The sequence below is a fragment of the Silene latifolia genome, chromosome X (assembly GCF_048544455.1).
Source record: "Silene latifolia isolate original U9 population chromosome X, ASM4854445v1, whole genome shotgun sequence".
Classification (NCBI taxonomy): Eukaryota; Viridiplantae; Streptophyta; class Magnoliopsida; order Caryophyllales; family Caryophyllaceae; genus Silene; species Silene latifolia.
The window spans coordinates 5,676,648-5,748,182 of NC_133537.1; the positions used below are offsets into that span (position 1 = coordinate 5,676,648).

Below are 71,535 nucleotides of genomic sequence, written 5' to 3' on the forward strand. Positions count from 1 at the left end.
GGATTAAAAAAAAAGTAAATTAATTGGAACAAAGGGAGCATTCCGTAAGTTTTAGTTAGCTAATTAAGGGACAACCACCCCTAACATCAATCAATCTACGAATTACTACCTCTGTTCCGGTCAATTGTTGTCCTTTGGTTTTGAAAGAGAGACCAAGTAAAAAAGAGAAGGCGAATTACTAAATAACAGGGGGACTAAACTGGGTGTGAATGATCAAATTGCTTATCAAGTTCATTCTTAAAATAGAAAGGACAACAATTGACTGAGACACTCCAAAATGGAATAGGATAATAAATGATCGGGACAGAAGGGTTATAAAAAGAAATTACTCCCTCATTTCGAATAATATATATTCATGTTCACTCCAATTCAGTTCATTTTATTAAAAAATACGAATAATATAAGGAATTAAAGAGAACGGAGTAATATATGGAATTAAAGTGAATGAACAAAGAATAAAGCAGAAAACATATTACCAAGTGATCAAGACGATCAATCCTGGAGAGAATTGGTTCTTCAGTCGCTGCCATCTTCAATTCTTGTACTTTAGTTTTTGTATATTTTTGGTTTTGTTTTTGTTTTTGGTTTGCAATCTTTCTAAACGAGAACAAGACAGAGACATAGGTAAGGTAATGCATTGATAAATACGTATGCGATCTTATCTGTGCATGGAAACTCTATAAACTTGACACGTGTCTAATTTTGACACCTAGTATTCTTAAACACTAACACGTGTATATCCTGAGAATGACTACACTACTGGGCTCGGGCTACAACAAGCCCAACTATTTAGTCGGCCCATAGGTAATAGGTTCGATCTGTTTCATTGCTTTGGGCTTTGATTCCTCCGTTTCGTTTTAATGGTCTTCGTATTTAGCTCGGCCTTTCACTTGAGCAAGCTTGGTGTACGTTTCATGGGCAGGTAAACAGGTCAACTGGTTAATTGGATTGGATTCTTATCGGGTCAATTTAAGTTGGGTTATTTTCAGATTTGCAACAGGTCGGATCATTTTCAGGTGTGCTAATGATCAGTTTTCAAAAATAAACATTCGATTCGACTTATATTGGTTCAGATCTATTCAGGTAACGAATCATATTCCGATTTTCAATTCAAATATCGAGTTAGATACGGAGCAGTCATTTGGGCTGGGTCAAATCTACTTTTAACATTGACATATTCAAAATAATAAATTACCTTTTTACAAATACTTACATTTATGTTATTTTGTAGTATGAAGGCATTTTATTAACTTTTAATATATCTCATTCTCTGCAAATCTAAATATAGGTTGATAATATTTACAAGCTTATTTAAATACGTCAATAAGAACATGCTATAAAACGATTTAATTTAATAAATGTATGGTAGAAAAATACATAGTTTGAGCATCAGGGACAACATAATATTCTCATGGAATATACTCTCATAATAACTAGACAGATCATCGATTCATCGGTTTATAATAACTTTGAGTTGAAGAATGAAGACAATGGTAGCTATCTAGCTACGAGTTAGGACACCATGCCGTCTCATCTACCTTAACGGCTTGTCTTATTCTCCCTTTTAACCTCGATAACAATTTTATCACTTTCCATATACGTATTATTCCATAAATTATTAGGATCGGATCACTATCCACCTCATTTTATAAGAGACACTATTTATTTAGAATAAGTCTCATGCGAGACCGTTTCACACTAATTTAATGGGAGACATAATAAAGAAAAAAGAAATTCAGTCAATTCCTCACCCCATCATATGAGAGGTGAGTTTTTGTGATTTACTTATAGCTTTAGACTTGTTGTGCGGAAGCGTGAATACCTCGTGTTAGGCCCTATTGCACCAGTGTCCATTGTCCATAATAGTACGATATTGTCCGCTTTGAGTCAAGCCCTCACGTATTTACTCTTGGCTCCTTTCTAAAAGGCCTCTTAGTATTACATTTTGTAGACACTTATAGAGATGAGTTTTTATCTTTATTTTACCGATGTGGGAACATGGGTTTGCACCATAACAATCCTCCCCTCTAACAAAGGACCATCATCTTTGACTCGGACCTTGACCTCTATGGAGAACTTTGCTCCCGCGACCTACATCCCCAACTTTTAGACACCCGAAACATCACAAGTCTTGATAACCTCCTATTAGCCGACACCATGTTACCACGAGCCATGTCTTGCACCACATGTCACGTTGCAAAACACGCCTCGGCAAGCGTAATAAAGTCAAATGTAACCTTTGGTTTGGATGGGAGGGAGTAGAACACAAACGATCCTGGAAAGGACCCACCAGATCTGTGGCACCCAACCTGATAAGGGCCCGCCTAATCAAACAGTTCTAGTCACAAATGGTCAGTACTCAATATCCCCACAAGACCTATAACGCCTTTCATCCATTTAACCTTGGAACGGGCTTACTCAAGGACTCACCCTGAGCTAGGAGTTCCGTGCCTTACGGTGTACAACTTCTAGTCTTGGGCCTACTGATGCATCCTCATGTCTAGCCCAATTCGAACATTGCGCTCTAATACCACTTGTTGTGCGGAAGCTGTTGTGCGGAAGCTGTTGTGCGGAAGCGTGAATACCTCGTGTTGGGCCTCTGCTGCACCGGTGTCCACTGTCGATAATAGTACGATATTGTCCGCTTTTGGTCAAGCTCTCACGGATTTACTCTTGGGTTACTTTTCAAAAGGCCTCTTACTATTATATTTTGTATACACTTATAAAGATGAACTTTCATCTTTATTCTACCGATGTGGGACATAGGTTGCACCCTAACAAAATAAATAGTGTCCGTCTAAAGTGTGAATTTGTGAACTTTTAAACTATTTACAATTGACTCCTCATTTTCCTTAAACTCAACTATGAGTTACATTTTTTTTCCATTTTTTTTTGTGACGAGGAAACCTGCAATCAAAAGTAGACCTCTGTAGACACCTCGTTTCTGCACCTCTCGCAAACCACCCGGTGATGATTGGGCCGCATGTTTGGTACGCGGAACGATTTGTGACAGTTCGTAAGATTATCGTCAAGTGATTGCTCAAATATTAATGTCAACCTCTTAGTTGTCATCTACGTCCCGATACGGTCGTTTTGGCAGTAATTAGAGTACATTCGGAGTCCGGGTCAAAAACCGTCTCCATTTTCTGATAACTGTTAAATCCCGAGTCAGAATGTTCTGGAATGTTCCGGATATTTCTATTCCATATTTCTCAAATTTTATCTTTTGGCAAATAATATCCCGTAATATTTACATAAGATATTAAAGATAATCGAATTAATTCCGTCCTACCATAACTTAAACACGGAAATCTTTCTTAGCGGAGGAAACCTCCGGGAATAGACGCACAGTCTTTGCGCCTCTTCCAAGAGACGCATGGGCTCTTTGCGCCTTTTCCCAGGCCCTTCTTTGCATGATTTACGTATCTTTTTTATATCTTTCCGAGATTCACTTCCAAAGAGTCTCCGAAACCCTATTCCTTCACGTGATTAGTATAAATAGGAGCTTTCGTTCCTCATATTTCTCACGCGAGTGTCCGCCCTTCTCTTCTCCCTTTGCATTCTAGACTTCGTTCTTACTAATTGGCGCCTACGTGCTTGGACTTCCGACCACGTAAGCTCGGATCTTTCCGGGTACCAGCCTCTCCGTTGCATGACCGACCAATTTGACCACTACACTCAATCAATCTAATTAATCAACTTGTTAAATCGTTTTCCTCTTTCGAGGGCACTCTTTCTTTGCATTCGCGTCGAGCATCACTAATCGATCTTCTTAGTTCATCTCGTTCCGTCAACATGTAAGTCTGAGGGTGTATTAATCTCTCTTTTTATTTATTGTATTTTAATTATTGTATAACAATTGTAAGGTTTATGTCGAAAGTACCTCATTAAAACCGATTTCTAAAACCGTCTTTAAAACCTTTTTTGCGGATTTCCGTGAGACAGACGTCGAGAAAAGACGCAGCAACATTGCGCCTCTTCGAAGGAGCGCAGCCTTCTTTGCGCCTCTTCGTGAGGGCGCAGATTCTCGCTTCTTTTCTTCTTCCTCCGTCCTCTGTAATTCGTATCAAGTTTATTTCTTTTGTTTTGTTCGTCTGTTAATTCGTTCACATGATAGTTTAATAATTCATATGTATATTAACCATCATCATTAACATGTTTTAATCGTCCTAAATCCGACTCAAATCCCAAATAATCAATATTTGCGGGTTTTCGTCATTAAATTCAATTCGAGTTTTAGAGATTCAATTCGTTCATGTTGAGTTTCTGGGATTCATCGTTGGTATATTTTCACCTGTTTAGTCATTAATCCGTCGTCATTCATCATGTTTAGTTAATAATTCGTTTAGTTAGTTTAATTAATCATTCATTAACATCGACCCTTCACATAATTAATCCGTTTACTTCCGTCTCATCCATGTTTTACTGTTTTATGACCTCAATCATATGTAAATAATTCATTAATCACTTTCATCCGAGTCTAAAATCGCAATCAATCCATTAATTTACCAATTAACATTAACGGTTTGCGATTAAGCTACGACGAACTCACCCTTGGAACAGACGCAAAGAATCGCTGCGCCTCTTCCAAAGGGCGCGATTTCTGCGCTTTGTTCGAGGATGAGTTCGTCTCACGAACTCCTTTTCGCCTTGACCTAGTTTAATTAGCTACGTATCAATCAACTAATAATCGTATTATCACCTTCTGATCTGTCGTGTTTTATTCTTATTTCTTTTTCTCAAATTATCCGTTTTAAAGGTATTTTCGACATAAATCGCCTATCCAATGTAATCGTTGTAATTTTCATTATTGTAATTCATAATTATTGTATTTCTTTTATTGTTTGTATGTTTCCACATGTAAATCAGCATTAAATCCTACTTCGACTCAATTGTTTGCTAACTTAATTGTTCAACCGACTTAGTCTAATTCTCACATGTTAGGATTAATCTATGGATGTTGCATTGCATGCATATAGCCGACGATATATCAAGTACGAATAAACTCCCTAATCATTAGTAGAGGCCGCTATCGAGGCGGGCGGGATTAGGTGTTCGATCAAAAGAGCTTCCTACTACGTACCCTCACCCCTTACTCCGGATCTCGTGAGCACCCGTGTTCATTGGCATCCACGAGAGTCATTCTAGACATAGAATGCTAAGGGTAACGATTGCTTAGTGTTCATGTCACTACTTTGTGTCTTGACATGACACGAGGTATTCGAACGGTTCCAATTTCCCATAAAAATTGGTGGCGACTCCATACAAAATGCAAACGCTTGTTTTCGAGCCCCTTCACCAAGCGCCCCCGTGGGCGGCCCGCTGTCCACAGTTTGGCGACTCCGCTGGGGAAATACACTTACGTGTAGCTAAGGGTGAAACTTGAACAAGGTTAGGGAATAAGTTTGTACAAGACAATTGTCGGTTTTCATAACTCGGTCTTCCTAGACCGTTTAAATCGGCCTTCCTAGGCCCAACCCAACCCATTCGACCAATCGTCCCGTCTAAACGGTCCTAATTCTTATTTGGGCCTAAGGATGGATAGCGATTGACGTCATCCATACCATGATGCTTACTCTTGTTTGTATCAAGGGCCTTCACTACTTGAGGAAATGGACTAGGAATCGGCCTTACTCTTGTTTGGCACGAGCCTCTCCACAGACTTCGGGTTTGATGGTTCGGTATGGCAACCCACCCTTTAAACCAAAACCTTTCTAAATGCACTCAGCATCCCGTTATAATGCTTGTATAAATATGTAAACCTTACATGATCACCATTTCAAAACAAATCATGACGAATTTTCAAAAATCAAAACCCAATTTCAATCAAGAATTTCGAAATAGGGCCTTTAATTAGTACAAAATCCGGTCAAAACTCTGTCCGTTTGTCGTGTCAAAATTCGAGCCACAAGCCCATTTCAAACCTCACCTCGAGTCCACTCCTACAACTACACTACAGTTGGCTAGGACACACATTTTCAAAGACCTTGTCTTTCTTCAAAACTCACTCAACACAAGTGGCACACACCCACTTCACGAGTCAAAACTTTTCCTCTTTTAGCAAGTGTGATAGAATGGTCGATCGTGTTTTGATTCGTCGCCGACCTCTTATCCAGTTTCCAAGATGCCTGGGTCAAGTGATGATACGAACCTCCAGCAAATTCAAGAAAGTAATGATCGAATCCTAGCCGCGATAGCCCAAATGCAAATTACCCAAGAACAAACCTATGACCGCCTTGAGCTTATCGAAGGCCGTATCTTTGATGTAGAGGGAAAGCTACCTCCCCCTAAAGGTGGAGTGCTACAATTTTCCGATGACGAATCTAAAGATGAGAATCCTGTCCTAGGAACAACCTTGGTGAGAAAAGACTCCAATACCTAGAGGAGCAATTGATGTACCTTAAGGGGGATGACATTTACAGGGAGAACAATCGTAAGTATGAAGCCGTCAATTCCAAATTGCCCACTAACTTTAGCATGACGGATATCCCTAAGTTTAAAGGACATGAGAACCCTTTGAACCACATCCGCGCCTTCAAGGACTACATGTCTATCAAAGGCATCAAACCCGAGATGTTCTTAAGGATCTTTCCTTCATCTCTTGACACCATCCCAAAGCAATGGTTCTACACTTTAGATCACAAAAAGGTCGCTACTTGGGAGGACGCCGCCATCGAGTTCTCGAAACAATACGCGGATAATGCCGAGATCCAAGTCAACATGCGCACTCTAGAGGTTCTTACCCAAAATGACAAGGAAGGATTCACCGACTTTCTAAGTAGGTGGAGGAAGACTAGTACTCAATTAGTAGAACGCCCAGATGAGGCCACTCTTGTGGAGAAGTTCGTGGACAATCTCAAGCCCATATATGCCAACCATTTGAGATATCAAAGCATCAAGACCTTCAAGGACTTAACTGTACTAGGGACACGAATTGAAGACGACATCCGTAAAGGACTCTTGTCCAAAACGGTAGGTCGAGGATACCAAGGGTCCACAAGTCGTTCATACGGCTCTACTAGCAAGACCGGCGAAGTTAACCTTCTCGAGCCTTCCAAGAAAACTAGCCCACCAAGGAAGTTCACAAACCTTGGAGATACGTACTCCAACGCTCTAAAAAGACTAATGAAGCAAGGTAAACTCCAACCCATTGGGCCTACTCCCGAACCTGAAAGGAAGTCCAAATTCTGGGATGAAAATTCCTACTGTGAATACCATAGGGGCAAGGGGCATGACACAGAAAAATGCTACAAGTTGAAACATGTGCTTCAGGATATGATTGAAGATGGTCGACTTCCAATTCCACCAGGAGGTAAGCCCAACAACACTCAGAATCCTCTTGGAGTTCTAGTGATTACAAGTGACGAATCTACCTTAGATTGCTCACATCTCATTTCTCCCACCGAAAATGAAATTCATGCAATTGAGAAAGAAAGACTCTACTCTACCATCTCCCCTACCATTTCCGACTTCATCGCATGGGCAAGGAGTGTAGATAGGCAAGTGTGGGAACTAGAAAACATGGTAATAGTCTTACGCAATCCTAATACAACACCTAAAGAACGCGTACCATTGACCTTCTCTCAAAATGCCACTATGCAAGAAGTAGTCGCCGTGGTCGACAAGCTAGTCAATCAAATCATACAACTAGAAAGTGACATCATGAGGATGAAGGAACTAGCTGCAGTTAATGGGGTTTGGGCCGATGACGACGAGGACGAGTATCTCATCGAAAACTCTTTAGTCAAAGAAATAGTCCAAAATGGCGAAGACCAAGATGTGGATCACCTAACTCGCTCGGGTCGTCCATACCAAAGCACCACTCAAAACGGTCCAACCAATGTCATCACACCAAATGACAACGAAGACGACCCCACTGATCATTTGCTCAAGCAATTACAGAGAACCAAGGCTGATCTTTCAGTCTGGCAACTAGTGGCAAGCTCATTTCCGCATCGCCAAGCTTTACTGCAAGCTTTGGCCAAATTGAATGTAGCGCATAACTCTACTCCCGAAGATGTAGTCAACTTGGTCTTCCAAGAATCACCGAAGCTAAGTAATCCTATTACTTTCTCGGATGAAGACCGCCACCTTTTGGCGCTAGTCACAACCTTGCTCTATACATCACCGTCATTTGTCTAAAGAAGAATGTGCCAATGACTTTGGTAGATGATGGCTCCGCGGTCAACGTCATACCCCTCAAAACGGCATACAAACTAGGCATGAAAGAGTCGGATTGGACTCCCACCAATCAAGGTGTACGTGCATACGACGGTACACGACGAAAAGTGGTTGGACTTGCTAGCCTAACCATAGCCACGGGACCAATCGAGCGAAAAGTCAACTTCCAAATAGTAGACATCGAAGCTTCATTTAACATACTTCTGGGAAGGCCTTGGATTCACGCTTCCAAAGCGGTAACATCCACCCTTCACCAAAAGATCAAGATCCCACTCAATGGCAAAGTTGTGACGATCACTTCGTCGCCTATCAAGGCAATAATTGAGAAGCAATCAAATAATCAAGTCCTTGCGGATCCCATATACGAACTTGGGGGCTTCCAAAGTGTAAATGTCATAGAAAGTGAGTTGGCACCCTTATACTATAATCCCTACTCTAACTTGGTGGTCAACCACATACTCAAAAATCAGGGATACTTCCCTGGAATGCCTTTGAACCCGATTCGGAAGAACACCTTCGCGCCATACAAGAAAGGCAACTCATCGAGAATACCACTTGGACTAGGGTACAAACCCACAACAGAAGAAGTTCTCGAAATGCTTGCCCAAGTCCAAAATCGCAAGTATGTAGGAGTCCAAATGAGGCCATATCTCCCTACCTTGAATGGATACTTCGTTCAAGAAGGAAGTTCGGAACTCTTTCATGGATTTCCCGAACCTTGGCATTACCTTGAGAGGAAGTTAGCCGGAATCGAGATCTTTCACGATTGCTACTTCATCCCTCGTAAACGGTTCCTACCGTCAAAACCCGTCAAGCACCTTGCTTAGACGAGCAAGCTGTGAGCCTCCTGTTTGGAGAGGACCGATTTGTTAAGGCCGCGCAGGATGAGATCATTACTACGATACTTCAAGACGATCGCTTCAACCCCACCGCATTGATCATAGAAATCGACACAAAGCGCGAGAAAGGATGGAGAAAATCAATCAAATGGACCAACAATCAAGGAAGACTCTTCAAGCTCACCACTTGAGAAGGAGAGATGTTCAAAGAAGAACCAGAAGACGACGAGTTCGAATCGGAGTCGGAGTCGGAGTCGAGTCGAGTCTAGAGAAGTCATTAGAGAGTCTACTCCGTCGTCATCCCCACTCCCTTCGTTTCTCCTAGCTTATTTTCAAGTAGCCACAGTAGTTCGGGAAATGCCCCAATTATCGTCCTTTACCGCCACTGACCATGGATCGGTTGGCTTCTTTGTTTCAACTTTACTCGAATCTTAATATGAATAAATCAGGTTCTGCTTACTCTTTGCGTTATCTTGAGTGCAATTCGTTTATGATGATGCGAGGATGACCAAGACCCGGACTTGACCGAAATACCTCCCTACGTAGCCAAAGAAATACTACAGGAAGGGGAAGGGGAAGGGGGACCGATGGTGAGGACACCGAACCCATCAATATAGGAACCGAACTAGAACCCAAAGAACTTAGGATAGGGACTACCTTGAGCTCTACCGAACGGGCCGACCTCATAGACCTCCTAAATGAATTCAAAGACGTCTTCGCTTGGTCCTACAAAGACATGCCAGGAATCGACAGGGATATTGCCGAACATAGAATTCCGATTAAGCCGGGTTTCAAAACCTGTGAAAGCAGAAGCTCGACGAATGAGAACAGAGTGGGCTCTAAAGATTAAGGAAGAAGTTGACAAACAATTCGAAGCCGGGTTCATCAAAGTTTCCGAGTATTCTGACTGGGTAGCTAACATAGTACCCGTACCCAAAAAGGATGGGAGAATCCGAGTTTGTGTTGACTTTAGGGATTTGAACAAAGCGAGTCCAAAAGATGACTTCCCCCTGCCTCACATCGACATATTAGTGGACAATACTGCAGACCACGCATTACTATCCTTCATGGATGGATATGCGGGTTATAACCAAATCAAAATGGCCATGGAAGACATGCATAAGACTGCGTTCGTCACCCAATGGGGAACCTATTCTATATCAAGAATGCCGTTCGGATTGATCAACGCGGAGCTACATACCAACGCACAGCAACTACACTCCTACATGACATGATGCACAAAGAAGTTGAGGTATACGTAGATGACATGATCGTCAAATCCAAGGAGAGAGAGGGACATATTGCGAACCTTCGCAAGTTCTTCGCAAGGCTACGGAAGTACAACATGAGACTCAATCCTCAGAAATGCACATTTGGGGTAACATCTGGCAAACTCCTAGGATACGTCGTTAGCCAACGAGGTATAGAAATAGATCCTTCCAAAATCAAAGCTCTGATTGAAATGCCACAACCTCAAACGAAAAAAGAAGTCGAGGATTCTGGAAAAGTTCAATACATAAGTCGATTCATATCGAAACTTACGATGATTTGCGAGCCTATCTTCAAGAAACTCAAGAAAACAGACCACACCATGTGGGATGATGATTGTCAAAAGGCGTTTGACCGAATCAAGGAGATATTGGCTAAACCACCAGTGCTCATGCCGCCACAACGAGATCAACCTCTTGGTTTGTATCTCACAGTAACTAAAACCGCCATGGGTGCAATGCTGGCTCAAACTGTAGGAAGTGAAGAGAGAGCCATTTACTATCTAAGTAAGAAGTTCTTGGAATACGAGTGCAAATACTCACAACTCGAAAAGACATGCCTCGCTCTTGTGTGGGCAACGAATAAGCTACGTCACTACATGCTTAGCTACTCCGTCAAGATATTCTCCAAAATGGATCCAGTCAAATACCTCTTCGAGAAACCTGTCCTCAACGGACGCCTGGCAAGATGGACCATGATGCTCTCGGAATTTGACCTCAAATACGTGCCACTGAAAGTAATAAAGGGTCGCGCCGTCGCCGAATTCTTCGCAGAAAATCCCATCAACGACGCACAAACCATAGATACTTGGTCATTTCCCGACGAGGATATACTTCAAACAGATGTAGACTCCTGGGACCTATACTTTGATGGAGCATCAAACCTAAGAGGATTTGGGATAGGAGTGTTGCTCATTTCTCCTGAAGGTGAGCATACACCGATTCTTTGTCAAACTCGACTTCGAGGTGACAAACAACGCCGCAGAATATGAGGCTTGTCTAATTGGACTACAAGCGGCAGTAAGCTTAGGCATCAAAAACCTCCGAGTGCATGGAGATTCATCACTGATCATCAACCAAGTTACGGGATCCTGGAAAATCCGAAGTGAAAGCCTAGCACCCTATCAGGCTAGGATAGACCAAGTCGCTCAATTCTTTGATCACGTAACCTACTTACACCTACCTCGAGAAGAAAATCAATTTGCAGACGCTCTTGCGAAACTTGCATCTTTGATAAACATGCCAGATTACATGATGGAAATGCCTTTGTGTATCGAACGACGGTCGGAGCGGCTTATGTCCATCAAATTACCGATGAAGAAGAAATCGCACAGGAACCCTGGTTCCAAGCAATCCTGAACTTCAAGCTTAATGGTACCTATCCACCAGATATGGACAAGAGGGGACAACGAGCTATACGCCTATTGTCTTCACAATACGTTCTCATGCAAGGAGAATTATACAAAAGAACACCTCTTGGTGTAGTCCTACGTTGCCTTGATCATTCACAGGCACGAAAGGTGATGGAAGAAGTCCACGACGGAGAATGCGGTCCTCATATGAGTGGACCTATGATGGCAAAGAAAATCACACGTCTAGGGTATTATTGGACCACAATGGAATCCGATTGCATCAAATATGTGAGACATTGCCACAATTGCCAAATCTTCGGGAATGTACAACATGTCCCTCCTTCGTTGCTCTATACGATGACATCTCCTTGGCCATTCTCCGCATGGGGAATTGACATAATTGGGAAAATAACCCCAACCGGAACAGGAGGTCCTTTGTTTCATCCTAGTAGCAATTGACTACTTCACCAAGTGGGTAGAAGCGGCTTCCTACACCGCTCTTACGGCCAAAAATGTAGCCAAATTCATACAAAATAACATCATCTGCCGATATGGTTGCCCGCATGAGATCATTAGCGATAATGGGTCCCACTTCCAAGCCGAAACCGAACAATTGCTAGCCAAATACAAGATCAAGCATCACCACTCATCGCCCTATAGACCACAGACTAACGGCGCGGTAGAAGCGGCTAACAAGAATGTCGTCACAATCCTCAAGAAAATGACTGACAATTACAGAGATTGGCCAAGCAAAATACCCTTCGCTTTGTGGGGGTATCGAACATCCGTCAGACGCCCAGGGCTACTCCTTTCTATTTGACTTACGGCATGGATGGAAGCCGTACAACCGATCGAGCTAGAAATACCATCCTTGCGTATTCGCTAGAAAGTCAAATCCCTAAGCCGATTGGAAAAGGGATAGATATGAAGAACTCATCCTCCTGGATGAACGTAGGCTTCGTGCTTTACATAATGTCCAAACATATCAAGCACGTATCAAACGAGCTTTCAACAAAAGGGTTAGGCCAAGAAACATCAAAGAAGGAGATTTAGTTCTCAAATCGGTCAGAGCTCTTTTACCTGTCGACCCAAGGGGAAAATTCAAACCTAACTGGGCCGGACCATATCTAGTCAAATCAATACTCCCAGGGGGTGCGGTTAGAATCACAGACCTAGACGGGAATGAGTTCTCAAACCCCACAAATCTCGACCAACTGAAACGATACTATGCCTAGAATAGGAACAAAAACGCGCCTCGCGTAAACCTACGTGTCGCTCTTGTGGCACTAAATAAACGGCCCCTGGCCCATTTGAATGTCACTATGCTCTTGCATCTTGGCAAACTTGTCATCCTCATATCATCAAACAAACTAAATTCGCACCTCCCGAGTAAGCAAAAGCTCATGCTTATTTTCTATGTTCATTACAAGCTCTTGCTTCGAACAATTATTCTTTTACATTTACTCGAACTACGCGCAAGGGTTTGATTTCGCTTTTTTAAGTGAATACGTAGGCAATCCTTCACGGGATTCAACCCACCATTATATTTAAAATGTAAATAGAAGGACATTTGCATTGCATTTGAAATTCGACAAGAATAATTAAAGAAAATCACAACGGTTTCATAACCATTTAACCTTTTTATTTCATTCAATTTCTAATAATAAATAGTACGACAAATAATAAAAATAGACTAGGCTAGGATTCTAAAAATCCCTCCTTTCTTATTACAACAATAATAATAATAATCAAATAATAAATAAGACTTGGGCTATTCCTCCATCTTTCCCTTGCCCTTGTCGTTCTTGTCATATTTCTTGTCACGACCTCGAGCCGGGCGCTCTTGCACCACTTCAGACCTAATCACCAACGGTCTTTCTCGAGGCCTGACTCTTCCATTCTTGCCAACCACCATCTCTGCGACAGGAGTAGTCTTCGATTTCTTCGAAGGATGAATGACTTGGAACCCGGCTTCTTCTTCTCCTTCAGTCAGATGCTTCTCCTTCTCTTTCTCTCCCTCGCGCACCTTGTAGTCAACGGGCTCGCGCTTCCTCGATCTTTCGCTCTTCCGAAGTTGCGGCCTTCCTCCACCTCAGATAAGAGTCCGACACCCACAAGGCATTGGAGGAGAAGTTCAAGAACCACATGTTTCTTTGGGCCCACTTCATAGCCCACTCTCTTCGGCTCTCTGTAGTAAGCGCCATAGCAGTCTGCGGGGCGGTGTCAAGCCTAGGGATCATCTGCTTCAACCCGACTTGCCTCATCAATCTCTCAGGGAAGATGCATACCATAAACTCCAATCCAGGAATGCGCACGGACCTAGTAGGATCCAAAGAAGACACTCCGATGAATGAGACTTGAGGTGCCACCACGGAACGACCCACCCGATCGGCGGGCCATCATCATTCTTGACTTGTTCTTCCAATAATCGCGGACCGAGTGAAGTCCACCATGTACAGTAGTGTCCTCATCGAAATCATACGGGCGTGATAGGAAAGTGCATGAACTGGGGGCTCGAGCAATCGGAGCCGTTCCATAAGCCAAACCTACCAAAAACAGGTATTAGACACCCGCAAAAAAAAAAAAAAAAAAAAAAAAAAAAAAAAAAAAAAAAAAAAAAAAAACGAAAAAAAAAAAAAAGAAAGAAAGAAGGGTGTCTTTTACCTGTAGGATAACGGGACTCCCCAAAAATGGAAGATCGCGGTTGGATTTCCTATTGTCCAAGCCCAAGATAATCTCCCCTAAGCATAGACAAGTGGGCTCTGCGCGACTCCATTTGCTCAATAAGACCCAATAGACGGGGATCACCTCTCAAATCTTCATCAACATGTCCCTGAAAGACATAAACATGAAGCAAACAGAAGCCAAATGCTCTCCTCCTAGCAACATAAGAGACAGTAGGGTCGGCCCTGTTGATGAATCGGTCTATAAAATCTAGCATCCTCACGCCCTTCGGAGTAACGAGACGATCTACCTCGAGTCTAGTAAGTCCAAGCAAATCTACGAACTTGCTCTTATACCCTTGAGCGGTAGAAGGGATGGCGAGGTAAATGTTCGGGGTCCCACCCGCCAATAGCGACAATTTCCTCAGGAAAAGGACAAATATCACCTCCTGGGAACGCAAAAGCATGATAATTTGGGTCCCAATAATCAAGGCAAGAATCCAAGAACGGTTTTACAACCTTAATGAGTTTCAAACTCAACAAAGACCCAAGGTTATAAGCACCCATGTCATGTTTCTCAATGTTCGAAAACTCATTAGTCCATTCCTTCAAGCGAATCTCCAAAGTATTCATGATGATAATTTTCTCTTGAAAATTTATTGGGAGTTTTTTATGTGTGAATCGACGAAGAAGAGACGGAAGAATTATATGATTTAAAGCTTCGTCGACGCTTCTATTTATACTAATTCTTTGTTTCAAAAATCCGTCGAACCGGCACCTTGGGAACGGGCGCGGCACCTGCTTTGCGCCTCTTCAAAGGGACGCGACTCATGCTGCGCCTCCTCCTGACCTCACTTCTGTGATTTCGCGTTTGGATCTTTCCTAATTCTATAAACGAATAATTTCCTATTCCTACGGGATTTTATTTTGGTAAATCTGAGAAATTTACCATGCTTGGGTTTCCTTAATCCATGAACGCGCATTTCGAGGCGACATCGACATTTTCCGCCATTTTTCTCACACTTTTATATTTAGTTTTCATTTTAATTCTTTTTTATTTCAACATTTACTTAGTCATTTCATTTTCTTAATTTCTATTTTTTTTTTTTCCATTTTCTAACTTATAGATTTCTCTTTTTCTTTTTTTTTCGGGGGTAACCCTCCCTACCGCCCGGTCATTTCCGACAAAATTTTTGCATTTTCACGTCCTTTCGAATCTCATTTTGCACTAATTAAAGGCCCTGTGTGTATATAAAAATGTATGTGTTACGTGATTTTCTATGTAAATTCCGGCAGCATGACGGTGTAAACCGTTGTCTACCAAACCTGTTCAAAAGCTAACCTGCAGGTACAAATAACACAACCCAGCAGCAAAAGGCACTCAGGCCGTCGTATATACAACAAAAAAGCAAATATACAAGCAAACTAGGGGCTTCGCCCCAAACAGGTCCAAATGTGCAAGTAAACTGGGGGCTTCACCCCAAACAATTCCAAAAGTCCGAGTAAACTGGGGGCTTGCGCCCCAAACAAGTCCAAAAATGTTCAAAATCAAGTCTACAAAACCACACAAAAGCTACTGCTGGGCACCCTCCAGCTCGACAACCCTCGCCATAAGAGCGGCAATCTCGGCATCCCGAAACTCGAGCTCCCTCGACAAACGAGCCGTCTCCTCCCGAGACTGGGTCAACTCTCGCTCCAGCTCACGATCGGCCTGTGGACAACAAGAAACTGGCTCATGTCAATCAATTCAAACAAAACTGAAAAACCAAAGATCAAGGAAAAACAAATGAGGTTCATACCTGACGACCTCGACCGCCGACGAGTGCCTCGACGGCCGTAGCTCGTAGCCGGTTGGCCACCCTCCATAGTGCCACAAACCGAGATGGCGCGACCTGCATTTCAAAAGAATTCTCAGTAAACTGAACAAGTTCAATCAAATGTGTTCTTACACGAAAACTATGCAAAATAAGAACTCACCCTCCGAATCAGATGCTGCCAGTCATCTAGGCCAGCATCCGTCACAGCCACGTCAAAGTCACGCAGCTCGGAGATCGTCGTCCTCCCAGTAGCGTCAGTGTACTCGAGGGTCTCGGGGTACTCTGGGGGCTCGATGCCCGCCGCCTCAACCTCCTGCAAAGACAAAATGGCTCTCGTTAATCGATGATCTTTCGTCGCGATTCTCGAAAATCAAGATCCAACAAGAAACAAAAGATACTCACCACTACCGGCCAATACGCCAACCTCCCGTAAAGGAACGCCGAGTAATCCTCGTCAGGGAGAAGAAGGTCGTCGCCACTAACACCACCCAAGTCCGCCTCCTCTCGGCCTCGAAGGCTCCTAAACATTGTCCTAGGAGGATCGACGGGAACCGTCAACGCGCCCCGAAAACACTGACGAGCTAACCGCTCGCCCAGATACCACGCAGGACCCATCGACGTCCACAACAGCAGCCGACTCGAGCTCCTAGGTCGAAGGACCTCAGCGACGAAGGGAGGCGCTCCAGCGTACTCCGCCCAAGGTCTGGGCACCCACTGCGACAATATGAAGGCAAAGGTCATTCCTATGATCAATTAAAAACAAAGTATGAGAAGAATAAGTGCATACAAATGGGATACTCACACTGCTCAGCTGAAGAGCGTTCACATCCCGCCGGTAGACATTGTGAGAAGAACGCTTGCTCTTCGTCCGGCACATGACCCAATCCCTCACCACGGGATAGGCCCTCTCCAACGGCTCCGTCCTCTTGGGGGCGAGGTCCGGAAAGTAAGAGTACACCCACGCCTGCAAAACAGAATAGTCAATGACGATCTTTCGATCTTTGATAAAAGAAAGGAATTTACTTTGGTCTAAAGGAAGGTTCATACCTCCAACAGAGCCTGGTCCGACGGCACCGGGAGAAGTCCCCTTCTCCATCAACTCCGGACGAACCATGGCCCTCATGAAGCGGATGAGGACCGCAAAACCCAGTGATGACCGGTCCCAACGCCCTAGGGAACTCGAGTCGAGAAAGAAAGGGGAGAAGCTTCGTCGACAGCCTCTCACCCTTGTCTCCGAGGTAGATCGAAGACAAGAACCACCAAAGCCACAGACGAGCCCTCTGCTCAGCTGTACAAGGAGGAGGAGCCGTCTCCCTCCCATCGATCACCACCGATGCGGGGTCTTCCCGCAAAGCAATCTCGAACGTAGGTACGGGTACCAAACCCGCACCGCAAACGACCTTCGGCGACGGGTTCCAGCCGATCAACCTCCTCGCCTCGGCCGAATCCGCCCTCATGCCGGTCTCCGGCCACACCATCTCCTCGGTCCCACACGGCGGACGGAAATCATGCCGTAGTCCTCCAAGGTGACTCCCACCTCACCAAAAGGCAGGTGAAACGTGGAAGTCGTATCCCAAAATCGATCCAAGAAAGCGCGGACCAGGCTAAGGTTGGCCCGCAACTTCCTCTTCACGATATCCCTCCGGACTGAACCGGAGGACCGAACGCTCCACGCTCGATCATGGCTCTCTCCTCCGCCGAAACCGTAGCTCGTAGTGCTCCATCGCCGTCGTGTACCCGAGAACGACCTGATGTTCCCGGCCTCCTATTATGATTCGAAATAAAGCTATCTTTAGTTTTGAGTAAATTTGAAAGGAAATTTGAACAAAGGTAGAAAGGGGTAGGTAATGAGTTAGGGAATTCCTATTTACCAAGCTCTTCACCGTCCTGTAGGACAAATGACCCTCTGCAGCCCACACGAGGTGCCTACTCTCCCAGTCTCGGCCACGCGGGAGCTCCTCTCGGTGACGACCCCCTCGTCCGAGGTGGGCCCGTCTCGGAATCTCCTCCTCATCGGCGGCCTCCTCCTCGGGAACCTCGTCTGCGGCGCCCATCACCGCGCGGTGAAGGCACGCTCCAAAGCCTCCTCAACAACGCAGCGTCTACATCCATGGGATCCCTCCCGAAGTAGAAGCATCGTCACTGCAACATTAAAGCAAATCCAGGCCGCATCATATGACGACAAGCCTTTGTTAAGAAATTTTCGAGCCTTGAGGCCGGAATTCCCATTTCTGGCCATCCTTGGCCATGTTCTCACCAATTCGGTCACTCATGTGACAAATTGGGTCAAGTCAAGTCCGAGTCAAAGCCTAGTTCCGGGTTCGAGTCGAAAATTCGGCAGCATTTCGCTATAATGGCGGTTATGCCCTAGAAGAGTGTCCTGAAAAAGTTGTCACAAACCAAACTTCCAAGATGGTAGAAAGTTTACCCATCATCCAAGGGTCCCAAATATCAAATTTCATCACAAATGGGCAATCCTAAGGCCATTTTCGAAGCAATTTACGATCTAGCTGTGAAACCGTCTCAAAATTCGCTCAAGGGCTCAAAACTCGATGGAAATTCAAAGCAAATACATGGTTATGTTCCTAACATTACCTATTATCCATTCCTAGCATCAATTTGGCAAGACAAATCCATTTGGGGGAAAAGCCCCAAATTTTCGATTAAAAGGGTCGAAAACCCTAATGTTCGCGGCTCAAAATTCGACGAATATGGAAGATTAATGCAAGATTAAAACACATACCTCGATTGGTCATATTTTAAGCAAGCTTTTGAATCAAACCTTGGCGGAAATGGTGAAGATTTGAGAGAGAAATTGCAAAAATTATGTTTCGAATAAAATGAACATAAACCCTCTGACTTTCGCGTTTTTACGCAGAAGTGCTGAATTAGGGAAAAGACGCAGCAGGCGCTGCGCCTCTTCCAAGAGACGCAGCTCTTGCTGCGCCTCTTCCTTTGTTTCCCTCCATATGGATTTTCAAAAATCCGTTATGGGTTCGTTATTCGTGGGCCCATCTTTGGTGCGCCTCTTCCTCGATGACATTTTATCATTTTGGTCCGTTTCGACGATTTTCTTTCGTTCCGGCCCGCGTTTTATCCAGCGCGACAATATTTTGCAGTATTGTCCGAATTCATTTTATCCCGCGCAGTAGTATTTTGCAGTACTGCTCACTCAAGACTTTCTTTCTACGACAATCAAGATGTTCCTGGTCGTCTGTCCTCAGCGCAGTAGTATTTTGCAGTACTGCTCACTCAAGGTTTCCCCTACGACGATCAAGATGTTCCTAGTCGTCGACATATTCTCCAACCTAGAGTCCGCTTGAGACCAACGCAAGCAGATTCAACCTCCAAATTTCGCCAGAGTTCGCTTGAGACCGACGCAAGCGGATCCCCAGCAGTTTCTACCGACGTCCTGCTGTTTTCAATATCTCTTGTTCCCCGCGAAGTTCGATCAAATCTCAGGTATAATATCTTCTTATGGCTGGCGAGCCTCCTTACGTAGTCTAATGGACTTTAAACGACCCTCCCCGATAGTCGACAGACTCTAAAATGTTCCCGACGATAGGTCCTTGGCTCAGACCCCTTGAGCCGCCTCGCGTCGCCATAGTCGTCAGGTTGTAATCTTCGATTGACCTGATGGCTATACTTTGACTTTCGCCTTGTCCAAGCCTCAGTCAAAGTGGGGGCTCTGTAGACACCTCGTTTCTGCACCTCTCGCAAACCACCCGGTGATGATTGGGCCGCATGTTTGGTACGCGGAACGATTTGTGACAGTTCGTAAGATTATCGTCAAGTGATTGCTCAAATATTAATGTCAACCTCTTAGTTGTCATCTACGTCCCGATACGGTCGTTTTGGCAGTAATTAGAGTACATTCGGAGTCCGGGTCAAAAACCGTCTCCATTTTTCGATAATTTGTTAAATCCCGAGTCGAATGTTTGGAATGTTTAGGATATTTCTATTCCATATTTCTCAAATTTTATCTTTTGGCAAATAATATCCCGTAATATTTACATAAGATATTAAAGATAATCGAATTAATTCCGTCCTACCATAACTTAAACACGGAAATCTTTCTTAAGCAGGAGGAAACCTCCTGGGAATAGACGCAGCAGGTGCTGCGCCTCTTCCAAGAGACGAGTGGTCGCTGCGCCTTTTCCCAGCCCTTCTTTGCATGATTTACGTATCTTTTTTATATCTTTCCGAGATTCACTTCCAAAGAGTCTCTGAAACCCTATTCCTTCACGTGATTAGTATAAATAGGAGCTTTCGTTCCTCATATTTCTCACGCGAGTGTCCGCCCTTCTCTTCTCCCTTTGCATTCTAGACTTCGTTCTTACTAATTGGCGCCTACGTGCTTGGACTTCCGACCACGTAAGCTCGGATCTTTCCGGGTACCAGCCTCTCCGTTGCATGACCGACCAATTTGACCACTACACTCAATCAATCTAATTAATCAACTTGTTAAATCGTTTTCCTCTTTCGAGGGCACTCTTTCTTTGCATTCGCGTCGAACATCACTAATCGATCTTCTTAGTTCATCTCGTTCCGTCAACATGTAAGTCTGAGGGTGTATTAATCTCTCTTTTTATTTATTGTATTTTAATTATTGTATAACAATTGTAAGGTTTATGTCGAAAGTACCTCATTAAAACCGATTTCTAAAACCGTCTTTAAAACCTTTTTTGCGGATTTCCAGTAGACAGACGTCGAGAAAAGACGCAGCAACCGCTGCGCCTCTTCGAAGGAGCGCAGCGCCTGCTGCGCCTCTTCGTGAGGCTGCCGCAGTTCCTGCTTCTTTTCTTCTTCCTCCGTCCTCTGTAATTCGTATCAAGTTTATTTCTTTTGTTTTGTTCGTCTGTTAATTCGTTCACATGATAGTTTAATAATTCATATGTATATTAACCATCATCATTAACATGTTTTAATCGTCCTAAATCCGACTCAAATCCCAAATAATCAATATTTGCGGGTTTTCGTCATTAAATTCAATTCGAGTTTTAGAGATTCAATTCGTTCATGTTGAGTTTCTGGGATTCATCGTTGGTATATTTTCACCTGTTTAGTCATTAATCCGTCGTCATTCATCATGTTTAGTTAATAATTCGTTTAGTTAGTTTAATTAATCATTCATTAACATCGACCCTTCACATAATTAATCCGTTTACTTCCGTCTCATCCATGTTTTACTGTTTTATGACCTCAATCATATGTAAATAATTCATTAATCACTTTCATCCGAGTCTAAAATCGCAATCAATCCATTAATTTACCAATTAACATTAACGGTTTTGCGATTAAACTTCACGGCCCGAACTCACCCTTGGGAACAGACGAAAGAATCTGCTGCGCCTCTTCCAAAGGGCGCGTGCTCTGCTGCGCTGTTCGGATGAGTTCGTCTCACGAACTCCTTTTCTGCCTTGACCTAGTTTAATTAGCTACGTATCAATCAACTAATAATCGTATTATCACCTTCTGATCTGTCGTGTTTTATTCTTATTTCTTTTTCTCAAATTATCCGTTTTAAAGGTATTTTCGACATAAATCGCCTATCCAATGTAATCGTTGTAATTTTCATTATTGTAATTCATAATTATTGTATTTCTTTTATTGTTTGTATGTTTCCACATGTAAATCAGCATTAAATCCTACTTCGACTCAATTGTTTGCTAACTTAATTGTTCAACCGACTTAGTCTAATTCTCACATGTTAGGATTAATCTATGGATGTTGCATTGCATGCATATAGCCGACGATATATCAAGTACGAATAAACTCCCTAATCATTAGTAGAGGCCGCTATCGAGGCGGGCGGGATTAGGTGTTCGATCAAAAGAGCTTCCTAATACGTACCCTCACCCCTTACTCCAGATCTCCGTGAGCACCCGTGTTCATTGGCATCCACGAGAGTCATTCTAGACATAGAATTCTAAGGGTAACGATTGCTTAGTGTTCATGTCACTACTTTGTGTCTTGACATGACACGAGGTATTCGAACGGTTCCAATTTCCCATAAAAATTGGTGGCGACTCCATACAAAATGCAAACGCTTGTTTTCGAGCCCCTTCACCAAGCGCCCCCGTGGGCGGCCCGCTGTCCACAACCTGGCAAAAGTATACCGAACCCGAAAAACCGATCGAAAATACCTGAATCGACACCTGACCGTACACTCGAAAGGTATAACTGAACTTCACCCCGAAACCTGAATCGACCTGAATTGATTCGAAATCGAACTGAATTTGTAATATCCGAAATAGACCCAAAATCGAATGAACCTGAATTGTTTCAACCTGGATTGTTTTAATCCGAACCGATATATATCGGAACCGATTTCAACCCGTACATTGATGACAGAAACCCAACATTGAAACCCGAAATGACCCGAATGTACCTAGGTGTCACATCTAGGGTGTATTTGTGTACATGAGTGTCACCCATTTGATGTTAATGAATTAATATTATATCGTAGTTATACAAAAAAACATTATTTATTACTTTTTTAAAAAAAATTATTTGTATTATATCCAATTTTTGAATAAAGACCTAATCCCTTGACATCCGATCCGATTATGACCTGACTCGAATCTCATCTGCTCTGATATTAACCGACTCGAACTTTATTTGCACCGATATTGACCCAACTCGAACCTGAACCGATCCGAAATATATACAACCGATTAAAAGTGAAAACTTAATCCAACCTGAGTTGAACCGAACTGAAATCGAAAAACAAGATAAACCGAAATAACCCGATCCGAAAGAACCCGAACTAAAACTGATCCGATTGACCCGTTTGCCACCTCTAATGTCAAAAGTGTACATGGGGTAAACTCTTGGGTATACGTGATAGCCTGCAAATCACGTATACCAAGTAAAGCAGATTCGAAATTCAGAAGACAGAGGCTTACCTAAGTCGTTCTTAACCAAATATTTGTAAAATTACGATATTTAAAACTTTATCCACTTTTTTTTTACACACGCTACTAACAATTTTACTAATAGATACGTTAACCATCCCTCTTAATATACGATAATTATCTTCATCAAGATTACGTTCTTACGTAAATTATAGCATACATCTTTTCAGTTATTTATTAACATTTGATTAAAACACCTCTCAAATAGAATATAAATTTAAAATTGGAACGAAGGAAGTAAACTTAACAAACCTAACTCGATCCGAATGATCCGAAACTCAAACTCAAGACCCAATCATGATCTAAAATCCGAATTGCCTGATTGACTCGACCCGAATGTTTAATATTGCAAACATTATTTCTAGATAACTTGATAATAATACACTTGAACTCAAATTAACCTGACCCGATCTAATCTTACCGAAATTTAATTAACCCTAATTATATTGATCGGATATGAACTTGACTCCATTAACAATAGATCTTGGTATAGACGGGTGGGGCGAACAGACGGGTAAAGACCTCTAATAAAATGGGTAGGGAGGACAAGGTGGGGCACCCCCATGTGCTTCCCACTTTATGGCAAATGGGTATTTTGTGAGGAAAAATGGTATCCGTCTATAGTTACAGACGGATATTGTCCGTCTATAATGAGAATTTGTGCTCCATTAATCCGTCTACCAGATTTAGAAAAAAGTGTTAATTATTGGGTCCGCCATTGTGTGAATCGGGTGATATGTGAGGTGTACTTTTGGGAGATGATGGCAGCTCCCAACACTTTGGCACCTTTGTTCTCCACCAGACAACTGTACCATCCAATTTTTCAGCACGTGGCACGTCTTTGTTTTTCCGGGTCCCACCACTTGTAATGAAGCATATGACACGTGCTATGGTGCAACTCACTTTTATGCTTTGAGCCACTAATCAATATCTTCCCCAACTAATCACATTATTTGTTTACTGGATTAATACCTTGTTTAATGTTTATGTTCTCATTAAACTATGAAACCATTCGTTTTGTAGTATTAAGATTGACACTTGGTTTCTTTGAGCCGGTTTTATACTAATATTGCACTGTATTATATTAAGGCCTTATTCTTTTGGACTTAAAATAACTTAATTTCAGTCTAGTTCAGATCCTATAAGTTCAGTTCAGTCCAGTTCAGATCCTATAAGTTCAGTTTAGATCTTATAAGTTCAATTCAGAAAAAATCAGATCTTATAAATTTAGTTCAGAAAAGCTATATACAAAATATTATTTTTAAAGACCGATACAAAAACATTTGACATTAATTATTCGATACATACATTATTATTTAAAAAAAATCACTCCTCTCATTAATAATTTCAGCGTCACAATAGATTTGGGCATGTTTGATAAAAAGCGGAATAAGGCCATGTATTAGGTACGAAACAACATAGTCAAAAACATTTTGCGAGGCAATAGATCCGTTGTTGAGAGTGATAGTGAAGATGAAAGTGATGAGGATTATGATAATATGGAAATAAATGGTTAGAAAAAAAATATAATATGTGATTTATTTGTTATTGTAATGTAATCGTAGTATAATGTATAAACAAACCAATGCATATAAAGCGAAAAAATGTATTTTACCTTGTGTTTTAGACTATAATTTTTTTTTATCAATGTTCTCTCTTGGCAAGTAATAATAATAATAATAATAATAATAATAATAATAATAATAATAATAATAATAATAATAATAATAATAATAATAATAATAATAATAACAATAGTTAAGTTAAATAAAATAAAATAAAATTAAGTTAAGTTTGGCTCCTATAAGTTTAGTTTAGTTCAGTTCAGATCTTATAAGTTCGATTCGATTCGGATCCTATAAGTTCGATTCGATTCGAGATCCTATAAGTTGAGATCGATTCGGATCCTATAAGTTGATTCGAGATCCTATAAGTTGATTGATTGATTGATTCAGGACCCTATAAGTTGATTGATTCGATTCAGATCGATTCGTTTTTCCAAAAAGGGCCTAAGCGGTGTTACATTAATATGAAGATAACTCATAAAAATCAGAAGGTAGTTTAATAATGAGTTATTTTTACAATATTTTGGTGTTACATTAATATGAAGATAACTCATAAAAATCAGAAGGTAGTTTAATAATGAGTTATTTTTACAATATTTTGGTGTTACATTAATATGAAGATAACTCATAAAAATCAGAAGGTAGTTTATTAATGAGTTATTTTTACAATATTTTGGTGTTACATTAATATGAAGATAACTCATAAAAATCAGAAGGTAGTTTATTAATGAGTTATTTTTACAATATTTTTGTGTAAACTGTCTTATATAAAAATATGTATAACAATAAAGATTTTGGCATGCAATGAAACGAGAAAACAACTCGAATGAATTAAATGGATTAAATGAGAGCATTCACAATTTAGCATGATGGTTAATATACATTTTTTTTAAAAAAAAAATTATTGTTTAAAGAAAACTAACTAAATATGGATGTGTCAAATTTATTTCGTCGATTTAAAAGATTAGAATGAGTTGGACGTTTAAACCTAATTAACTTACTATAAACTTACGATTATTCATTAAGATTCTAGCCAAAATTGGAGTCGGTTTTCATATTTTAGATCGCAAAATCGTATATGGATTCTGATAGTCATGAGTCATGACGAAGACAAAGATTACCAAGCATAATGAATTGAATTATGTATGGCTGATTTTTTTTTTTTAAATATATAATTTCAAAAATATAAAATGGAGGGTGTTGGGATATGGGAAGCTGATTATTGTCCTGTTATGACAAATTAGAAGATCATTAATCAGTATGAAGTAACATGACTTGTTTGGATCTAAACTTCTTACTTAAAATACAATCATTGACCATGTGTTTTCACAATTTAATAGCTATATATATGCATTATGCTATGTCATTGAATTTGTCACATCTTGCGTGTTAACTCTAACAATGACATTTCTGTGTGCTTAACAAATAAGATAAGACTAAGTACCAATAATTCCTTCCATTTTTAGAATATTAAATTATCCACCAATTTCTGATTAAGATGAGAATGTACATTTTAAACTTAAAACAAGTAAAATTGGATTAAACTTAGCAAATAGGTCAATGGGGTTAGGTTTAGGTCGGTCCGGTTTGGGTCATGTCATTTTCGGGTTTCACAGAATTTGGGCCGAGTTGGATCAACTAGGGTTTCGGTCATTTTCAAATCGATTATTATCAACCTATTTAGGTATATCAGTCGGTTTCTAACAATAAACACTCGGGTCAGGTTAAGTTTGGGTCTTCTGTTCAGGTGTCAATCAGGTATTGATCGAGTCATTCGAGTTGAGTCAATTTTATCATGTCTAAATAGAATTGATAAGACAAAAACAATATGTCTAGAGATTAGCAAAAACTTGTCATATCTATGCAAGTGGAATATTATTTGACCTGTTATAATCTTAAAAGAGTCTAATCGGTAAACTACTAAATTATTGAACCTTGTAATGAATCACATTATTAGTATTAATTTAATGTGTAAGTAAACTAAGTAGTACTCACTTATTGTGTCATCAACTTTTGTCTTTTTGTGTCCTGATAATTTCTTCCTTAATCTTTCTACCTTATGTAATTACAGTACATTTCAGGGTGTTTTTGTCTCTCTTAAGGATGCAACCTTGAACTCCCATAATTTTTCTCACTTTTTCATATTTTCACTTCTTTTGGTACACCCTTTTCCTTGATCATATGCCCTAGATTTATGGATTAGTCAAGTTGTATATTTTTTTACACTTTTTTTCCTTCATTTTTTTCTTGGGATTTGAAGTTGTACTAACTTTTTTCACCCTTTTCTATGTTCTAGTTTCCATAACAGGACACTTTCCTACTGAATTACAAGTCCAGATCCTCTGTCCCATTTTCCGCTCTCACTAGTCTTAGTCAGGTAAATTCTTATACTTGTATGTTGAGCTTAGGAAATTTGTATCATGGGTTTTTAAGGATGTTTTTTTATTTTGTTGTATGCCTTTGAAAATATTATCTTATAGTAAAAATTTTGTGATCTTATAAGTATGGATTATGTTGGCAAGTTGTAGTGATTAAGTTTTGATCCATTGATTGAGTCTCAACCATAATCGTAAACGAATGTCGACAATTTTGAATGTGGTTTTTTTGTTGTAATATTGTTATTTGACTTTGATAAACTGTCTGTTTTTTTTTTTTTTTTTGATAAGGTAAATAAACTAGGTTGATCTTAATAAAATCAAGGCCTACAATTCTGCTGGCAACATGTAATGTGTAGATCTTGTTAAATCTATGTAGATATATTGATTAATAAAGCAAGGGGTCAGGTGAAGGGATAGATGGCAACTGAGGCTGACTCGAAAGCTAGAGCCGAGTCATCTGTATCATTTGGACACCCATGGTGGCGTGGGATGAGCGACACTTCTGTCGCAGTCGCGCCTGCTCCGATGCAGGAATCTTTCTCCCTGCACCTTAATGGGTTGCAGGATTCCGGAGCTATGTTTTTTAAGAATATGCACTCTTCATTGCCTCCTCATTCCGGTACATACCTCATACAGTCATACCAGATCTGTGAATACTAATGGATAATTGCTTGATCTTGTATATGATTGATGGTTCAGATAGGGATACTGCACAAGAGCAACAGGCTCTCAAACAAGTGCCGTCTTTGATGCAGGAACATATTGGCACGTCGTCTAGTTCTGAAATGGCACCTATTGGTAACTCAATTGTAAGAATCAGCAGTGTCCGCACTCTGCAGCATAGCTCAGTATTTTTTTCAAAGATATTGCTGTTTGGAATTAAATTCCGTATTAGACTCAGAAACGATTTTAAAACTCGCTGCATGCAGGTTTTGACGTCACATCCGTTTCAGGATCCAACTTATGGTGGATTTATGACTTGTTCACAGCAGGTATGTTTAAACTGTTTGTTGAATGCGGATTAAAAATAGGAAGGCAAAGTAGAGCGAAGAAACAGGTCAACTGTGTAACGGTGGTAAATTTAACATACAGGTAAATCCAGAGCTGTATGGGATGCACCAGAATAGAATGGCACTGCCTCTTGCAATGGAAGAAGAACCTGTTTATGTGAATGCCAAACAATACCATGGAATTATGAGACGCAGACAGATACGCGCTAAGGCTGAGTTGGAGAAGAAAGTCGTTAAAAATAGGAAGGTACTTGTTATTCTACCCACATCTTTTGCAAAATGAATCCGTTTGTTGGCTGGTGTGAGTGGTAAGGGCTCTCATCTCTTAAACAAGTGGTCATGGTTCGATTCCTGACTCTTGCGAATAAAAAAACCAAACTTGGGAGGGGTCAACCCATTAAATTGCCTTCAGTACCTGAAGGAGATTGCCCCAGCTGTCGGTAGAAAATACTCCTGGTCAACACCAAAAAAAAAATTCTTTTGCAAAATGATTCAGTTTAAAGCAGTTACTGAAAGTTGTGGTTTATTTACTCAGCCATATCTTCACGAGTCTCGCCATAAACATGCTTTGCGGAGAGCAAGAGGTGCTGGAGGCCGCTTTCTGAATACAAAGGAACTCAATGAAAATAAGGACAATTCTGAAGAAGAGGTCAACGCGAATTCCAAATGTGACGGACATCCATCCGATTCCACTTTATCCTCACAGTACAGTGGAACTGTTTGGTGGAAGGAGCAAGGGTCAAAGGGTCTGATGATTTCAGAACGGCACAAAGAAGAGTTACAGTCCAATGGTGGCAGAGATGTACACGGCCGTCCATCGACTTACAATTCTCAGTCGAGTGGCTCTAACGATGGTCGGGGTCGGGGAGGAATGAAGATGAACGGGTTCGTTTCAGTCAAGTAAGGGGTCCACTGTAAACCCATCAGGATGTCGCCGCTTTATCTCATTGTGGATGAAAGCCAGCAGTCACCCTGGAGTCCCGGGCAATTCATTCTTGGCTCCGCTTAATGTATTACGACTTACGACACCTGCATGTTGCTATTTTCCCTTGTGCAATTAACTCGCCTTTTTACGGACTGAGCTCAACTGTACTTGTGTGATAAGACACCTCTATATGCATTATGCCCCTTGTAATTTAGCGGCGAAGTTTATGATTAAACTGTAAACTTCAACCAACAGGTTTGAAGGCTTTCTGTACGCAATTCAGCAAAAGGCAACGATCGCTACAGAAGCCAAACATTAATTCACAAGAATGTGTGATTGTACATTAACATTGAAGAATTCATGTTTTATGTATCTTTTTCGTGCATATTTACGCCAGTATATTTACGCTAATAACAGACATGACTGTTATCAGCGTAGTCTTTTATACATATAACAGCATAAATCAACGAGACTGTTGTTCAAGCGCTTCCAAGCTCCAATTATAGTGCAACCTGCTCCTTTAATTGTTCCTGCACACATCACCACACAAGAATCACTCGAAATCCAAAAAGATTTTTCTATAGTATCCGTCTATCCCAGGGTAAGCACAGAAATACTTGCATATGCCAGTACTAACCTCTGTAACAAAGAACGCATGAAATCCATACGGAACTCTACTGGGTAATTCCACAACCGCGACAGGATCAGCAGACATTGTTTTTGCATCAATTACATTGACAGATGATTTTCTGCAAATCACAAAATACAGAATATGAAGTAGTTTTACTTTTAATTCTCAGAGAGATCAGTAACGCATTCCACAGACAATGAATCAAAGAGCCAGAAAGAAAGTTACCCAGTGTTTTCATCATGTACGAAGAAGATTAGATATCCATCATCCTCTTCACTGGCTGTTCCCTGTTCACGAGGAACAAAGATAGCCTCTGATCCGTATCTTCCAGGACCGAGGTCAAAGATACCTTGCACACATCCTCCTACTTGAATCTCGCTTTGGCTGCTGTCTGCTTCAGCGTGCAGGTCAAATTTGGCTATCCCCTTAACTTTTGCAATGCTGTCCAAAATGGTGCCATACACATACCTCTGACGCCTATGTTTCATGTACAACACATGCAGAATAAACATCATTACTTATATTTACGTATTACGCTGGTGTCCATAGCCAGTCTTTCTTTGTCATGGCTCGTGAGAAGGGTTACAAAAGGAACGAATAAAATATACCGCCTACAGTACCTGCCAGTGTAAGTTTCATTAACTCTAGGGAAGTCCACAGCAGATCCTGATAGTTTTCTTTGTGAAGCAAGGCCAGTTTGCATGTTGAATCTCATTTCGTACCTGTCGACAATAATTAGATATCCAACACATGAGAATAAAAATGAAAAGGACAGTCCGACTCAAAAGAGGCCTTGAAGAAGTTTCCTTACAGCTCATTACAAAAATTATCAACTCTTTCTTGGGCAGTTCCAACCATATCTAGATCAGGATTCTCGACGCGGCAAGTGATCAGAACAACCTCATCTCCATCTTCCCATGCATTGGCTGTCAAAAGGTTATCGATTAGAGAATTATGCATCCGCTCATCCCTCCTAATGGGGATGTGTACACTAGCTGAACTGAAGACGGTTAGCATTTTTAAATTTTAGGAACTCGAGAAATTCTTAATCTCAAAAGTTAGTGAGAGTTCCACATAGAAGAATTGGGTGAGAAATACTGATGTGCATCAAATTAGGATGAGGTCTTCTAATCGTACTATCATCTTATGGCGGGTGATTAGTACTACTATTACCGTGGTTTTATGTTATTGAGTTTTACGCGTAACCAAAAAATCCTACGCTTCTATGCCCATCTCCGTTCATAATATTTCTTATACCTAAATTGCAAAAGTGGAAAATACAAGTTTATCAATGACAAAAATTGCACAAAGAATATCAATAGTATTCAAAGAACGTGCTGAAATAACTGATCGCTAACAAAAATCAGTTGCACGCACCATTGTGGAATATGAAGCAGTTTGGAAGCTCAAACCATCTGATCAAACTTTCATTCTTCGCATATCGTGGTAGTATGCCAAAGCGAGCCTTTTTTGTCGAGTCAAAAGAAAATATTAATGTCTTTTCCTTCACCATTTCCTGGATGCATAAAAGATACGATCACTATTATAGCCAGAAGAAACTAGTAAGCCTCTTGGGCGGAGGGATGTGAACCAGAGGAACAAGTTAATGAAAACACAGAATACAATAGTCACATTTTTTTGGAGTAAAAAAATTATAATCACTTAAAAAAGATATTATGGATCCTTTGAAAATTTGTCTCACAAGTCACATTCAAATATCAAAGGTAATCACAACTGAGCTTAATGTTTTCACGAGAATCAAGGATTTGTGTCATGAATCATGATCAACATGTAGCAACTAGCAACACCTCATAAGCACAAAAGACTGCTCTTACGGCCTAACCTTAGGTTTGAAGTATAAAGGGAGGTCCATGAAGATAGCATAGTTCTCAGTGATGGCAAAATCATGCATCATGACCGCAGCAGGTATGGTTATTGGTACAGGGTCGTGCATGAATCCGTCTTTTGATATGACTCTGTATGTGACGTATGGTGGACTGTGGGAGTAGCCAAAAGTAAACATTTCACCTGCACCGGAAGATTGGTTAATGGAGGATAAAATAGACGACAGAATCTTGCAGAAGTTTATAGAAAAGTATCATAGACTCCACCTGTTAAAGGATCAACTTTAGGATGCGCTGTGAAAGTGTGGGACAATCTCTTGTCATAGTCCAACAATCCCAAGGTTTGAAGATCACCATCTTCTAAAACCCGAACAGCATCTATGTCAAATAGAAAAACTAAGATTCAGTAACATATACTAAGAAATATCTCAGAAAGCAAAGCTGTTTTCCAGCTAGGAGAAGCAAGAGCATATTGCATAGACTATGATAACTAGGTCACTATATGTTTTCTCGAATCGCTACAATCCTTCAGATATTCACCAATAGAACTCCTGGCGGGCCTAATCCTAAATTGCTAGATCTCAAGAATAAAACATTTTCCGCAAAACCAATGAAACTGAGATTATCTGATAACATCTTCCACCCACCCAATCTGTTAAGAGTACAAGAATCCTTCGATCATCCCAAGCAAAAGCCAATAAGTTGAATTTAACAATCAAGGTACTTTTTCGTATATACTCAAAACTGTGTCAAGTTTTCTCACTGAACATTTAGTCCACAGCCTAGGTAGCACACTCCTATCCAGTTCTATGATTGTTACGCAGATTACAACCAGCAAGTTTACGCAAGTAGTAACTGGCAAACAGAACAAGATAACAACTTACAAGGTTTATCTCCCTCTGAAAGCGCGAGAAGTTTCCCGTCGTGATATATAAGAGCAGTATTAGCTGAAAAGGGAAAACACAAGTCTCAGATAACATTTTGGCATTCAAATTCATTTAACTGCAAAGAGAGTTGCCCAACTCCACTCATATATATACATATGATGCATCTGAGAGAGCTTTCAGCTAGTAAGAACAAAAATCGATCTAGCAGGAAAACAATAGGTGTACCTGTCCCATGTCCGTAAGACATATCCAATACTTTGAGTTTAGCTCTCAGCATTTGCATATTAACTGTAAATAAACCCCAAAACCCTTTGAGATCTCCAATCTGCAAAGCCAAATAGAAGTCGAGGTTAAGAAACATCAATCACACGACGCCTAAAGAATGGTACTCCGTAAATGATTGGTCATGGGTTGCTTAGGGTTAACCTTCATAAATTTAGCTCCTCCAAAGAACTCTTCTTGCTTCAGCTTAGAAGTCCTTACATAACGCGAGACATAAGATGCTTTACCATCTTTAATGCGCAGACCATGTATCATTCTGTAAAAACAATGTTGAACAACCACCACGTTTAAAAGTTACGCGATAAGAAAAAGAGGGGGAAACTTGATTGAACATACATACGTACCCGTCTCCATCAAACCTGCAGAGAGAACAACACAACAAAATGTGAGCAAATGAAGGTGGGGAAAAACAAAGGAAACATGATGCTTCAACTCGGAGTACTACTTAGCTAGTTATATTACCAGTGATATCCAGCAACAGGAGCAAACTTAGGATTGGGTCCTACGCGAACAAACTCGCCATTCATGCATTCCTGTAATTCAAACCACACCCACTTTCATTCAACATTCCATCATCCCTCTTTATTATCAAAATGCAGTCAGCACAAGTAATGCTATGTACTGTACACAATGTACTATGTTACTGAATCATTCCCTTCAGTACCGCTTCTAAGTTAGGTTTGGTGTTTAAATATATGATCAAAGCGTGACCGGACCAAGGACGGTACTTGACTCAGTAATGATGGAACCAGAATTTACAGTTACCGATTTAAAACCTTCAAAAGTTCAAAATTTTACCATAGATTAGACTGAGCAACAGTCACTACTATGCTTCCCTATGAAAATATACAAACTTTTAGTTAAATTTTTCTCTTCTTTTTCCTCACAGCTATTGGCGTAGCCAGGATTTTTCCACCAGGTGACGCCAAATTGGGTGCCACCTCTCACATGCATTCTTAATTGAAGGGGTCTCATTCACCCCATGTGAGAAGGTGGCGCCCAAATTAAGTGCCACCCGGTGGCGCCCTTTCATTCCTTTTTTTCACTAGGGGCAAATTAGTAAAGGTACAGGTGGTACACTAATAAATAAATAAATAAAAGTCGAAAAATTTGCCATTGTTCAAGGGGCGAGACCCTTGCTAGCGTCGAGATCCATCATTGCCCATCCAATATACGAACTTGTTAGTGACGTCTCACAATCCCTTTCCTTTTTAAAACTGTTTTAATCGGGTGTGAGTGTGTGACTATCACAAGTGTTGCCCATTACTTAGTTCGTCCCCTAAAATTTGCATTCTATATTCAAATCGCATTATTATCCGCATTAGTGCATTACTAGTTCGTCCCTAACATGTCCATCCAATATTAAACCCGAGCCCATAAACAACAAATCCCGACTCCGCCACTAACCTAATAACTACAGTTACCGATTAGGACCCAAATAACAGAATCAAGTAAAAGAAAAACAGAAGGAAAGAGAGAAGGAAGGAAAGACAGACAGGAAGAAATCCTTGAACAGGTAAATGCAGAGCAGGAGGAGTTTCATGTTCAACAGGTGCAAAATTCCCAGATAACCAAAAGCGGGACCCACTAGCATTACCATAGAATAACTTAACAGCCATTTTTTCAAACCAATCAATAGCTTTAGAAGTAAACCCATTACTTGGTTTTGGATTAATTTCCACGATTTTACCATGGTTGTTTGTTACTGATTCATCTACTACTGCTACTTCCCCCATTTTTTTGTGTACTCTTTTTCTTGGGAATTTTAGTGTAAATTGCGTGGGAATGTGGGATTGTTGTGGTTGATTATGTGTATAGAGTACAGTTTCATGTGATTTGGTGTGTGGGTGGTTAAGATTGTGGGTATTATTTCAGGTTATTGGAGTGACAACACGTAGTGCAGTGTAGTACCTTCTTTTGATCGTGTTTGGGTGGACGTCCTTTACGCTCATATATATGTATGTTTTTCACACCATAATTATTTGATTGTTAATAATTCAAAAGGCTAGGTCTTATTTATGGTAACGCAAATTCGATTCGTGAACCACATATAGTTGTTCATGGGTCATCCTGTTCATTGAACGCGATTATTTCGCCTGCTAAATAAGCGGGTACGGACAAGTCATTTTAAGAAAATTACTAAGGCCCAGCCCACTAACCCGTCCCAAACCCGCTTGTCTGTGGGTCAAAAATTTAACGAAAGCCCAGCCTATGTCCGGCCCGAACCTGCATTTGATCACCTCTAAACCAAAAGTCCGAAATTTATACCTTCTCAGCAATAGTTATCTATTTTCATTTTTTTTTGGTGTAAATCAGTTGTTATGTATTTCTTTGTTTTCCTACCAAAAGTAATAAATAACTAGTGATCGAGACGGAAATAGTACATGAAATTGCAATATTCAAATATGTCAGCCCCAAATTGACCTAATTTAACAGTCCAAATCCTAACCATGATTGATCTAATGTACCCACTCAAGTCGACCCATCCATATCCAACCGATCCAAAATTAGACATGTCAAATAAATCGGGTCATGTCGAGTTCGTTTCATGTCACATATAAAAGGGTTTTGAATTTTTCAGCCCGAACCTAACGTACGTAAATCTTGTGTCGTGTTCGTGTTAACTGAATTATTGTTAAATCATATAAACGGGTCTGGATCGCATCCGAATAGAAAAGAGAGTCCACTTCATAATAAGCCCATGGATTGCGAATAAAGGCCCAGTTTAATTCATCATACCTAGGATACTAACCGTGAGCTACGATACCATGTTAAATCATGCAAACAGACCTGAGGCACACTTAGGAGGAGAGAAAATCCGTTTCATAAGCCTAAGAAGGTTCCGGTTTAAAATCAATTGATATAGAGAAAGTAGCCAAACTTATAAAGGGGTAACCTATCTCCTCTTCAATCCATGTGGACATTCACATATGTGACCCAAAAATGACCTGGAAACTGTGAACCAAACTTCACTGATAGATCCGAGTTAACCCAAGCCAACCCCAACTTTCCAATCTCGAAGTGAGCGTATTGTGATAGAATGACCAAAAAAGCTAAAATGACCCATTTACGGCAAAATCATGACCTAAACAACATGACTTAAGATGGCCCGACCCAAAGATAACAAAATAACTGTTAAGCCGAAGATGACTCGACCCGAAGTGACCGACACGACTAACCCATTTACCAGGTTTACCCATACCCAATAACAACCCATCCTAAATTGACCCAAAATGACCCAGTAGCAGCCCATTCACAATTGACCCATAATGACTTGACCTAATCCAAACAAGACGATTTGCAGCAATTTGGAAATAACCATTTGCTACACATCTAAATTCTAAAGTACTCTGGCATTGGCGCATTGCAAATTTTAATACGAGTAATAAGACATCTTAAAGATAAAATAATGTCGACTTGTACATAGAGTATAATTCTAAGGGATTTTAAGATTTTACCCAAAAACTAAATTTTATAAAATACATTTATTTGGAAACTAATTTTCCAATTAAATGAATCATATTACACAATCTTAGTACAAATCAGTTTCACATTAGATTAAATAACCGAAATATGATAAAAAAAAAAAAACGAGAGAAAATGTCTTTGATTCGTTCCCTTCAGCCTATCCATCCCCTCGATCAACCTCGATCGTTCCATTTTCTTTATTTAAACACCCAACAAACAAAGAAGCATAAGAGTACAACACAAGTAGAAATAATAACCTAAACAAATTAAAACTCATGCTACATGTCTTGAAGAAACACCCAACAAACATTGCTTAGCTTGAAGCATCAACTGAGGAGACTTCAGAGGAGGAAGTCCTGGAGCAGGCATCATCGGACACAATAAGGCGGCGATGGAAGCTACGGTGACAACCACAGGCGGCACAAATGAGGGCGAGATCGGTCCCGTCTTCTCCAGTAGCCATGAACTCTCTGCATCCATCTATAGCATACCCTCCTACCTTAGCAGCATGATTTTTTTGACACTCACCATATCTTATTTCACTTTCTTCTTCTCTCTTTATTAACACTACTTGTCTCTTCCTCATACTCTCTTTTTTTTTTTTTAACAGAAATTAAATATATAAATTATTTGTAAATTGCTTAATGTTGTTCTTTCAACATATAAGACTGAAGTGAGGCATGCAGCTTCTTTTATAGCCAAATAATTAATTAGTTTGGTTGATTAAAGTATTTAAAGACAAGTACATGATTAGGTCATTAATCGACTATGAAGTATATATTTCCTTTTAAGAAGTAACATGGATATAAACTAGAACTGACAAACGAATCAATCGGTTGTGATCGAGTTAGGTCAATTTAGGTTGGGTTAATTTTGGGTTTGCAAGAGTTCAGGTCAGATCCGATTGAGTCAGGTCAAGTATTATTAAGTTATTTAAGGATAATATCAGTGTGCGACAATAAACATTTGGATCGGGTTATAAAGGAGCGGATTAATTTGGGTTACGGGTTAAGCTCGGGTCTTCAGTTCTGGTACTGGGTCGGGTTAATCAAGCCATGTTAATTTTGCCAAATCTAGATTTAATTATCTTATATATACGCTCCCACATATTCAGTAGGTTTTATCACATTTACTATTGGTACCTTTTTGTCTAGGATATATGCATGCAAATGAATAAAGTACCCTACATTATTATGTTAGACAAACTACTAGGTAAAAAGAACATGTAAAGAACTTATTGGACATGCCAAAAATGAATATATAAAGATTCTATTGAATATGAAAGAGTACATACGAGTTTTTATTTTATATTATTGAATTGAATCGGCTTAAAAACTAATGTAGTGAGACTCCTTTTTACCTAATAATATAAATGTTTGTTCAAACTTGTCTATTTCGGACTACCGTCTTCAGATTGTGACGGATAGTATCCATCTTCAATAAGAATTTGTGTTCAACAAAGCCTCTTATGTTGTTACAAGTTACAATATGCTGTTATATACATTATATTTTTACAATTTTAACCAATATGCTCTGAGATTATGCCGTTTACAAGACACGCAAAATTAATAGATTGATTGTTCAGTCTATATTTAGGCCAAAATTTAGTAATTTGACTCAATATATTTGTTTACCAAACAGGACCATATATGCGAGCGAATAAAGTGCATGCATTATTAAACATGACAACAACAAATAAAGAATCCATTTAATATAAGTGAATATATGCGAGTTTTTGTATGATACGACTGAATCGGCCTAATAAATAAGGTATAGTGAGATATACTCCTTTTTACCTAATAAACATTTGATCAAACTCTTCCATATCTTGAAATAGATAGTTGAACTGCCCGCACACAGAATAACATGTTCTGGTTCACTAATTAAAACAAGTTTTGAATTAAAGCTAATCCTAAAATGACAATGGAGTTATTGTTGGGACTAAAATTGTGATTGCCTTGTTCTGGTATAACCAGCTAAGATTAGGCTGTGTTACGTCTAGATTCATGTCATTGTTGTATTTAACAACACGCACGTACTTCGTACTACTCTCTCCGTCCCGGTCAATTGTTATCTTTTGGTTTTGGCGCAAAGATTAAGGAAAGGGGAATGAGCCAATTACTAAATGACAAGTGGAATAAATTGAGTGTGAATGATCAAATTGCTCATCAAATTCATTCTTAAAATAGAAAGGACAACAATTGACTGAGACACTCAAAAATGAAAAGGGACAACAAATGATCGGGACGAAGAGATTACTTATTTATGGTCACGGCATTATGAAGCCGGCCCAGTCTCAGGGTGCTCCGTGGACTCGACCAGAGATTAAAAGCTTACCTTTGTAATTTCCCGTCTCAATCACTTATTTACCTTTGATTAACATACGTTTTATAGATACCAAAGTTGGTTGATGTGAATGGTAAGGCTCTCATCTCTTAAACAAGTGGTCAGAGATTCGATTAACTTGGAAGAGGTCAACCAATTCAATTGCCTTCAGAAAATTGCCCCAGCAGTCGACAGAGATACTCCTGATCAACACAAAAAAAAATACGATAAATGTGTATGTACCTAAAGTGGAGACTAGTAACAAAATTAATCTTTAAATTTTGCGACCGACGATCTAATTTTGGTTATTTGGTTGTGTAGAGAAGTACACGTCTCAATCGGTCATGAGTCTATTGTAAATTATAAATGGAATGTTGTTGAATCGTTACTGATAATTTAGTGACCATTTATTTCGTTCATTCTTGTTCTGTAAAAGAATCGCTAGTCAATTCTTATACCCGACATTCTGTTAAGCATACGCGTCAATTGTTATTGTTATGTATACATATCGAATTAAGCAACCTTGTTGGAGTTCAGCACAAATAACCTGAAACTACTCAACTTATCGAGTTATCAGTTATATATCGTTTTTGTTAAGTTCCGTAGTATAGTAACCAGTTGTCGTGATGAAAACCGGATTTGATGTTAGAGAACGAAAACAGAATCGAACATAGATAGAGTTATAGACAATATGAGAACTGTCGAAATTGAAAGGTAACAGAAAATTACAATATAATGCAGTAAAATAAAGATACATGAACTAATAAAAAACATTAAATTAAATTAAATTAGTTGTTGCAAATCCTAGCAGTAGGATTGGCAACACAAACAGGGCCATAAGCTTTCTTTGCTTCAGGTGAACCGCGTTTTGGTGGTTTCTTATCATCGGCTAGCGCTATCCCTGCAGAAACGGAACAGACAGTAGCGGTGATGGCCGCGAACAAAACTTCCCTTCTCCCATTGCTGCTCTTTTCTCCCTGGTTTTGGCAACTGGTCTTCATGCTGTTTGTGATGACCAGCCTCCTTGGAGGAATGACCGGGGAGGAGGACACGGTCGTGCCACCGATAAACAAAGCTGCCATTATGACTGATGCCATTGCCTTGAATAATATTTCTCTGTTTTTGTTCAGTTCAGTAGTTTCAGGTTATTGTGCAACTGAAGGATTACTTGATAATTTTCAACGTGAAATGTTTGGTGATCACAAGTCTTATCCTTCCTTTATGTATTCTAGCCAATACCAGCTTGACATCTGTCTCCTTTTTTTATTTATTTTATCCTAGCTGGCGTTTTATGATTTTGGATAATGAGTAAAATGAGCAACAAAAGGCAGGCTTTGGACTAAGATATTTCTGCGTTCTAGCCCAATAAAAACATGGGTTACAACTAACAAGAGATGGAAATGGGCACGTAAGTCGTTGGGCTACCATCTCCCAACATGGCTCATGGCCCATTTAGCATTATATACGGGATATGGACAGCCCAGCACGGTACGGCACGCCATGAAAAGTGCCTAGGGTGAAGTTTGACAAAAAAAAAAAAGGCTGCCTAATCTATGCATAACACAACAGCAGTTGAATACGACACGTTTGGACACACCCAAAATACATAAATACTAAGAAATAAGGTTGAAGAGGGGCAAACACGGTACAATACAACATAGCACGCCATGATCTGTGGGTTGTGTCTGCGCCTCCATTTCTAATTCAGCGGTACGCCACAATATGAAACTCACCTTCTAATGCTCGAGCCGTGTCATTTTCTCCTAATCTCCTCCATGCATGATGGGCCGTAGGTACAACCCATTCCATCTCTGCTATTGGCAGGCAGCCGCTCGATAAAACATCGAGTATTTATAATAGTCTATTAGTCTGTAAACTACGTATATAAGATCAAACACCTTTTTTTATAAGTGAATAAATTGTGAGTCAACATATATTACTCTCATGCGAAATTGCTCATCGTAAATTAGCAAGCGTATTATTGTCAAATTCAACTATCAATTCATAGTTGATTTCATTTTTCAGTTTTTCTAACGTGTGTCCTAAGTGCACACCTTAATATGCCGCATATGGAAAAATTCACAAGATATTCTCACTAATTATGGTAAAAGTAATTTTATATTTGCATTTCCTTGAAAATGCATCTTTCTATATTCAGCTTATTAACGTACAAGTTAGAACCGAAGATGTTTTACTGTAGTGGTTAAGACGGAGATATTGTGGACAATAGATCACAGATTCGATTTTCCCCTCCCTTCTATTGTAATGCGACTAAGTGCACGCTTCATTGGATAAAAAAAATGTATAAGTTAGAATGAAAAGCCGTTCTTCAATTTACCCTAACCGTATGTCTAAGCATCTATTTCATGACTTTTTTTTTTTTTTGAATTAATGCACTATACTTATAATTAGTGTACACTTTAATATCTAAAACCGTTGAGCGCTAGTAAAACCGTTAGTAAATTGAGGGATAACAGAATTAAAGACCTCATTATATCCTTGTAATAATAAGTCACATGGGGGCTTAGCTCAATACGGGGTACATGGTCAATTGTTCATGTAATAACATCATGTATCTTGGACACCAAAAACAAACGCACTCACTTACGCCCACTTAGAGTAACAGTTTCTTACTAAGTTTATTGAAAACCCAATCTTTTTCGCGACCCTTTTTATTGTTAATTATCCTTACATAGTAATTTATTAAGTTTTTTTTGCCTCAAATCATTTATTTATACACACATTTTATTACATTTTTACATCAAAATATTGAATAGTCTTATACTCCCTCCACTTTTTTATATATGTCGTTTTGTATTTACGAGGTAAGTCTTTGACTTTAATATTTACAAAAATATATTTGTTCAAAAAATATAAAAATGGTACCATTAAATTCCTTACGAAAAACTCTTTCATATGAGTATATATATCATAATATTTAGCCTTATATTTTAAGAGATATTGAAAAGAGAAGAGAGTGTCTCGAAATGTGAGAAAGTCATATATAAAAAAATAGAGGGAGTATTCCATAATAAATTTATTGTAAGACCGTATTCCTTAGTGACGGTAATAAGAACAAGGAGAGTTGGCCATAAATTAAGGAGAAAGAAGTCGGTTTCGAAAATCACGCAAGAAACAGACACAAACTTGAATCAAATTCAATTCATCCTTCATTCGGTCCAATCTTCTTTATTTATGTAGTTATTTATTCTTCCTATATATAGAAGTAGTTTGTTAAGTGAACCCTTAAATCTCACACTCTCTCTTACCCCAAATATCTATCCCTACCAACAATGGCAGCAATACCCTTCTTCACACTACTCAGCTTCCTCAGTTTAACTGTTTTACTTACTGTTTCTGCTGCTGCTGAACTTCCTAAACATAGGGGAGGTATATCTAACATCTTTCTCTTATTTCACTTCATTTTCTCACTTGTTATATGTTTCTGTTTAGGAAAATGAGATTGCGCCACCAGTCGATACCAACTAGTGGCACCCTAACATGGTCTTTCTGTTTATAGTATGATTTTATTTTAGCTGTTTTTATGTATTTTTCCTAAGTCTAAATAAAGTAAGAATGACTGACTGACTGACTGACTGACTATTAGTTGGGATACTTGAATGTTCAAATGCAATGGATCTACTCCTGTAAAAAATAATGTATGTGTAGTTTTCTGTTTTCATGTATTCTGTTTGGATAGCAAAAGTGAAGGGAAAGGAAGGGGAGGGGGGAAGGAGGGAAGGGAAAGGGAGAGAAGGGAAACGGAGGGGGAATGGAATGTGGGTGTTTGGATATAATTTCCCTCCAAATGTTGACTATTGAGGAGAGATTTTGATTAGGCTTGGAGGAGGGAAATTGGATCCCTCCAAATCTGTCCCCTCCATTTCCGTTCACCCTCGTTTGCTGTCCAAACAAGGAATTTCAAATCCCTTACTTTCCCTCCCTTTCCCTTCTCTCCAAATCTTTCAATCCAAATATACCCTTCCCAGATCTGGAAATTCATGTGAGGGATAGTACTCTACAGGTTGGCTATAGGACAAGATTCGGGTTGGAATGGAATAGAGTAATCGTTACTAAGGTAAACGGAGCTGAAACTGAAGGTGAAATGGCGATGGTTAACTGTTGTTCCGTTTAATGTGTTGCAGGGCTAATCCCAAATGGGAACTTTGAAATCCCTCCGAAGCAATTGAAGAAGACGAAAATCCTAGGGAACTCTCTGCCAAACTGGGAAATCAAAGGGCTTGTTGAATACATCCATGGCGGACCCCAACCAGACGGAATGTTCTTTCCTGTGGCCCATGGAGTGCATGCTGTCAGACTTGGCAACGAGGCATCCATCTCTCAGACCGTGCCTGTGAAACAAGGGGCGTTTTATGCACTGACTTTCGGGGCCACAAGGACCTGTGCTCAAGATGAGGTGTTGAGGGTCAGTGTCCCTCCTTTCCAGAGCGACTTGCCCATTCAGACGCTGTATAGTAGCGATGGTGGAGATACTTATGGCTGGGGTTTCAAGGCCACTTCTGCAACTGCTAAGATCAGTTTCCACAACCCTGGCTTGCAAGAGGATCCTGCTTGCGGCCCTCTTATTGATGCTGTCGCTCTCAAGGAGTTATTGCCTACTTATCCTTCACCAGGTTTGTACTTTGTACTCCGAGTCTCGGCCTGCACTTGATGATGATGTCAGCTGGTTAAGTCCATATCTGGTAATAAATAATAAATTAAAAATAAAAATTGATGTGTTTGCAGGTAACCTAGTGAGGAATAATGGGTTTGAGGAGGGGCCTTACCGGTTTCTCAACATCTCTCACGGAATCCTGCTCCCTCCAAGACAGGAAGACATTACCTCGCCGCTACCAGGATGGATTATCGAATCCAACAAGGCCGTCAAGTTCTTAGACAAGAAGCACTTCAATGTGCCGTATGGTCGTTCAGCCGTTGAGCTTGTAGCAGGGAGAGAGAGCGCCATTGCTCAGATTGTACGTACTGTCCCCGACAGGATGTACAACCTCACTTTCACTATAGGAGACGCAAAGAACGGATGCAAGGGGTCTATGATGGTGGAAGCCTTTGCCGGCAAAGACACCCTCAAAGCTCCCTTCGAGTCTCAGGGATTAGGCAGGTTCACCACGGTCAGCATGAAATTCAAGGCCATCTCTAGTGAAACTAGGATCACTTTCTATAGCTCCTACTATCATAGCAAGAGTGATGAATATGGAATCCTTTGCGGCCCGATTCTTGATGAAGTCAAGGTCTTCCCTACTTATTAGATCTGTGTTTTTCTCACATTGATGTAAACCTCAACACTAGTATGAGAGTTTTAGTATGTTTGTTACCCTTATCTTTCCTAGACTAGCATTTGTGGCATCGACTCGCGGAAGTCACACTGAGAATTAGCATTAGTTGAATGTTTTTCCAACTGCATCTGCTGTAATGCAATGGATATTTTCAGATCAACAAAATTCGAGTTTAAAAGTTTAATTCCCGTTGTTTGTTCGTTATTTCTCTGTGGCATGTCTCATTTTTGCGGATCACAATTCGGAAGATAAAAAACTAAAACCTCCTTTCATTTGCATAATAATCAAGGTATCTAACATTATTACAAGAAATACAACAGATTGCCACATATCCAATACAAAGAATATATGCTCAGTTTGACCCAAATTGTGATTTTACAGACCATTTTAGCTTACACTGTGATGTACCAATTGGGCATTCGATTTCAGCAGCTTTAGAGATGCTTGAGCAAACATAATCATTTCTTTTCGCTGCTCTCGTCCAAGACACCCACCAGGCATTTCTCCAGTAAGAATTCTGCATTCACCCAAGCATGGTATTTATCTGAACCAACAGTTAAGGACTGGCTAATTTACATAATGGTACTCAAATGTAGCATAACTGAACAATCTAATTTGCAGAGCAAAAAACAAATTACTTATACTCCGCACAGTATTGACTCGGCCACTATAATTTAACCAAAAACAAGTCATCAGTTCTCACAAATTACGAATGTTAACGTGATTATAACTTTTCATGTACTATGTACGTTCTCAATTCATTTGACTGCTGCATCACTGCATCTTTATCACGGCTTGCAACCACCACTTTAAGCAGGGACAAAAAGAAAAGTTTGAAGGACAGTGCTGAGATTATTCGACAGACGGTTTATAACTTTATAACAATGTGAAATTATAGTGCCGAAGGATACTGAATAAGGATGTGCAGTCTTTTCCCACAGCTTTCATTAGCATATCTTCACCTGGAAACAAAACAACTGTCAGTGCAAAAATACGAGACAAAATCTAAAGAACTACAAAGATTGAATTTTCGTCCGACATCAAATAGTTGGAAATATGAACAAACTCATCAAACTAAACCCCACTGAAGCTAATAAGTCATTTATGAACAAGGTTTATCCCTCCTCTCAAGTTTGATGATCGGCGAAAGTAAATGTTAAAAGACACATAAATCGACTCCTCTTGTCTATTGTTCCCACTATCCTTGTAAAGTGAACCGACTCACTAAACTGTATGCGCAGCGGTAGTTGCTTGACACAAACTTCATCATGCAAGCCCACTCTGTGTTTTAAGTTTTAACACACAAGGGAGTAAGGGACTGTAATAGGCATGGGCCTTCGAGATACTAATTAAGCCATTAAGGTAATGTTATATTTGTACTTCAAGGAGACTAAATTTTACTGAGACACACAACCGAAAAACCTTGTCGTCATTATGAACCCACCTCACTTCCTCACTTCTCTATAAACTAGATACCATTCTTCATAATTTTTGGAAGCTCCACAATCCTTTCTTCTAGCATTTATTTTAATAACAATGAGAGAGAGTGCAAATTTGAAGCTAATTCTTATATTACTAATCATATGATTCTTACCCTTCACACTCTTGTGTAGATGACGTAAAATGAGTGATGATAAAAACTGAGTATTGATCATTCATGCACAAGCAAACCAATCATGGCCAAACATGTTATAAGTCATCAGAGAGTATGTAATAAATCACGAACGTTTAGCAAGGGGAATACTTAGAAATAGAGCATAAGAAAAGGATGTCTTTACCTCCCGGATGGAATTTCATATATGGATAAATGTTATACACATGTCCTTTAAAAATTGTCCACATCGAGCCTTCAGTTTGATGTTGTTTTACTTCACTCTTTGGTATAAGCCTCCGGTTTGATTGACCTTTCAGGCCTAATTAACAACCGTCAAAAGAAGGAAGTGAGAGAACAGTCATGAATCTCATGATACGTCGCAAACTGAAGGGCATTATTAGCCATGAATTCATGATTTAACACCATTTTCAGAATAACTTATGTTCACAATAATCAACTCACAACTCTAAATACAGTGTGGTTGACATGTCAATGTGTCAATATTCCTATTTTACGGTGTCTCTTTTTTGAGACGATGGTACGGATACACCACGCCATTTACTAAATTAAATGAGAAATACAACATTAATGACTTGGTTGTATGCATACCACATTATTCCAATCTTACAGTGAGTCATTTGTGAGACGATGGTACTGATATAAGTCCATATAACCAAGCTGTTTATACTAAATTAAATGAGAAACACAACATAATGCCGTCTCACAAGTTTTTGAGCAGATTTGATACTTTAAGACATATTTCTACCCCTCTGCGACTGTTTCAGAAGGGGCGGAGGAAGTGAATCGTAAGTCACACACTAGGTCGCAAAAAAAGTGTTTAGTTCACATATAACAAAAAAAAAAAAAATCAGAAAAATCATCAGGGGGTTCAAAATCTAAAATTTGAGTGCACCTGCAAGGTCAGGATGTGTGCGAGTAAGCTTGAGCCAATCCATTTGGCTATAACCCTTCTCAAAAGGAACCTTAGCTCGAACAACAGGTTTCTTCTTCACTGAACTTGCAGGACCATCCACGGGTGCTTGTCTTGGTGCTTCAGTTGATTGATTTTGGGGCTCCGCACTGATTACATTGAACGATAAAGATCCAACCTTCTCCTCCTTCACCACAGTCTTGCTACCGGAGAGACCGTTATTCCATACACCATTTTGCTTCTCACTGTGGCTACTAGAGGATTCCTCTTTTATAGAGATGTTAGCAATGTCTGGAACAACAGTTTGTTCATTACCCTTACTGTCGTCAACCGGAGCACTAACCTGCATACAGGAAGCAAAAAAAAAAGTCCTCCAGTTAAGCATCAAGCTGCCTGTCGAAATTCCGATTCATAAAAACAGAAGCTCCGGATTCCAACTTACCTGGCAGAACGTAAAGTCGTTGTCTTTATCGTCTTCCATCCAACAAACACACAACTTTATCCAATCAGATATTGTAGACAAAGATCTTCCTGTCAGACCAACAAACAATCAACAACATAACAAAAATTCGCCATCATTTCTCTCATCCAATGCAGTAAACTATGCTTTCTATTTCACTATAAGACCGCCTTTTAATCAAAAGTAAACAAATAATTGGGACGGCAGAGTATAATGTAAAACAGCTTTTATTTTTTGGTAACTACTTTCTCCGTCTCAATCATTTGTTTACTTTTTCTATTCTTTTTGACAACATCCATGGGCGATATTCAAGGTAGTTGGAACCCGTTTCTCAATTCTCGCAATATGAGCGTAAAACCGCCTTACATAAGACTAATTGGCGACAATTTTGTCATACAATCAAAAAATCAATCAACAGTATATAATATAATTAAGCAATCAACTATGATTATGATGAAAATATAGAGTAATCACAATTCATGATACAAAATTATTACACAAAGAGATCAGATCATAAACATAATTAAAAAAAATTAATAAGAGATTAGATAATCCAACCTAACAGTAAATAGAGAAGTTGATTACCGTAATTTGCTCAGTGGTTTCTCCGCGTAAATATTGTTCGATTTTTGGTTGGTGAAGGAGTGGCGATTTTGTTGAATCGGAGCTGAGAGTCAAACTCGTCTTTTCCGATTTTTTATATATCCGACCCGAATCCGATCTTTATCTCTGGAGATGTTAAGTGGCTAGTGAGTCCAACTACGATTGGGCCGGCTGATCAGACCAAATCTATACTATTGACCCAACTTCAATATTTTTATTTTCCGACAGTTAAGTAGTAGCCACGTTTTTTGAATCAAGTTATCAAAATCGAATCGAATCGAATCAACTAAAATAATAATAAAAAGATTGTAATAATATTAACAATAATGATATATATAATAATAATATAATATGATCATAACAATAATAATAATAAAAATAACAACATTATTAATAATAATATAATATAATAATAAATATATTAATAATATTAATTTAAAAATAAATATGATAAGAAAAATATTATAATAATATAAATATTATAAATAATAATAATAATAATAATAATAATAATAATAATAATAATAATAATAATAATAATAATAATAATAATAATAGGTCTTGCCCCGGGTACCTCTATTTAGCACTGAAATTTATTTCAATTAAATAAAACTACTTTAAAGTTGCATAACCCATAAATTTATCATTAATAATGTATATTTTTCTGTGACGTATCATAAAATTAAGATGAAATAAATTACGAGACAAATTTACTATTCTCGCTATTAATATTTTATTTAAATCGATTGGTTAGCTAAGTGTTCATATGTACTTTATTTATTGTTAGTATTGTGACTTTTATTACATTCGTTATTACTACTGTTACATTCATTAGCCCCGTCGTAATTATTGTTACTTTCACTACAGCCGCATTAATATTGTAACTTCACTACTCCCTTTGTTACTTATATTACTTTCACTACTCCCCTTCGTTGTTAACATTGTTACTTTGACTATTCAAATGAGTAATTACTATCATATTACTATATACTATATTACTACAAAAAAAATTCACTACTAACAGAATTACTTTTATATTTAGGCATGCAATTTTAAAAGACTTATATATTTATATAAATATATTACATATATGCCTTAAATCAAATAGATTTTTTGGAATTTTATATTTTTTTGGAAAAATAGCTTGATTCACCCCTATGAAAGGGGAAAAACACATGTGATACCTGTAACACCATGATTTATTCTATCAGATTAATGATATACTACAATTAAGTTGGTAAATATATAGTACTTCGTAATACCAATCAACTAAAGTAAAAAGCATACAAAAACGGTATACAGTTATCCTACGAAACAAAACTTAAACTTACATAACCAAACAAATAAAAACACTAATCAGAATAATGATATAGTATAATTAAATTGGTAGTTTTAATTTAATTTTAATTTTAATTTTAATTTTAATTTTAATTTTAATTTTATAAATTCTTGAAGCAGGGTAAAACATTAACACAAAAACATATAGACTCCATACGAAAACACTTTTATTCTTACATAACCAAACAAACAAATACGAATAATCAAAATAACATTTTAACACAGATAAATTGAGATATAACATCTTACATACTCGTCAAGAAAGTTGTATCATACGTCACAGCGTCGCCGTACGCTTTAAACATAGCTCGGCAGTGTGAATCACACCAAAAAACATTCATTGGAGCCCCAAAATCGTCGAGCTCAATTGCATAGAAATAATTAGGATCCCCCTCTTTCATCTTCTCAAAATATGCCTTCAATTCTTTAGCATTGCTATCTATAAGGCTACATCTTCGTTCTTGATTGATGGCATTTCGACTATCACTAAACTTAAAGCCAAGGTTCTGATGACCTCTCCCCTCCAAGACCAATGACTTGTAATTATTTAATATTAAAATACCAGCAGCATCATTAATTATCCTCTTTTTGAAGTAGTCATTTATATGTCTAAACCCAACAAAAAAAACCGGCTTTTCTTAGGATCCATCTCATGGTTGTGCTCTAAATGGCATTTCGTTATCTTCACTACGTCTTCATCGTCGAAATAACGGGACTCAATGTAAACATTGCAGGCATCCGTGGTTTTAGTAGCATGACCACAAAGATCTTTCATACATATGATACCGTGATTCATTCTTAAAGGAACCTTTTCTTGAAACACCGTCTTCCTTGTACTTTTAAAGAGTTTATTAGTACGAATGTACCATGAAAACCCCTTCTTATATGTGTATGAGGGGGTGAAAGTTGTGAGTTCTTCAGATGACTTGTAAGCCAAACCTACAACAGGTTCAACAATGTTATCGTTCTCAGCAGCAGTAACGACGGTGTCATCATCATCCACTGGACCGTCGCCATACAACTGGACATAGTCTCTGATTAAATCAACATCGCCATTATCTTCTGCTTCACCATTGTTTTTTGTTTCTACTGCTCGTGAACATTCGGCTTCTTCATACACGTTATTGAGATCAAAATCGAGCGCCATTTAATCAAATGTTGAACGAGTATTAAAAAATAAGGTTCGAAAATTTTAGTTTTACAATATTAATCACTGTATTTTTAATAAGTTACTGTATTTAATTTTAGAGTTGTTTAGGTAATGAAAATAATAAGAGTGATAAAGTGTTAATTATAAAGATTAGATTAAAATAAGTGTTGTTAATTATGGATATTAGATTAAAATAAGTGTTAATTAATATTGGGGTTATTCCCAATACTACTCCCGCCAAAACCGAAAAAGTCGCTCCCATATCATATATTATATTAAAGCAGAAACCATCTGCCACGTGTCATCGACAGATGGCTTCTGCCACGTGTCAAGAGCAAAATTATAGTTCGTCAAATTTTCGATTTCAATTTATATGAGTTTATCCACTTGCTTTATATATAAACTAGACGTATTTAAACACGTGATTTATTATCTGCTTTAAAAAATCCTCAATCAATTCAACACATTCCATAAAAAAAAAAAGTCAACTTTGAAAACTTGCTTCAAATCAACCGTGCATATATTTAAGACTTGAAGGCATGAAAAGGGCAATTATCACACATTCACACATAATCCCATATAGGCATATATATTTCCTTCCTCATTTGAGAGAATCAACCGTAAAAGAAAAGGCAAGTTTATATATTACGGTTGTCAAATACATCAAATCTTTATATTTTATAAATTATCGATCACCAGTTGTTATTTGTTATGATATGGAGTAACGATTTTCGTCTAGAATCCCGGCCAAATCAACAGAATACATATCAAATTATGCTTCATAACAAATGCCACCATTTTAACGCATACCACCCATAATCTTTTACCAAAGTCTTTCGTGAACACCCAAGATATTCAAATTACATGGTAGGAGTAAGATATGTAAACATTTATGGCACATGGAGTAAAATGAAAACCACTCGATCAAATAAGATGAAAACCCGGTTAGTTTTTTTAACTTATTATTATTATTATTATTATTATTATTATTATTTAATTTTATGAGATTTTATAAAATTTTGGCTTTAATGTGGAAGATGAAGATCTTTATTACTATATACATTGCTTGATAAGTTTTTTCACAATGATACCTTTCTATACTAATGTCGCAAGGTCATTATTTTCTCTTAATACTTGCTATCAGCCTCATAGGGGTTTTTAGAGAATTTGTACGTTAATATTTCCTCAATTTCCTCCGTCCCAAATTCCCAATCATTGTTTACCTTTTTTTATTCTTTGTGAAAGATTTTGTAATCAAAGGTAAACGAACAAATGGGACGAAGGGAGTACATTTTATTTTCTACTAACAACATATATATATATATATATATTCACTTTGATTTTTGCACGTCTATGTTCAGTGAGTATATGATGTACATTACAAAGGATCAGTGAAGAAGAAAGTTTTGAGTCTTCTTATTCAATTGCCCGTAAAATCAAATTCTTCAAAATATGAAGCGCAAGGAAAGAGGAAGATTAGGGAAGAATGATTTGGTTTTTCAGTAACTATCTATTTTAATAAATTGAACTCCATAAAAGACGTGTGGATTTCGATTGGTATGAAGTAACACAAATTCTCATTATAGATGGGAGATATTCTTTATAATTATAGACAGACCAAATATCCATTTACTTTAATCATAAGACAAGCAACAAGTTACATGGTGGACCCAAAAATATCACCACTTTAAGCATAAACGGATATATCCGTCTATAGTGAGACTAATTGTCTTCTACACAAATTCTCATTATAGACGGACACTATCCGTCTATACGTATAGACGGATACCACTTCCCCTCACAAAATACTCATTTACCATAAAGTGGGAAGCACATGGGGTGCCCCCATCTTATCCTCCCTACCCATTTTATTAGAGGTCTTTACCCGTCTGTCGCATTCCACCCACCCGTCTATACCATGACCTATTGTTTCTTCTATTGGATAATACCACAATTTATTTTTTAAGGCAGTATATTAATATTGTCTACTACATGCATCTCATAAACATTTTATTATCAATATTTTGTGAGGGGGAAATAAAGTAAGTGTAAACATATAACTGGAACGGAGGGAGTATAATGTGAAGTGAACAAAGCTTTGGACAGCTTGCAACTATATCTTTTTTTTTTGTTTGGAAAGATGAACGATTATATTAAAAAGACGAAGAGAAGCCTCAATCTGGGGACGAGGGGGGAGGTTCGAGGATAAAGGAGTACAGACGTGGGCAAGATCCGAATTATACAAAGATAAAAACACAAAAGTGGAGACAATATCCCAGCTAAAAACACCATCATTGGAACTTGAGTCGCGCAAAGCGAACTTGGAGATAGCATCGGGACATGGTTTGTTAACTTCTTCTCATAGATGATGATCGTTGAAGGTGAGGCAAAAAAAAAAATAATGATAAAATTGTATAACTAAAGTTGTCAATATTAATAGAAATTGACTATTTAATGATAAAATTTTATAACTTGGAGATAGCCGATTTAATGAGTAGGTGTTCGTTAAGACAAAAAAATGTCAATATTAATAGAAATTGACCATTTAATGATAAAATTACCTAAAGTTGTCACTTTATAATGAGAAAACTAACGGTATATATTACTCCTATCAGGAATTATTTACCGTGTATCACAAAATGGTGACATTTGGCCTTTCTTAATTTCAGATGAAAATAGTCCTCCCAAAACAATAATTGGCCTGATTTAATAGATTATGCGGGTAGCAATGTTGGATCGATAGAATAGTTAACATCATATAAGTAGAATCAGTCAATCAGGTGTTAGAATCATGATATTCCACGAATTAAATCTAATACATATTTTATCGTTGTCCTATGATAATAAAAATTCGAGTTCAAAAAATCATATCACAAAATGCTCTTAAACAAAGAAAATTGGCCATTAGTATTAAATTTTCGAAAAATATATGTGGAAATGTAACACATCTATTCATCACCAATAAGATGAAATAAATGGATCGTCTGAAAAGTGAATTATTTATCAACTACTAATTCATCTATTTATTTCATTTTTGTATATGTTTGATTAAAATACTACTCGCATATATTTAATTAACAAAGGGGGTACTTTTTAACTCCAACAAAAATACAGAATTTAGCGCATATATTTAAAATACTACTCGCATGTATGAAAATGAAATAAATAGAGGGGGTACTCTTTAACTCCAACAAAAATACAGAATTTTATTTCATCTCATAATATATAAAGTGAAATAATTTCAGGTACATGGTTAGTGAGTATTTCAAATAAATATTTAGTCTGGAATGTCGATTAGTTTCAGGTACATCTTTGCGACTTTGAGCTGTTTCGAGCTATGGGTTGGGTATTAAGTTGTACGGGTTCAGACCTTGATAAAACGGGTTGGTTTAGACTATGTCATAATTGTTCATAACTAATTTGATGTTACTTATAATACAATTTTGAAGATTGCCCGTGCGGGCACGGGTTCAAAAGCTAGTTTCCCTCCAAACAAAAAAAAAGAATCTTTGACTTACCTTTACACGTGGCGTGCTGTAATATCCCGAAAAAAAAAATATAGACCATTTAATTTACTAGTCTTGTTATTACTCGTAAATATGTCATCGTTATTAGGTGCAATATGGATAATAATCAGTTGTATAAATTGTAAGTTGTAACTCATTACGTACTATTAAGATTATTTAATTATTATAATATCATCATATTATAATCATATTATGGTTAGGATATTTTGTACATCTATACCCCTTACTAAAATGTGAGTAAGGAAACTTGCTGTTCATAATGAACAGTAACTAGACGCATAACTTTGGCAATTCTACTCTCCAAACACATCGTTTCAATTACCTAATTGGCTAATACAATTACACTCCTCTCCCATACCCTCTCTCTCTCTCTCCCTCTCCAGTCTCCACTTCTCCTTTCCTCTCTACCTCTCTCCTTTATTAATCAAGCCTCCTTCTTCACCTTAAACTAATCTCATCTATGGTGATCCGAGTAGAGGTTGCCGGTAATCCGATTAAAATGAAGACGATATCGTTGATCGGCGCTGGCGGGTTCATCAGGTCACACTTCTGCGAGAAACTCATTTCTTAAAATGAAGACAATTATAATGGTTTGATTTTGAATGATCTATGTCGATGAACTCATTTGTGACTAATTGTGGGTTTTTATGCATTCTAATAAATTTGCAGGTTAGGATTTTTGTTTATGTTATTATTGATTTGCTTTTGGAAAGTACATGGGCTTCAACGATTTCACATGAATCCTTTTCGATTTAAGTTTGGTGAGGTCAATTTTAACTTCTCCTTTCTTTTTCTATGCATTTGTTGCATTTTCCCCTTTATGAATCCGGATTTTTTTAGGTATAGTATATAATACTCAGTATGTAATTCGGGTATGATTTTGTTTTCATTGGTTATGATGTTGTATCTGGAACGACCTTATACTTTGAGGACAACCTGAGTAGAATTCATTCCAATTTCGGTCTTTCAGGTTTGTTCACTTAATTACATTTCTCCTTTTCCTTGATTCCATTCGATTTTTTTGTCAATCTAAAAGTAGGTTTCCTTTTTACTGGTTTATCTCCTAATTTTATTAGTTTGTTGCTTTGTATGAATTTGATGATGATTTTTAAATTAGGGTTTATGTTTGATTTCATCGTATTAGGTTACTATTAAGAGTGGAAGATCGGGAAGAAAAGGAACAACAACAACAACAACAACAACAACAACAACAACAACAACAACAACAACAACAATAGGATTTCTGCAAAGGTGGCGTACACAAACAAGATGATGAGGTAATTTATCGTTTGCTTTGTTTAATTTCATGTAATATATCGGATAATGACGGTGTCTGTTTGATTTTATTGCTTTAAATGTTTCCTTGTCATATAACTGAGTGTTATTTGACTGTTTTAAATGTACCCTAATTTTAGTTTATTGAAAAAACAGAAACCCAAATCCCCAATTCATATTTTTTGAAACTATCTCGAAAACTCTTTGAAAGGTAAGGAGAAAGACTTTGATGTTCTGGAAATATATATTCATTATGTTGATAAGAAACTTACAATAGTGAGCTCAGAGGGTGAACGTCTCAGTTGTCGGTGCTCTTTATGCTTTCATATCCTTATGGGTTGAACATCAAATGAGAAAATCCAGTAAAAAGATGTAAAATCTTAAAGAATTGTTGATTGGATAGTTTTTGCCACTTTTTGGTGATCGCTTTACTTTGTATTAGTCTGGAGTAGTGTTGGACTTGGTAGTGATTGAACTGCGCTGGTGTTTTGGATAGTTTAGCCTGAGAATTCTATTTAATGACGCGTTGCATTGTAAAGCGCGTAAAGTGTTGTTTAAGCGCCATAATGATGCAATACAGTGCTAAACTGCTAATTTACCTGCGAATTCAGGTTTTGGTTGTGCTCAGGTCAAGGCTACAAGGAGAAGCTGCATGTAGATTGCTTGCTTGTCCGTTTAAAATTTCGCTGTATTCTGCCTGGGACAGATAATGGCTAGATTGTCGGAACCAGTGAGGTAATTACTTAATATAAAACTCTTTAAAAAGATTTGCTGGTTTTAATGTTAATAGACGGACTAAGAAATATGATGGTGGCACAGTTGTTAACGGCTGCAATAATTTCAACTAATCGCTCACCAGGCTGTGGCAGCGTCTCCTTTGGTTCTGTCTCCCTCACCATTTTGTACCCAGGTACTCTTTTATTGACCAAAGCTTCTTGAAATAAGAAAGTTGTTGTCTTTCTTCTATAAATTTTGGGAGGTGCAGGACAATAATAGTGATGGAAGGAGTAGATGATTTGTATGGTTGCTTTTGGACTAATAATTGTTTATTGAGCTTAAGCTTATCTCAAATTTGTTGATTGGTTAGAGGCTTCGAGCATTTGATATAGAATTGCATGAACGAGTATAAAGGTAGGGTGTTTGAGTGATTGTGTTTATCAATAGAGGTCATTGTACACGTCATGCTAATACAAATTTCAACTAAGTTAGCTGTATGGTATCTGCATCATGTATGAATCTGGATACTTAGAGGTGTTTGGTGACTAGCCAGTGACATAGATTCTTCCCAATTTTTTGAGGGTTTGTTTAGTTATTGCAGTAGTGTTTCTGTCTCAAATCTCGTGACAAATTGCTGATCTTTGACAATAATGTTAATGTCATTTATATGATTATGGGACCAAAGTCCCTATCAAAGTCGAAACTTTAAGTAGTGGGGTGGTTCAAATTTCATAAAAAAGTGAAATGTTGCTTGTTTTTCGCCTTTTTCATAGCTTGTTTATTTTTGGGGCTATGTTACACGAGTTCGGTATAATAGGGTCATCATTTTTCCTATGAATTTGTGTTATTTTTGTTTTAGCTACTGCAGGATTAAGGAAAATTCTACTGAGTGAATCAAAGTTAGTTTAAGATGATGTCGAGTAGGTGGTTAAGGAGCATTCTTTGAAGCGGAGGACAAATTGGATTAGGGTGTTAAATAGGTTATCTTAAGAATGAGGAACATTGCTTACATTGGGTCTTCTTAATTATGGAGAGAGACGATAATTACCTTTTGGTGTCGCAAATTAGTCATTCTGGGCATCTACTAATGGCTTACTCACCGACTCTATTTGTTTGAATCAGGCCTCTGATAGGTCAGTTAATCAAGTGAAGAAGTTGGAGAAGAAGATGGTTCCAATTTTAAACATCCATATCTTACTTCTGTATGTGCTTCAACTCAAGCTATTCTTGCAGTAGATGTCCTGGGCCATATTTTTGGATTCATTCTATTTGAGACCGTAATTGGGAGAGATATAGAACAATAGTTTCTCATTTGCTAAAACCCAGCATTTTGCTGTTGTCAAGGCACCCTTTTTCCTGATTTAATTGCTCATTTTTTAGCCTAATATTTGAAGCTTTATTAGAGCTGTGTTGATTCTCATTTGTTTTTTCTATTTCATCTTTTTCAACTATAATGCATTCATATTGAAAGGGGACGCTGACAATGACTAATATTTAAGGTGATAGCCCTTCAAACTTGGAGATATCTAGATGTCGGTTTTAATCGTGACCCTTCAATTGGTGTTTAGTAGCTTTTCACAAGTCTCGACTTTTAACCGTACAAGAGAAGCCTTACATGCTCAAAGTCGATATTGTTAGCCGTATAGATGCTGAATATCACCATTTGTTTCTTCACATGACATGAATTTTAGGTATTGGACTTGAAAACTTGCTAAGAGATGGTGGTGAGCTCAAAGTAAAAATTTGCTATGAGAAATAAACCTTTTTAAACAATGAGTATGTCTAAAACTTAAATAAATGAATTAAGGATGATGTTTACTAAAGAATGGCATAATATATCAGGATATGATTATGGGGAAGCTTTTTCTTCTTGTCATGCTGGTTCAGAAAACGTGGATCACGGTTTTGGACTATAATAATGGTATTGTAGTAAATTATCTGCTCGACTACATGTTTGATATCACGATGTGTTTTTTCATGGCATTTATTGAGAATTAGAATCTTAAACGTGTATTATTCAGCTGCTATACACATATACAATCTAAATAGAATCTAAAAGTATGTAAACGTATTTTTGGACAAGGCCGTGCAAGAGAAGCAGGAGAAATTAATTAAAGATTACTAAACACTCGGTCGTTGCATCAATGATATGGTTTTAACACTCGGGTCATGTTCCATATAGGTGCGGGTTACATTATCCTGGCTATTTAGATGTTTTCATGTTCTTATCAAACTGTTTTGATGTGATTTGAGTGTTGCACGAGTTTTAGGGATACCAAATTGACAGGGATTTTGAGGGATTTGTTGGGTGGAAAAACACAGGCTTATACCAGTGATATTAGTTATTAACAATGTTTTCAGTGTCGTTTAGTTTCTTACTGAAAGAGATTCAAACAGAACCTTGAACTTACGAGCATAGTACTTTCTACGTAGTTCAAAAACAGGGTTGTGAAGTTTGATTTCTGTTCCTAACTAAATCATTTTGGGTTTATGTTGTTATTGGTGTGTACTGATGTTTGCAGGTCATTTTTTGCCTTCTTTTGACCTGAGGGTGAGGGGAGAAGGAGGTGTAAGGGTTTATTCTGTTTTTCCTCATGATCACATGAGCTGGTGTTAATTTACAAAGGTTATGTATTTTATTATGCCTAACCTTGAGCTGTTGTCTTGTTTCCAACAACTCTGATAATTCTTTTCAGCCGAAAATTATTAAGCCGATATCTGTTTTCCTTAGATTAGGATTAAAGAGAGCTAATTAGTCCTTATAATAGATGAGCTTTTTGAATATTGGTTAGTTCATCTTTATCAAATGTTCTATAGTTCAACCTCTTTGTAACTGCAGTTTAGGGTGATCGCGCTTGAATGAGCGGTTTTTATTTGTTTAGAACTCTTTTATAATGTGCCCTCTCGTAAAAGGGAGAGGGGAGTGATGGATTGATACGTATTAGGTCAATTGAACTGGCAGTGTGGTAAATAGCTTGGCAAATTCTTCTAATTCTGTTAACTATAGAAACTCATAAATTGACTTGCCAAATTTGATTGTTGTCATGGACACTAGAAGTCTTGGCTTGGTTCATTTGAATGATGTTGTATTGTAGCTTTTCTGGGCTTTTAAGGAGAAAAATACTTCATGTCGTGATCTATTCTCTGATTGTTTGCAGGTTCTCGCTCAAATACTGGACCTTGCCAAGCCAAGTCTTAACACTATAGTCCTTGTTGCTGACATCCTTTATTTATACTATTTATTTCATTGATTTCTTTCTGTTTTATCTCTAGGAATCTTAATAAAATGGCTCATAAGCTAGAACAAAGAGCCATTGACCTATAAAATCACTTTTGCCTATTGTAAAAAAAAGTTATGTAATTCAAACTTGATTTTTGATTTCGAATTGAGACATCTGCACATTCACCCAAGGTTATTGATATTGAATGCCGAAATTAAAGTTTTTTCAAGCCATGACGAAAACATTATGCTTTATTTTGCTTTTATTCTAATTACATCACTCAAAAAAAGAACCTCGGGTCTGTAATGGTACAACCTTGATAAATGTTGATCCAATCTTTCACAGACAGATCTATATTGTATAACCCGAATGAAATTTTGATTGCGTTTAGACCCTTTTATAGAGACAGTCGCAAAGAAAAAAAATGGTCTCAATTGCGTGTATTTTTGTAGCGACTTCTGTGGCCTCGCTATGCTTAAGGGATCAAACTACATTGGTATAAATATCTTGGGGTATGGCGAGCGTAGCGCGCCATACAACAACTAGTATTTAGATAAGTATGTTTATGGTTGTTATCTATGTGTGCAATGATATGTTACGTTTCTTAGTTACTAAGCAACAATGAAGGGAAAACCAACTTGTTCACTATTTGTGATACACCGACTTTGGAAGGCTATAAATAGTCCCCTTCCCCATTCATTTTTTTGTTAACTCGTAGAGGTTGAAATCACTACTATTTCTTAACTAGGTCCATGTTAGTTAAGTAAGGTATGATTTCGAGATCCTTCGTCGTAGAAATAAGCAATAATATTGTGATTATTGCATAGTATTATCGACCGTATAATGTTATATTATCATTATGTTACTCACATGTTATATTAACTGTCTTTATATGAAAATGTGACTGTCATGTCAGTACTTCTGTTATATTGTACTATTGGCCAATTGTAGCATTCGGGATACGATTACAGGAGGGAGATGACATTACAAATTTAACCTGTGTACATGGAAGGGGGTACGTCCCCATGTGAACTACGGTTCTGATTATTACTAGTGAAAGTGTCAGGGGGTTTACACGGGTCTTAGACCTGGGATCCTGTGTACATGGAGGAGGGCTTAGCCCAGGGGAGTTTCTACTCCATAATGTCTCTCTATTCAGTCATGGTAGACCGGTATAAGTGTAAAGTGAGTTATTGCATTCTGAAATGACAGGTTGTGCATGTCTATTTAATAATTATTCGACTACGTTCATGTGACCTATTTTTAGTCCTTGTTCGACCAGGAAGAAGTATAAATATTAAAATGGAGGTAAGTAGGGCCGGTGGAGGTGACCGGAGTCATACTCAGCCTGTGGTTGGCTGATTCCGTTACTTTCATTCTTTTTCAGGTACAAGTATGGGAAGGTCAAGTGTGAGGAATTTCAGATGACCTAATAGGATGAATATGTTATAGAGTTATAATTAGTTTTTAACTTTAACTTTGTATTTATCTTTATTCTTGTAATAGCCTTGTATTTTCCAGATGGGAAATATGGCGGTGACGCCCTATTATTCCACTGCTGTCTATTATTAATAAAAAGAGCTATTTTGAGCTGCCTGTCTGCTTTTCGGGGGCGTTACAAAATGGTATCAGAGCAACCATGCAACCACGTTTTGAGCCTTCGGCCACACGTATAGCGGGGAAAAGATTCTTGGAGCTAGTATAAAACTCGCAACAAATAGACTAACATAGAAACCGACTAATAGAGAGAGTGGGGCAAATATAAAATGGCTAGGATTACAAGTTTAAGTGATTTGTTTACTAATTCGTACATTGTTTAATGATGTATATTGTTTTTGTTTCTTGTTCATGCATTGCTCCATGGAGTTACTAATCTCATACTTTAGTTGATTTCGGAACATTCTACGTATTGTAGGTTGAGAAGTTATAGGAGTACTTACTACTTAGTTCATTAGGTTGTGTAGTAGAGTATGTTGTTCGTTTGTTACATACGTGCATTGAGTTTTCATCTTACGTGCACATAGATGGCATTATGAATACTTTAGGTGAAAAAGGCACACAGACTGATGTACTAGAAGTATATAGTAGTAAGAATGGGATATATAGATATTATATAATTCTTTACTCGTTTAACTGATTTATTGATGAATATGTAAATTATTTTAATGTTATTTTGGGTGGTGTTTTTTTTTTTCTTTTAGTGTAATTGCGTGGAAGTGTTAAATGCTAATATGTTATTATATAACCATGCATAGTCATTAGAGAAAATAGGGTAGTCGAGTTTCGTGATTTTTTTTTACATACCTTTATGATTTCTAATTCTACTTTTTTCCTTCCGCTCTTTAAAATTCGGGATTGTTTCTGTGATTTCAAAGTTCTTATACTCAAATTATTTCACGTATAACAAGAAAAAAAATTTAAATTAGTTCAAGTTCGTCTTTGGTGCATTTTAATAATTTAATGTTTTATATTCAGAAAATAAATATTTAGCTTAACTAAAAATTTGAAAATAAAATTTCAGTTTCTATTTTCCTTTTGATTTGTGCGGTTGTTAGAATGTTAGGGTTTGTTATTATGGACGTCTAATAACCGGTTCAGCGCCTATTAACGTATGCTTTGATTTTGTCTTTGATTTTGATTACTCGAATTCTTGTTCGCGACGAGAAGTTCCTGCCTTCCATTATATAAGACATAATTTTTCTACACATTTCAAAAGTATGATTAAAAGACTTTTGTTAGATTAAATTCTTATAAATCTCTTTAGTTTTGAGAAAATTAAATCTTTTACTATTCCATTTTCTATTTTCAAGTTTCGGGACGAAACTTATTTTAAGGAGAGTAGAATGTAATATCCCGAAAAAAAAAAAAATTATCGACCATTTAATTTACTAGTCTTGTTATTACTCGTAAATATGTCATCGTTATTAGGTGCAATATGGATAATAATCAGTTGTATAAATTGTAAGTTGTAACTCATTACGTACTATTAAGATTATTTAATTATTATAATATCATCATATTATAATCATATTATGGTTAGGATATTTTGTACATATTTAGATAAGTATGTTTATGGTTGTTATCTATGTGTGCAATGATATGTTACGTTTCTTAGTTACTAAGCAACAATGAAGGGAAAACCAACTTGTTCACTATTTGTGATACACCGACTTTGGAAGGCTATAAATAGTCCCCTTCCCCATTCATTTTTTTGTTAACTCGTAGAGGTTGAAATCACTACTATTTCTTAACTAGGTCCATGTTAGTTAAGTAAGGTATGATTTCGGGATCCTTCGTCGTAGAAATAAGTAATAATATTGTGATTTTTATCGACCGTATAATGTTATATTATCATTATGTTACTCACATGTTATATTAATTGTCTTTATATGAAAATGTGACTGTCATGTCAGCACTTCTGTTATAATGTACTATTGGTCAATTGTAGCATTCGGGATACGATTACAGGAGGGAGATGACATTACAAATTTAACCTGTGTACATGGAAGGGGGCACGTCCCCATGTGAACTACGGTTCTGATTATTACCGGTGAAAGTGTCAGAGGGTTTACACGGGTCTTAGACCTGGGATTCTGTGTACATGGAGGAGGGCTTAGCCCACTTCTATTCAGTAATGGTAGACCGGTATAAGTGTAAAGTGAGTTATTGCATTCTGAAATGATAGGTTGTGCATGTCTATTTAATAATTATTCCACTGCGTTCATGTGACCTATTTTTAGTCCTTGTTCGACCAGGAAGAAGTATAAATATTAAAATGGAGGTAATTAGGGCCGGTGGAGGTGACTGGAGTCATAATCAGCCTGTGGTTGGCTGATTCCTTTACTTTCATTCTTTTTCAGGTACAAGTATGGGAAGGTCAAGTGTGAGGAATTTCAGATGATTTAATAGGATGAATATGTTATAGAGTTATAATTAGTTTTTAACTTTAACTTTGTATTTATCTTTATTCTTGTAATAGCCTTGTATTTTCCAGATGGGAAATATGGCGGTGACGCCCTATTATTCCGCTGCTGTCTATTATTAATAAAAAGAGCTATTTTGAGCTGCCTGTCTGCTTTTCAGGGGCGTTACACGTGCGCTGATTGGCCCGTGTACCAGGCCTTGTACACGCCGTGTATATCTAACATCTTTGATTTTTATCTCCAATGCAACCATCATTACTTTTCTCTATTTTTTAGTTCATTTAGGCTTCATTACCCAAGTAATAGTTAGTGAATTGTTAATTACCACCTACTATTTGTCGTATTTTACAAACTATCACCTTGTATTTTGTTTATTACAACTTATCACCTCTATTGCATGTTATATATCCAATTTACCACCGTATTTTATTCCGCATCATCATTTAAATTAATTCCCGACTCATTAAGTGAATAAATTGTGAAATGACCAAAATATCCCTACTTTTATTCTCTCCAAACACCCCCTACTCATTGCCAACTACACACAAACAAAACAAAACACTCTTTGAACCCAGAAAAACAATGAAAATCAAATTATTTTTAAAGAATCAAAATCCAACAACCAAAACTGGGATCGTCTGTCAAGTGAACCAACAACCATTCATAATTAATCTTACACAATCTCAAAGAGGATAGGTTCAAAGAGTGATTTTACACAATTTCAATCAAGTCATCTATCTTCTCCAGATCTACCGTCTTCTTCATCTTCTTCATCACTATTCTTAGCAGTTGATGGCGGATAAATGATGGGTTGCTGGAATTGATAAGGTTTGAAGAAATTAACAAAAGATGGTAGAGATAAGGTCGAAGGTGATGATGATGAAGTGAGTTTTCCACACAAATTTGTAGTGCTATTAGTTGTGTTTATGCCGCAAATTAAAGACATTTCTTAGGGTTCTTTCGATTTTGTTTATGAATTTGGGGGTTTTGTGATGTAATTCTCAGATTATTTCTCTGATTTTTTTTCTTTTTGGAGGACGGAGTAATGGTTATTGGAGGTGGGATTGGGTGGGAGTAAGGCGGTGGTTAGATGGTGGTGGTGAAGAGATGGTGGAATATGCGAGGTAGAGTTTGTTGGTGGTGGTAGTGGAGGTAATAACATTTTAGCATCCAATTTGATTTGATGATGATGATGTGTTAGTGATGAAAGATGTGTTTTATGTTTGGTATCTATAAAATATTATTAAAAGGCTAGCCTAAAAATGTCACGTAGACAATGCCACATGGATGAAAAAAAAACCACGTACATAATAACAATGTGACTTGGCAAACGAATATGACATGGATTATCAATTTATTATATTACATTAATTTAATTCACTTATTTTCTTTAAAAATCCATCCATATTCTATTAGCTTTAAACTCAATTAACTAAAAAAAACTACAATAAAAAAATACGCATTAACTATAAGTTAATAATTTCAAGATATCTATATCTATATCTATATAATAACATACAAAGCCTAGATTGAATAGTTAGTAGAATGACACATATGGCACACACCATTTACATGTTAGATCAATTTTTTATTTTTAATTTACGAAAAAAAAGTAAAAATAGAAAATGAAAAGGCAAAGTAGTAATCAATAGACTAATTATTCATCTTATTTAAACACTTTAATTTACCATGCATTATTTCACAATAATCATTATTTAGTGCTAATTTTTTTATATTCTACTGTTATGAAAAAACATTCACCTATAAAAGAAAATAAATTGATAATATTCTAGCATATTCCTAGCAAAAACAAATTAACGAAAAATTTATGAAAACTAACATAAAAAGCCTAGATTGAGTAGTTACTAGAATGACACGTGACGAGCTACATTTACATGTTTAATTAATTTTTATTTTTTATTTTAAAAATAAAAAGTAAAAATAAAAAATAAAAAGGCAAAGTAGTAATCAATACACTAATTACTCATCTTATTTAAACACTTTCATTTATCATGCATTATTCCACTTAATAATCATGATTAGTGCTAATCTTTTTATATTCTACCGTTATGAAAATATTTCACCTATAAAAGAAAATAAATTAATAAAAATTCTAACACATTCCTAGCAAAAAGAAATTAATGAAAAAGTTTGTTTATTTTCACCTAATAATTTTATTTGATTTATTTTTCAAAAAATTTCATATCTTTACTTTGTGGTGTGTAGGAATCAAATGAACAAGAAATGGAGAGATAAGAGAGAAGTAGAAGAAAAGAGAAGAATTCGACAAGCATTTCTTTTATATAAAGACACTTGAGATCGTCGATGATTGAATATAATTATCAGCGAATGGTGGTCAAACTTTGGTGAAGGAAATCATCAGCGAATTACTGACGGAAAAAAGTTTGTTACTGACGGATTGTGCCCGTCAATAACTCGCGTTTTCGTAATATTATAACTTGACTAAATTGTAACTTTAGTTTTTTTTAATCTTTTTTCAATAGTGATAGATTGTTTTGCGGATATTTTTAATATATTCATCATTGTTAATGTGTAATAAATTTATAAAGATTGATATTAACAACATTACAAATATGACTAGGGCACGTTGGTGTAAATATGGTATTCTCTATATATTTAATTAAGTTGGTTAGATGGGTAAATATATATTTTGCTTATGATTCGAATAATAATGAGATGAGATAGGATACATTTGATTTTGTTGTCTTATTGTTGCTTTGATGATAAGATGGCAAAAGTACATTGTATATATCGATTTGCGATAATCTGGTTTTATTAATTTTCTTAATATAATTACTTACATTTTATCCCAAAACAACATAATACTAATGAGTAGAATATCTTTTTTTACTTTTAATTCTCAATGTGAGAATGAATGTTTTATCTATTTACCCACCTTATTTAAATTATTTTATTTGATTAAACGTTACAATAGTTAAGAGAAAATGAGTGAAGAATATTTTAAGTCTTAAATAACATCATTATTTCCATACTAAAAAAAGAGGTATATAAACTATGTTTATTACTACTTATTATTTTTTTAATTAATATGGAGTATCATCATTTTAATAAAGTTGACTAACAAAAGTATCAAATTTGCATTGAACAAAAATGATATCATTTGGTTACAAAAGTAATGAGAATGAGAATAACAAAATAATAGGTTACAATAAAAAAAAACACTAAAGAATGACGTAAAATCGTAAATAACTGAATATCAAGCTACTACAAAAAGTAGTAAAAAATATTTACGCCAACAAATTAATGAAAAGTTAGAGCTTAACTCTTACACTTTCACAATAGGTTATCTCCTATTGCATAAAACACACCTTATCCTTTCAATTTTCCTATCATAATATTGCAATAGTTAGAACCCTACACAAATGCTTTATTTGTCTTTCCATCTTTTATAAATTTTAATTCTTTCATTAATTTGTCATAAATTCAAATTCATCATCCTTTTTATAAGCCCAACCTTTTACTTTTATAAAATATGAGTATATTAGTATGAGATATCGTGGAGGTTCTCATGTGTCAACTTTATTTTTGTTATCAATTCATAGAAACTACTCATTTTCTAACTCAGTAAAACATACCTAAAATATGAATGGCTAAAATAATTATAGAGATACACCATAAATGAAAAATGGAAAAATCATCAAAAAACTAAAGGGGAAAATGTATGAACGATCCTTAAACCAAACCCGTGAATTTCACGGGTCACAAAACTAGTTTTGAGTTAATCAAAATAAGGGTATTTTAGTCATTCGTGTAGTTTATTAACTAAACGAGTCGGGACTTAAGTGAAACGATAATCGACAATGAAATACGGTGGTAGATTGGATATATAACATGTATTGTAGGTGGTAACTTGTAATAAACAAAATACAAGGTGGTAGTTTGTAAATACGGTAAACAGTAGGTGGTAATTAATAATTTTCACTAATAGTTACTCCATCCCAAACAAGCCCTTATTGGATAATACAAACGTTTTGAGCTATTGTAACTTCACTAAAACTTTGGTGAGACGGTTTCTTACTAAGTTATCGAGAGACCACTTTTATCATACTCATTTATGTACTTTTTGTACCTTTTTTTATCATTAATTGTGGTTTAAAATGTCTCCTTCATTTTGGTACTATGTACATGTTTTCATAATTCGTACCTATTTTATTATATACTGACTATACTGTAATCATTTTTACTAGTACCGCATTTTATACTATTTGTACTCACTTTATTGATTTTTATACATTTTTTCAATCAATTTATAATTGGTCTCCTGATCATTTTATTGAAAAAACGTCTTTCAAGAGACATACTTATCATTCTTTTATAAATTACTTACTATTTTCATAAAAGTTTATGACGAAGACTTGGGAAAAAGGTCATATTACTTACGAAAAAATAAAAAATAAGGTGTATATGTGCATGTGATTCAAATATTCATAGTCTTCTTAAAAGTACTCCATATTTCTATCTCTTAAGATTTTAAAATTTTAAACGTTAAATAAGTTGTATAGTTAGTTTTGTAATTAAGATGATGCTTATTTAATTTTAATTTTAATTTTAACTATCTCAATTTGCAGATTATTGATTGTGAGGAGGCTATTAAAAAGTGGAGATTACATGTTTGGATCTAAATGTGAAAAACGAAAACATATTTTTTACTCTTTTAGTTGGCTTACAAAGTATCACCATTCATCATCGGCGAGATTCTCTATTTTACATGTATATTTTTTATAAAAAGTATAGATTTTGAGGAAAAGTTAAATTAATCATATCTATTTAACTTTCTTTAAAAAACCTATTAGATATGTAACCGCGATCTTGGAGTTTTTTGTTTATCGATCTAACGACGCAACCGTTTTTAGCTTAATTATTTATGACGTACATCATAAATATATAAAAATAACAAATTTGTAAAAAAATTAAACAAACATATATAGTTATAAAATTAGCTACATTAAATTGTTGACTACAAAATATCCATGAATAATATTAACATGTATTAAAATATATGGAAATAAAATTCAAATTAAAACTTCTATCTATATTACTATGATCATGAAAAATAATGTAAAAGAAGTAAATATTTACAAATGTTTGGTTTATATTTTATTCGCGATTAAAAAAATATTTTATATTTTAGTTAAAGATGGACGTCAACAAAAGCAAATAAATTGAATAAATAGAACAACTCAGCGATTTTCGCGGGTACAAAACTAGTATAATATAAAAAGGCAAGCCTAAATATTAGCTTTCAACATTCACCTTTAAGACTATTAGAGCATGACACATCATCATTATTATTCAAAAAAATTGAAAAAATCATAACATTAAACACTAATTAAATCACAATAAATATTAGTATTTATTTTTTATTTGTTAAAAAAAAATTAAACTTAAAATTAAAGCCAATATATCTCATATTAAACATAAATATAATTCTCACCATAATCTTTCAAAATAATGCTAACCATTCAATCTACCTTGAATTATTGTTCACAAATATAAAAAAATCTATTTTAAATTTTTTTAGGTTGAATTAATTACATATCTAAACAAAATTGAAGACAATAACAATAATAACAATAATCGTGAGAAAACACTAATAAACGTAACAATATTCGTGGCAAATTATTAAAAATCCACGGCAAACGTTTAGTAAATTGTAGAAAATATATATTGATAATATATTGACAATATATTATGGTAGTATAAGCATAGATTGATAAAAAAAAATTCTTACGGGTCCTTTTTGTCAATAGGGCTTAGTGCGACCGCAAATCCGGGATTGTATAACACCACCAACGTGACAATACAGCTAACACCGTGAATTTCACGGGTAATAGAACTAGCTATTACCTAAAAAGGTAATGATTAAAAGAGGTTTTAGGGGATTTCGTTTGTTTTTTTATGTATGACACAAGGTCTAAGGATTTTTGATTTGATTTAATTTGTTATAAGTAGGAGCCTACTCTCTGTTAGTACAGTACAACACCCATCAATCCATCATGCATGTCAAAAAAAAAAAATATACCGACTCTTACATCCACCATTTTCACAAACACAACCTCTCTCTAGAGTCTCACTTTTCTCTCCCACTACTCTCTAACAAAACCTCATCTCTAAAATCACGGTTCGCTGTTAACGGAGCGGGTTTAGAATAGAAGCTCACTCACGCCTCCCCTTTCTTTATTAGGGCCGAACCAGAATCATTCGACTTCTTTCTTTTTCTCCTGTCGAAATATCAGTTGTTCGAGTAGTCTGATTTTTCAACATGTGTATTGATTGTTACACCGGAGGGTGACTCAAAGGTACTTTCCGAGTTTCCGTTTATTTTTTACTTTTTAAATGAACTTTATTGTACTCCGAGATCTAATAATCTTATCAGTAGAGCTTTCCCGAATGAATTTGTAGGATTGATTAGTAATTGGGGCATAATATCACAAAATTTGAGGGATAATGAAAAGGAATTTGAGATTAGAGGTTGTTTAATGACTTTGGAGGAGGCAAAAAAGAAGTTGAAGTTGGTAAACAGTATCCCCGAGCCCCCGCCGAAGGATAAGAAACTTCGGTAATATGAAAGGTGAAATTTCGCTGTCACCCTACTTTTTGATCAAAGATGTAATGGATGGGAGCCGAATCCTTACTTTTGTAGAAACAAAAAAAGGGATGTGATCAGGTCACAAGGCAGTTGAGAATGGAATCGTAATGCGATTTAACATTGAATCTACTGAATACTAACTCTTTGAATCGGGTCTTCCATCTTGGGTGATATTTCTTTTGCCATGTTTATTCGACCATGGATGTGTCCTCTTGCAAAAGCTTTGTATGTGGCCATTTCAGTTGCTATCTACCCTCTACTGAAGGCAACTGCGTCTCGTTTTGTTTGGACCCTTGTTTGATTCGATAGAAACTTGGGAGATGGTATCGAGGGTCAAGTAGCCGGGAACAATGCTACTTTTACATAATTTTGAGAAGGCTGTTAAGTGGATGTTGATGATAACACGAGTGTCTAGTAAGGCAGTGTCACCCATCCGCGTTTAAGGAGCTGGTAGCTAGTGATGGCAGCCCGGTTCATTGAGACAAGCTTATTCCTTTGAGGGAGATATCAGATGCTGCTGCTTATTGGTTGTTCTCAGGATCAGGAGGCAATTTTCGGCTTTGGTAACAGGTCTCAGAAAAGTAATCTGGATCAAATGCTATTGTGGAAAATGACCAGGAGGTTATAATTATGTACTTATGTAGTAGTCTTCCATTCCTGTGTGTAATTTGTGGTTTAGCGGCTGGTATTTGTTCGCCATTTTTGACGGCCTACCTTGTTTTAGAGCTATTGATGCGTGTCTATAATATGATATTTTACATCTTTATTTCCACGCATTTTATGTCTATTATTAGTAGTTTATTCTACTATTTGTCCCTTTTCGTTGACTTTTGCCTTTTTATGTAATATTGCAGATTATTGCGGAATTAAGTAGATAACGAACCGAATCCGTCCCCGAGTGCTTGGCATTGCATTTGACATGAAGTAGTGACTCGAGAGATGGACTTGGTGCGTATTTCAAGCCTGGAAATAGATTTATGGAGAATCTAGAGGCGGATTAGCAGCTACAGTAGTCTATAGACTGACCTACATGGTCTATAGACTGTCAGAATGCTTCTCGACATTGCAGCCTTATTTAGATGACTATATCTCGAGTTCTAGACCTGATAATCGAGTGATTCCAATTGGAGGTGAAAGCTTATCCTCTTAGATTTCCAACGCCGCATAGAACGCCTGATTTGACCAAGTAACAAAGAAATGACAGTTGTTTTAAGATCGGTGCGCGCTGCAGGAATCGTCAGAATGCGATTCTGTACAGCGCCTGTGGTCGATCGACTGGCCTCAGTGGTCGATCGACCACCCCACGAGCTGATGCGCAAATTTAAAATACGAGAAGCCCATTGTAATTAGGTTTAGGAAAACTTGTTACGTGAGAATTCTTTTTAAGTAAGACTTTGGCATTCAGTTTAGGGAGATCATTATTCAGTTTTAGCTCTTTGGACGTTGCTTGGGGCGGCTCTTCGTTGCTTCTTCTTCTTCCAGTTTTATTTGTAATTCCTACTCTTAATCTTTCAATAATTACTCTTTCGCTTTCTTGTTTAATTGTTGTTATTAGTTATTGCTTTTAGTTAATTTGTTTTATGCCTTTTGATTTATTCAATTGCTATGTCTTCTTATTTAGTTTATACGCATCTTATTGTTATTTCAATTATCAATATGAGTAGCTAGATTTCCTTCGCTAGGATGTGAGGGGATCCATGGTGTAGACGGCTTAGGATGCTGTAGGATTGTTTAGGTCGGTAATTTCTTTGTCATAGTTATTTAATTGCTATATTTAATGAGGAGACCAAAAGGAGAATTGTTAATTGACTTGGGAATTCTAGACCTAGATCGAGAGATCAGAATAGAATAGACCTAAAAACTATGATAATTAGTCTACCCTTGAGACCGAAAGGAGATAGAAGTTTTAGACTAAGTTACACTGACCAGAGCGAAAGTTAGTTAGTGTGATTTAGGGAGGGAATTCGATCCGAAAAGTGTTCCATGTTGATAGTGGACCGAGAGGACCTGTCACCTACCCGTCTTACCGTACCTGTATCAGACCTATTTTAGATTAATGCCGTCGAAACTATAGTGAACCGATCGTCTTAGCTATTTCTCTATTATTATTTCCATCTTTTTATATATCGCTTTTATTTTACTTCTTTTAGTTTTACAACCAAATCAAAACCCCTCAATTTTATAGACTAAATAAAGGCAACTAATAATTCCCTACCTCCCTGTGGTTCGACCTTGACTGCCGCTATCTATAGTAGTAGTTTGGAAAATTATAAATTTAACTTTGATACTAAACGACGGTATCAAATTTTGGCGCCGTTGCCGGGGAGGCAGCGCTAATTTTTAGTTGTTTTTAATTTTAGTCTTTCTTTCTTTAGTCTCAGGGAACTTCGGTTCCTTGAGACCGTTCTCATGTTTCATTTTCAGAGTTTTCCACAGGAAGAGGATGAAATCTTTGGTGCTTATTTCGCCAGGCTTTGGGAGTTTATTGAGCCCAGGCGAGATGCATTCTCTGAATTCCA

At 37.3% G+C, this 71,535-nt stretch overlaps 6 protein-coding genes and 1 long non-coding RNA gene across 18 annotated transcripts in view; 3 read left to right on the plus strand and 4 right to left on the minus strand.

The window, feature by feature from the left end:
* Positions 1–600, minus strand: part of LOC141621164 (uncharacterized) — a 1,436-nt gene extending 836 nt beyond the window's left edge. For both annotated transcript variants that reach the window (XM_074437851.1, XM_074437850.1), the window contains exon 1: positions 477–600. In XM_074437851.1, the coding sequence (XP_074293952.1) occupies positions 477–530 (54 nt within the window). In that variant the 5' untranslated portion in view covers positions 531–600. The remainder of the gene's footprint in view (positions 1–476) is intronic.
* Positions 601–26,669: 26,069 nt separating this feature from the next.
* Positions 26,670–29,077, plus strand: LOC141622491 (transcriptional activator HAP2-like). Of its 3 annotated transcripts, XM_074438531.1 has the most exons (7): positions 26,670–26,761; positions 26,899–26,979; positions 27,357–27,599; positions 27,680–27,789; positions 27,910–27,972; positions 28,073–28,237; positions 28,526–29,077. In XM_074438531.1, the coding sequence occupies exons 3-7, from the start codon at positions 27,398–27,400 to the stop codon at positions 28,892–28,894; spliced, it is 909 nt and encodes a 302-aa protein (XP_074294632.1). In that variant the 5' UTR covers positions 26,670–26,761; positions 26,899–26,979; positions 27,357–27,397; the 3' UTR covers positions 28,895–29,077. The 3 variants fall into 3 exon arrangements, with proteins under 3 accessions (XP_074294632.1, XP_074294634.1, XP_074294633.1); XM_074438533.1 differs by lacking the exon at positions 26,670–26,761 and having other exon boundaries at positions 26,890–26,979; positions 27,398–27,599; XM_074438532.1 differs by lacking the exon at positions 26,670–26,761 and having other exon boundaries at positions 26,892–26,979.
* Positions 29,078–29,215: 138 nt separating this feature from the next.
* LOC141622490 (carotenoid 9,10(9',10')-cleavage dioxygenase 1-like) lies at positions 29,216–34,488 on the minus strand. The gene is made up of 14 exons (XM_074438530.1): positions 34,056–34,488; positions 33,022–33,092; positions 32,904–32,918; positions 32,704–32,815; positions 32,503–32,602; positions 32,275–32,337; positions 31,658–31,768; positions 31,390–31,574; positions 30,924–31,062; positions 30,358–30,472; positions 30,167–30,268; positions 29,772–30,023; positions 29,553–29,664; positions 29,216–29,445 (listed from the first exon to the last, which is right to left on the minus strand). Exons 1-14 carry the CDS (start codon positions 34,293–34,295, stop codon positions 29,416–29,418), a joined length of 1,647 nt encoding a protein of 548 aa, XP_074294631.1. The 5' UTR covers positions 34,296–34,488; the 3' UTR covers positions 29,216–29,415.
* Positions 34,489–39,140: 4,652 nt separating this feature from the next.
* On the minus strand, positions 39,141–39,449 carry LOC141623334 (photosystem II 5 kDa protein, chloroplastic-like). The gene has a single exon (XM_074439446.1). It carries the CDS (start codon positions 39,447–39,449, stop codon positions 39,141–39,143), a length of 309 nt encoding a protein of 102 aa, XP_074295547.1.
* Positions 39,450–41,524: 2,075 nt separating this feature from the next.
* On the plus strand, positions 41,525–43,830 carry LOC141622492 (protein TEEBE). Its single transcript, XM_074438534.1, has 3 exons — positions 41,525–41,742; positions 42,498–42,986; positions 43,099–43,830. The coding sequence occupies exons 1-3, from the start codon at positions 41,646–41,648 to the stop codon at positions 43,617–43,619; spliced, it is 1,107 nt and encodes a 368-aa protein (XP_074294635.1). The 5' UTR covers positions 41,525–41,645; the 3' UTR covers positions 43,620–43,830.
* A 65-nt stretch (positions 43,831–43,895) lies between these two features.
* Positions 43,896–47,416, minus strand: LOC141622494 (cytochrome b5 domain-containing protein RLF-like). Of its 2 annotated transcripts, none has more exons than XM_074438535.1 (6): positions 47,217–47,416; positions 46,614–46,702; positions 46,154–46,514; positions 45,425–45,559; positions 44,558–44,608; positions 43,896–44,190 (listed from the first exon to the last, which is right to left on the minus strand). In XM_074438535.1, the coding sequence occupies exons 2-6, from the start codon at positions 46,650–46,652 to the stop codon at positions 44,105–44,107; spliced, it is 672 nt and encodes a 223-aa protein (XP_074294636.1). In that variant the 5' UTR covers positions 46,653–46,702; positions 47,217–47,416; the 3' UTR covers positions 43,896–44,104. The 2 variants fall into 2 exon arrangements, with proteins under 2 accessions (XP_074294636.1, XP_074294637.1); XM_074438536.1 differs by having other exon boundaries at positions 47,190–47,298.
* A 6,093-nt stretch (positions 47,417–53,509) lies between these two features.
* LOC141622498 (uncharacterized) lies at positions 53,510–58,691 on the plus strand. 8 transcript variants are annotated; one of them, XR_012532990.1, is made up of 9 exons: positions 53,522–53,789; positions 53,919–54,219; positions 54,394–54,526; positions 55,136–55,259; positions 55,344–55,434; positions 56,364–56,443; positions 57,325–57,423; positions 57,764–57,867; positions 58,400–58,691. It is a non-coding gene; the product is annotated as an uncharacterized LOC141622498 (long non-coding RNA). The 8 variants fall into 8 exon arrangements; XR_012532991.1 differs by lacking the exon at positions 57,325–57,423 and adding an exon at positions 57,084–57,162 and having other exon boundaries at positions 53,523–53,789; XR_012532993.1 differs by having other exon boundaries at positions 53,510–53,789; positions 53,919–54,015; positions 57,325–57,867.
* Positions 58,692–71,535: the final 12,844 nt, after the last annotated feature.

What these genes read in the sequence shown, in the direction of transcription:
- LOC141622491 (XM_074438531.1), top strand. Translation starts at nt 27,398, where the DNA reads ATGGCAACTGAGGCTGACTCGAAAGCTAGAGCCGAGTCATCTGTATCA. An exon ending in TTATGACTTGTTCACAGCAG is followed by an intron (nt 27,973 to 28,072) that starts GTATGTTTAAAC and finishes TTTAACATACAG; the next exon opens with GTAAATCCAGAGCTGTATGG. An exon ending in AAGTCGTTAAAAATAGGAAG is followed by an intron (nt 28,238 to 28,525) that starts GTACTTGTTATT and finishes TTATTTACTCAG; the next exon opens with CCATATCTTCACGAGTCTCG.
- LOC141622490 (XM_074438530.1), bottom strand. Translation starts at nt 34,295, where the DNA reads ATGGGGGAAGTAGCAGTAGTAGATGAATCAGTAACAAACAACCATGGT. An exon ending in GTCTTACGGACATGGGACAG is followed by an intron (nt 32,338 to 32,502) that starts GTACACCTATTG and finishes TTCCCTTTTCAG; the next exon opens with CTAATACTGCTCTTATATAT. An exon ending in GATAATTTTTGTAATGAGCT is followed by an intron (nt 30,269 to 30,357) that starts GTAAGGAAACTT and finishes TATTGTCGACAG; the next exon opens with GTACGAAATGAGATTCAACA.
- LOC141623334 (XM_074439446.1), bottom strand. Translation starts at nt 39,449, where the DNA reads ATGGCATCAGTCATAATGGCAGCTTTGTTTATCGGTGGCACGACCGTG.
- LOC141622492 (XM_074438534.1), top strand. Translation starts at nt 41,646, where the DNA reads ATGGCAGCAATACCCTTCTTCACACTACTCAGCTTCCTCAGTTTAACT. An exon ending in ACTTCCTAAACATAGGGGAG is followed by an intron (nt 41,743 to 42,497) that starts GTATATCTAACA and finishes AATGTGTTGCAG; the next exon opens with GGCTAATCCCAAATGGGAAC. An exon ending in GCCTACTTATCCTTCACCAG is followed by an intron (nt 42,987 to 43,098) that starts GTTTGTACTTTG and finishes ATGTGTTTGCAG; the next exon opens with GTAACCTAGTGAGGAATAAT.
- LOC141622494 (XM_074438535.1), bottom strand. Translation starts at nt 46,652, where the DNA reads ATGGAAGACGATAAAGACAACGACTTTACGTTCTGCCAG. An exon ending in TATGAAATTCCATCCGGGAG is followed by an intron (nt 44,609 to 45,424) that starts GTAAAGACATCC and finishes TTTTGTTTCCAG; the next exon opens with GTGAAGATATGCTAATGAAA. An exon ending in AGACTGCACATCCTTATTCA is followed by an intron (nt 44,191 to 44,557) that starts GTATCCTTCGGC and finishes CTGTTGGTTCAG; the next exon opens with ATAAATACCATGCTTGGGTG.